Below are 64,191 nucleotides of genomic sequence, written 5' to 3'. Positions count from 1 at the left end.
TTATCACTGATATTTACCACCTTATTTGCTCTGACTCTGTATTTTCAACTTTACAAGTCGAGGAGAACTGCAAGCAACATTGGTTGTGATATCTGTGAGGCTAGGGGTGAGGAATGGCAAGTATGCATTTAAGGAAGAGGAGGAGGAGGAGGAGGAGGAGGAGCAACCCTTCAATCCTCTAAAGTCTGCAACATCACCGGCCTATTCCTTCGAAAGTAGAGCCCCTGCATTGGAATGCATGGCAGCACATATTTGCTGTGAATGGAGTCAATCGGAGGAATCATGAAAGTGAGGCAACAGCCACTGAAGAGACATGAAGCCACTGTTATGTAGTGCCGGCTATAAAACACAAGTAATACACTCTATGTGATGGACACAAGAGTTTGTTTTTGCCTGTTGGGAATCACAAGCAGTGGCTTCTGTGTGACAGCATGGTTTTTTTGGTTGATCTGCGTGTGATAAAAATATTCAACGTACAGACTCGTACAGAGGCAAATGTCACTCATCAGCTGGCACAAGTCCTGCATGCCTGATCAGGCTGCTGTATAATTGAGGTTGTGTGCTCTGCAGCTGTGTTTCGGCCAGTCTTACTAAGACATGCAGACACAAGCCAGAGATCCATTTTCACATCAGTGTGTGCCTTCTCTGCCAGTACCATTATTATAATTACTGATACTGCTTGCCCTCTGTTACCAACGATAAAATGCCTCTGGGAAAACTCTGTACAAATTCTGGACTGGAAAAATCTACTTTGTCGAGAGGATCTTATCATTTGCTGTTTAATGCTGTAATGGCTGTAAGGCCGGAGGAGGGGAAAAGAAAGAAAGCGCTCTGTTTGGTCGGAGAATATACTTTTGTCTTTACCAAATAATATGAAAGTCAGCCCCCCCCCCACACTTCTACCTCTCTCATGGCCAAACTTCAAAGTCCGCCCTTCAGCATGAAATATTAAGCAGGTTGCTGTGCTTACACCTGTTCCTCTGTGGAGTGGCTTGTCCTATTTACTTCCACTTTCATCACACCAGCTGATATGCAGGGTACGCACCATCAACCACAGAGGCTCTTCAACAGTCATCTACATTCATCTCTTAGTAACTTCTGTTTGTAATTGCCATACCTAATGAATTTCTATGTAGAAATATGTTCTCGCTTGCCCCCCTTTCATATGACGTCAGAGTGGGTAGGGTATCAGTGCCTTGCTCAAGGGCCTCATCCTCAGTTAGACAAGATGTCTACCTGTTTACTGTGATGATTTCGACAAGGAGGACTGATGATGCTGGTTGTTTTTCTTCAGCTAATTGTTATGCTTTAGTTATTCATCACAATAATTGCATTATGGAATAAATGGCAAAACCCCAAAAGATCCTGGGTCTCCTGGGTCTCCTGAGTCGTGACAGTTCATCGTATGTCCTTTAGTCTGTCTCAGTTTGATGGGAAAGGTTTTTCTTGTGTAGTGGAAAATTATGGTTGTGTAATTTGCAGAAGAAACAGCAACAGAGCTGTGTAGGAGGGACACCTGACTTTACTGCCTACTTCAGTAAAACACAAACTGTTGTCAGCATGCTTCTCAGTAATATATTATAGTAATATTTTACTCTTCTTTTGATTGAGCGGAATAAAACAATTCTTTATTAAATAAGTAACTAGTTTAGAGCACATACCTGTATTTACCAAGTAATTGTCTATTATATTCTCAACCTTGTCAGAAACTCCCCAGTCCTCCATGTTATTCAAACATGTCTGGTGGTCTGTGACATGGTGGGAGGAACGCTGTGTGAGGGATTGATCGGTTCTTTTTTTATTCTATGAAAGCTGATTTATTTTATTGTTGTTGATTCTGTCAACAGTTTCTTTCTGCCCGAGTCAAAAAGAAACACCTTTGTGATTTTACATTTCTGAAAGGCCATACCACTGGAGAATGCAATCAATGTTTCACTCTGTTTTCAGTAAAGCTGTTGCCTGTGATGCTTTTATATTTTATACATATTTATTTTTGGGATGGACCTTCCAGATTTGTGATTGTCAATTTTGAAATTGTGAAAAGCCATTTCAAAGTCACATATATAAAACCTTAGATTCAACATTTCATGAACTTAAAACAAATAGTTTTGTCATGGACTTCATACAAACAGAAACGTCTTTATTTCTCTGTTGGCTTTCACTGCCGTTTCAATCATCTGCATGATTTACTGCTGATCTACCACCAAACTCTATCAGTGATGCTTTTTTTCCAAGGCGCCCAATAAATAATTGAGGGAAGATGCTTTAATGCCCTTATTAGTGACTCCACTGTTTGACTCGTCTTCGCTGACGTAAATAACATTTTTAACGCAATGCTGAATGCTATATTACAGCGTTACCCTGTGACACAATGTCTGTTATCTGATCAGCACATGATATGAGTTATAACCTTGGGAGAACGAACTAGATACTATAAGCTTCAGCACATTACAAATGCCACGTAGATCTCAAGTGTGTGTGTCTGCGTGTGTTTGTGTGTGTGCTCACACTTCAATGCATTTGCGTACTTTCGAATGGTTTGGTGCACTGAATATCCCAAATCCATGTGAATGTTGGTGCAACACACGGATGATGAAATACAGCAAATAAAAGATTTAGCTTGAAGCTGTTTTTCAGGGAGTCAGTAGAATAGAGGATGCTCTGATCTCTACCCAGAAGCAAAATATTTTCTTCCCCAAGTAATTGTCAGGAGTGGTTCAGATGATTTCACTTTCTTAAAATCAGCACACACGCTCTTAAAGCGGCGATATTTGGTGAATCAACTCCTTGTATAGCAGTTTTGTTACAAGGAAGCCGCTGCGTTTAACTGTCTATAGATGGACTCCTGAATAACCCTGGGAACACAGTGAGTGATGTGTGTATGTGTGGTGACAGTGAAGGGCTGCAGACGGAGGGCGGAAGCAGATGTGTGTGAGAGAGGTTCGGAGCTGTGGCACTATCACAGGGTGCCTTTGTCTGGCTGTAGAGAGTGTTGAATTAAAGGCTGTTAACACTAGTCTGCACAGTCATATGCTAATGACTCTTACTCTGAGAGAATAAATAAATAATGGTCCAGAAAACACATCTGAATCCCTGCTTTACATGCCTCATGCAACACAGACAGTGTGGAAACAGAGAGCGTCAGAAAGAGAGAGTGTGTGTGTGTGGTTCCATTATAGAGATGTGTGCAGTAGATGTTCCTTCTACGCTGCACAGAAATAGCATAGAAGGAACATCAAAGAGGGAAGACAAAGGCTACTCTTTATAACCTTTTTTTGCTTCCGGCTTTGCACTTGATGCTGCTTTAGGTGACGATATACACAAAAGATAACGAGAGATAGGTTGGGTGGAGAGGCACAGAGCGAGATTTGGACAGGGAGGAGGGATGGGAAGGGGAGGGGGATTTAAAGGGCAAGAAACGGAGGGAGATTTAGATAGAGCCTACAGAGGGAGAGCGAGGGAAGAGAGCCAGCACAGAGCAGGAGCAGAGGAGGTGGATGGGAGAGGAGAAGAGGAGAGGCATTGACTGGAAGCGTACACATGGTAGAGGAGAAAACGGCTATTTCATGTGCTCTGTGTGCATGACTGAGGAGTGCGGCAGTCTGTCTGGATTGTTAGTCATCTGCTGCTCCACAGCTAGAGGACATACGAAGAAACACAGGCAGGCTGGGGAATATTGGGCTGTGTGCAGAGGATGAACGGGCGATGTGGGCTCTCCGACTGTGATCGCTGTCCTCAGACCTTGTAGCCACTTTCACTGGTGCTGTTGCAGGCCGTTAGCCTCGCAGTTAGGCAGCAGCAGTCAGAGTGATTGATACAGAATGAGCTCCAAGCACTCCTCCGACTGGATTCCCTACAGGTACTGTACCACATGCCTGGGAACACAGGAGAAAGGGCACAGTGTTCATCTTTTGAAGCAGTGTGTGCATGTCTGTGTATCTTAGCTGGTGTTCAGTCATGTGAGTGTCTGACAAGGAGATCAGACTGATAACGGTAACAATGAATTGCTAAAAGCAAACAATTTGTTTTTTTTTGGTGGCATAATATTCTTGTTTTTGCTAATAGGAACAAGTTTAGTGGACAAATGTTGCTTCTTTGTTTTTATGTTTTAGAACGAGCCTCTTTAAAAATATATATATATATATATATATATATATATATAAATAGAGCAAAAGTGAATCCCAAAATTTCAGCTCTGTAAACTATTGAGGTCTCAATTTGGTCATGTGTAAAACTGCCTGTTATTTGATTCCAATTTAGTCTGCTTAACTGGATTCAAAATAAGTAGTTTAATTGGAAGTTTGAATCATAATCGCATCATATTTTCACTTGGTTGTCTTTAAAAAATCACTGAGGAAGTTCCTGCCTTTGCGTGCGAGTGGTCTGTCCTGTATGATGCTGCAAAGTATTTTTTGTAAATAACAAAAGTATGAGGATTGATGAGCTTTTAGTATCTTGCCTTAAAACCTACATCTGCTTTCATCATTCCGAGTGCAGTACTAATGCTGCTGGTGCTTTCCTCTAATTGAATACCTATTGCCATGGTTTCCCTGCTGACTTTGATGCCATTGGCTCACGGTTGCTATAAGTTACTGTGGCTGGAAAGGAAGCTGGAAAACACTGTAGAGACACTGATACTTAGGTATCACATTTAATAACAAGGTTGATATAAAGGCATTTTACGAAGTCATTAAACAAGCAACAATGAATTATTCATGACTGATGCAGTACTGGGGAAAAACAAACTATTTATTTGGTCATTCTACATTTTGACCTTCTCGCCCCTTCACTTTTTGTTCAAGAAAAAATCAGCTAAAAGCTGATGTGATGAAAATTATGTAAACAACCTAAACCACTCTCAGTGTCCAAAGTTATCTCTCAAAGTATGCCATTTTAGTGTCAGTAGGGTAGAGAGATTAATGGGTCCTCAATGAGCCATTTTTCCTCATCCAGGGAAGCTGCCATGAAAAATGCATGGGCCTCTGCAGAGTTAGAGGAGACAGCTGTACTATGTGGCTCGCTCATATCATTAGAGATATAGTGCGCATGCATTCCCAGAAATTGACAAAATGAAGGGAAAATAGCTCACAAACACACACTTCCACAAAGAAACAACAGTTGTCCAGCAGCTCTTCTCTGTGGGGAGCCAGATTAGCATTTCCGAAATGCAAAGCTTTAGTTCTTTCTGACATGGGAAACCAGGGAGGCAAGCAGAAAGTGTCCGCTTGTGACAGCCAGAAATTGTGAAATTGGTATATTGTCAAAAAGGCATTTACAATTATTTCACATTAGTTTTTTCAAAAAATCGTATCTGAGGTCAGTTAATGACATTTACAGCCATGGTCTTTATCAGTTTTCTTATATTGTCATATTGTGTCAATATTAGCTTTATTATTCACTTTACTTATAAGGTCAGTTCGTTACAAGTGCTCATCAGATTAATGTTCTCACAATCAAATTTCAAGCATTGCAACATGCTAATTAAATTGAAACGCACTTTTGTGTGCATATTGGATTGCCCTCCAGGGTTGCCAGGTGCTGCTGCAGAATCATCAGCCAGTGACACACATATTAAACCTTGTGATGCATATGAAACTATTTTAAAAGTGCGAAGAGGAGTCTGGGAGGGACTGATGACAGTCAAATCCTTCCCTGTCCTGAGTATTATATTCACTTTTGGCTGGATGAGTTAATTAAAAATAAACTATTTTTCTGTCCAAATAAAAAAATTGAATAATTGAATAATTTATTCATTTTTCATTTATTTTTTTGAAAAGTGCATCAACTCTGTTATGCTGTTCATTCTGTACACATGACATTTATTGCACTTCTGTCCATCCTGGGAGCGGGATCCCTCCTCTGTTGCTCTCCCACAGGTCTCTCCCTCTTTTCTTCCCTCTAAAGGGTTTTTTGGGGGAGTTTTTCCTGTTCTGATGTGAGGGTTCCGGGACAGAGGATGTCGTATGTGTACAGATTGTAAAGCCCTCTGAGGCAAATTTGTAATTTTGGGCTAAACAAAAATAAATTGAATTGAATTGAAATGAATTTGAATAAGGAGAGATCATAATCAGTCTAGAATTTCAAAGCATCACCCTTTGAACAGAGCTGTGTATGGTACAGTTTATTGCAAACATATTGCTTCTGTTACAATTAACACATCCTTATACCTTAATGGTAATTACGTAAGTTATTAACGTATGCAGTAGTCAACGTTAGCTTTTGGTTTCACACAGGACAGCGGTCTCATGGGTTAACGTCCTGTGTTTGTCTGACCCATCCATCCAACCCAAGCTCTTTCCTACAAAGTCTTTGTCGCTCTGTATACTACATCACCTGACTTCCTTCTTTGCTCCGTCATAATTACTATGGTCACGAGAGGTTGACGCCTAACAATACACGCAAATATGGGTCGTAATAAGCTGTGTGCACAGACGACCTATACACCTGTTTTTACGGTCTGCTTACAGCCCAACAATAATTTGATTCTAAAATTCTAGCTATTCAAATTAAATTACATTTTCTGCTTGGATAATGTTGAAACATTATCCATAATTTAAAAATACATATTATTTAAAGAAAATGGGCATTCAGGCTGTAAAAATGTAAGATGAATTTGAACATTTCAGATAATAATAGATAGATAATATCAACCAAATACTTAAAGTGCTTCAACATGTAATTTAAATTATCGGTTTTAATGGAAAAAGAAGGCTTTGCACACTTAGTATTTAATGATAAATACAAGCTTTCGTTCACTCGATGTTCCCTGGACCTGGTGATAGTCTAGAAACAAAGCAACATTTTGACTTTATCAATAATATTGTACAGTTTCCTTTTTAATACTTGATATTATTGACCTTCTTGCACCTTAGAGTTGCTCTTTGAATAGATTATAAAGCTGCCTGTGAACCTCCCTATCGATGTGTTGCAGTGACCACTTCACAATAACAAGCTGTTTGACCTCCACTGGAACAGCTCTGTTTGAATCATTATCTTTCTACCTGAAGCCTATTCACACACTTGATCACTCTGATTGCAGACATGGAGTGCTTTGTTTGTCTGTACGTCTGACAGAGAGTAGGAGGTAAATACATTCTCATTGCATCTGTGTTGGCCTCTGCCGTAAAACTAGAGTTGGTAGTGCAGGTAGACTGAATATTCATTGACTGATCTCACATGCTGCAGCTGCAGGACTGACTGTCAGCTATCACTGTAATGTTCATGCTTTTGACAGAGGTATGAAGAGAATAAAATGCTTATAAATGATGTTGACAAACCACCTGTTAGCTTTATTTACCACGCACCAGTGAGGCTTTATTGGAAATGAAAATAGATTTGCCGCAGTTGACATTAATCAGGCTGAGGGATAACAAATTGCAAAGTACAAAATGGAACATATTAACTCAAATACATAGTTGGAAATGCATTCTGCTTTCAATTATGTTGTAACTATCTACCCTGCAATTACTATAGTCAGTATTGCGGAACCAACTAAATTGATTATGCAAATGATACATACCCATATGGTCTTTTATCATTTCAATGTCATATTACTACACCTTCAGGAAGTATGCAGGAAAGGTTTTTAATTGTTGAGAGTAAAATATGGCTTTTAAACGGACACATATTTCCCAGAAGGTAATGGAAAATAAAATGAGAGACTTGTGCATTTGTTAAGAACATGCATCATGCTATCTATGTCATTAGCGGCATATGTAACTCATCAGCAGTGTAAGGAAACACGTTCTGCATTTGCATGTAAAAACATAATGCCATTAAAACAACACGTTTTCAGTCATAGTTAAGAGTGCTGGAATAACAACATTTTTCTCATCTTACTTCATCTTTCATCCTTTCCTCTTCTGCTGTGTCATTCTCTCCAACTCTTCTGAGAAAACCTCTCATTGCCCTCTAATTAGGGGGGTCTCTGAGATGCCCGTCCACACAAGCACAGTGAAAAGGGAGGACTGGAAACAGAGAGCAACCAGCCAATCACTTGTGCTGGTTGAATAACCTGTTGTTTTGTTAATGAGAATGATTGATGTACTGCAGTGTATGCAGATTATTAAAGAGCAGAGCAAAACAGCAGCACAGTGGTAGCCACAGTAAAACTCTGGTAGGGTTTGACCTGTGAGGTTCACCGACTGCTGATGTTTATATAGGTGAAGTTTGTGATTTGTCAATAATGTATGACTCAAAACATGGTTTGGGTCTATCACAGAGAAAATGTGCTAAAAACACTGTACAATAGGAAAAATACAAGAAAGGGTCTAATGTGGAAATGGAGTGCTGCAGTCGGCATGGAGACAACGTTTAATAACAATGTTACAGAAAAAGACTGGCGTCTGTCAAATTCTAACTTTGTTTGTGGGGGACATGTTGTCACAAATACATTCATATTTGGATTTGATGCCTTTTTGCTTTGCCCGACGTAGTTGTTTGAATTAGATGAGTTTCACTTATTCTTGCATGCATTAACAGATGGATGAACAATGTGGGTCATATGTGAGGGCCATTTGGAATTAAAAGCTGTTCAGTCAGAGCACACTGGAAGAGGAAGGTTACAGTTAATAGCTATGTTAATATGCACATTTTATAGCCAAATCAACATTGGTATTATTTAATGGCCGACCAAAAATCTGAATCAGCTTTTGATTTTTAAACTAAATTGTGTTTGATAAAAAATAAAACACCTGGTCAATAAAAGCAAGGTAGGAAAAAACAATTATTATTCTGTTCTTAGCTCTCTTTTTCCTCTCTCTTGATATCAATATATATGGATATAATGATGGCAGACATTTCACAGACTCATGAATCAATTGGTCTATTAATCAATGCTGATTCTGATATTTGATTGATCCTTAATTAATGCATACTTTTAAAATTTTAAAATTTTAAAATTTCAATGTCAATTTGAATTTTATGACTGTTGGTCAGACAAAGCAAAGCGATACTTTGAGCTCTGGTAAATTGTGATGGCCTTTATTGTTCTGTGCAGTTACTATAGTTCCTTTATGTTAATGTTTGTTTGTTATTAGATTATCATATAAAGAAGGCAGCGCTGTTCTCATGCCGTGGGTGGAGATACTTAGATGGGGGGAGGTATATTCCAATGGCCCTGCATGTCACATAGGAAGCTGAGCTAAATCTGAATGCCTGGTTGAATCACATGTTTTTTGATCGAGGCTGCCCACAAAAGAAATTGTCTCCTTTCACAGCCACTTACAGCATTCTGTGGATGGAGAAACAATTTCCAAATTGCTGAAATCATATAAGAATTTCCTTTATCAGAATTGCTAGTACTACGCTGACCTTTAGGCATTTGCTTTGGCCAGGGGCATTATACGGTGCACCACCAAATCAAATATTGTTCGAGGTGTTCCTGTAGAGAAAGATTGTACCCAGTTGTTTTACACCGATCTGCTCAGGGAAGCAAAGAATCCTGTTCAGAGGTTGCACAATGTGAAGCACACTCCTGATATCAGTCTATTTTGTGTTGTGCTGCTGGGAAGGGATGGTTCTCTTACAATGAATCCTTGGTGACCTCCAAGGTCTCTTTCATCAATCAAATCCTCTCTCTTGAAAGTGAAGTGTGCAATTGAAGGACAGGTGCTGTTCAGTGAGCCCCAAATCTAAATAGGCTTTTGACAATCTGTACAGCATACGACTCCCCATCATTTGACCCCTCCGTCTCTCCCTTTCTTGTGACAGACGCTGCTGTCCATATGTTCACTACAGTTTCTGAAGTGTGAGCCATGGATTTGAGGAAAAACATTGACAATGTTGTTTGATGCATTTACAACTGCAGTCACAGTCACTCTGGGCTTTTTTTTTACGTCTTCTTGTCAGTTCTGCATCTCAGCTGCAACACTTTTTAAAGCTGTGCAAGCGCAAATGAACCGACAGAGCATGTAATGAACTATTTAACATTCTATAATCCGTCTGCTGCTGCGAGGAAAACCATCTGAAAATGAAATTATGGATTTTCATGGAAATACAGCAGTGTCTCAATTATAGGAGGAGTTTGTTTAGTAAAGGAGATAGCTCAGCAAAGGAAACCAAGGATGTCTCACACCGTTCTTCTGCTCTCGCTAATGATCTAGGCACTATGACATCACTCTAAGCATCATGTTCATGATGCCTCTGATTCTGTTGCTGTTGCACTCACCGAGAAGCTTTGCAGGAATCCTCCTGGCTCTTATTATTGAGGGGGTGTTTTTAAATGGCTTTATCTATCTAAGCACACATGCTGTCATTAAACTGCTTCAGTGTCTATTTGATGAGAAACTCCGTGATGCTATTACACACTTAGCTCTGCAGCATCTTTACTCTTATTCTGCAACTGACTGGTACGTTTTTATTGTTGGACTTCATGCAGGCTACTCATCCTCCAATGTGTGTTGTCCATACCATCCTATATATTTAGTATATTGTGTTTAAAAAAAAAATTATTTACTATTTAATACATATTTTGATCAGAATTTGAATATGTGGACATAAAGTAAATTAGGGAAATTGAGGGTTCAAGTGTGGCTGGCTATTGTAAATGTATTAAGTGCATACAGTGCAAGATAAGGCTTTCTTGTTACTCACACCAAGTATTAAACATTTAAAAAAAATTAAATACATTAAAATAAATCAAAAGTATTTTTTTTCTCTAGTACTACATTGTTGTAGTAAATTGTGTTAAAGATAAGAATGCACAAAACGATAAATGCACCTTTTGTACAATTAATATGAGCATGTACACTCATTTTGTTTTTCAGGGATTGATGAGCTAATGCATGTTGGGAGTGCAGTAGTAATCACTGCCATGAGGGTAATTTAGGTGTCAATGTGAGAACAAAATGTCTTGTTTCCTGAAGTCTACAACAAGCTTCATTACCATATACACTATATTAAAGGCAATGAAGATAATATATAGTCAGATACTGCAAGTGTTCAACCTTTTGCTGAAATTTCAGTTGCAATTGAATTAACTAAAGCGGTTTGGAAAATGTTTTTATTATATTATGAACATAAACAGCTGAGGAGCACTTTTCAGAAATGAACACTACCCTCCCCTCTTTTTTTTCTTCTTTTCTTTGCAGCACTTTAGATGATGAGGGCACCAACCTACGTCAACAGAAACTGGACAGACAGGTAAGTGTTTGTTGTTGTTCCAAGCGGCGTGCTAATGAGAGAGTGGGTATAAGTCCAGTAAATGTACAAAACCTAAAGCAAAGCAGTATTAACCCAACCCCAATCTATTGACCAGATATGCTAAACCATAAACGCATATTTATAAACATTTATAAATAAACATGTTTGCGTTACACTAGGTTTTTAATTCGAAAACACACATTTGCAAACACACTGTTACTTACATTAGACACATCATTCAAAACTAAAAGCCTGAGTGTGTTGTTTGCTAAACATTGCCATTGAAATACTACATATGCAATTATCAAGCACCTGCACCCAGAGTGCACCTGTGAAAACCTGTGTAAGCAATTAGATCACTTGTGCACAATTCTCTCTCCGCTTTTTGGAAAGAGAGTTAGAGGACTGTAATTGCAATATACTGTATTTTGTTTACAGTATGTCTGATACCGTTATGACTGTATGAGAATAAGCACATTGTTTTTGTTTCCCTGTGGCTTTTGAGTTCATAGTCTATATTAACAGCATACTACAAATGAAAATGGCCAAAAATATCGCTTTAGAATGAAGTGTTTGCTCTTGCAAGAGATGGAAGCTATTTTGCATTTTATGGATATGTTTTGTTTGTTGTGTCTCGAGTTTTAACAAAGAGGGCTCTTATTTCAGAAATTGTGTTTTAGCACTTGCAAAAAATGTTGTTTGTTTGTAATAATAATTTATTGAGGCATGGCCTTACTCCTTAGTTTTACTCTTCACTCAATGGGGTTCTGTTATTCCTGAAGACTCACGCACGACTTTAAGTGCAGTGGGATGTAAAACCAAAACATATTTCTCATTGTTTATCAGTGACCTCTCAGTCAGAGGGAGAGAGGCTTGCTAGTAGCTGTGCATTACAGACCTGTGCCTTACCCACACGTCAAAGCCTTAACCATCAAATCCATGCGTAAATGGGCCTTTCACTGTCTTGAGCTTTACAGGAGATACTGTTGCGCGCTAATGCTCTGCAGCCTGAATTCTCACTAATAGAAACCTTCAATATTTGATGAGCTCTGGCTTGAAGACTTGCATATAGCTGACAGTTAGTCCAGATGAATGGCTATATCCAGCCGCAGGTCAAAGTGTTTCGGGCAGCTCATCCTTAAACATCTTCAGATTGTTTTCCTGGCTTAACAGATTTATCTGAGGCCGTGTTATTGCAACGTGCTTTTCAACCCAACACTCTGCCTACAGTATGAAGAAAATCTGTGATGCCTTCTAAGTGATTATCACAAACGAGTTGAATTAAAATCCACTATAAAATGGAAAACTATTTTGTATTTTATATTATGTTTGAGGACTTTTGTTTTTCAGAGGGCGGATAGCCTCTTGAAGATGTTGACATGGTTTACTACTGATTATATGTGAGGCGATCTCAAACAATTAGCAGCTAAATTATTACATAATCACTCAAATGGCCAAATTAAATGAGAGGTTGCTCTTTATTGTAGTAATTGGTGCTTACTTCAGTGACCTCGGTGCCACTGTCATTTTATTTTAACTTAATTTCTTCCTTATAATGACGTGTAATAGGGGAGTGTAGCTTCTCTCATTTGCTTAAACTGTGCCTTGATTGTTTTTCTTTCTATCTGGACACGTTTGTGCGTGAAACCTTCACAACAGCGAGCGCTCCTTGAACAGAAGCAGAAGAAGAAGAGGCAGGAGCCTCTGATGGTCCAGTCTAATGTAGACGGGAGATCTCGCACCCGTCGGACTAAACAGAGCGAGGAACAGGCTCCACTGGTGGAATCCTACCTCAGCAGCAACAGCAGCACCATCTACCACGGTGAGCAAAGACTGGCACTCCTATGGGACTCTGTTGATGCAGGAAGCTCAACTGGAGGGTTTAAGAAACATGAAGATCTCAGACTGCTTGTTTGATCAATCTGTTTTGATTCAGAGGAAATGTTCATTCTTGGACTGAAAGAGACTTTCTTCTTATGTGGTTTATGTTTCTTTCCCCAGTCAGAACTGTATATTACAAGTAGCATAACTGTCAAACATCTAATTATAAAAATAGTTGAATAACTAAAAAGAACAGTTGCTGATATTATCGTGTAGAATTGGAGGCCATGTTGACCCACTGCCACATACCAATGTACCATCAATTACAGGCACTCACACTCTGCTGCAAATCTTAGAGCAGAAATGGTGTTAAGACTGGGTTTGATGAGGTCTTCTTATCTACACACACAGAACAGAGCAGCCAACTAATCCTCAACTCTGAAGACCAATTTCTGGGCTCAAGGCCATGAACAGTCACATTTCCTGCTGAGAATAGAAACAATGTATTGACAAAATGTTACTCTGCACTATGCTGATATTCTGATGGAAAGAAGGGGAATAAAGCCGAATCATTTCCCCCAAAACAAGGGAAACAAATCCACTTGCTTGCATTCACTGTTTAGCTCTTTAATTCTCTATTCACAAGCAAGGAGGGGATGTCTATTACTTTGAATGAATACTGCATGAATGTTGACATGGCATTGAACAGGAGCCGAGTGTATTTTAAGCAAAACATCGTTCTCACTATGAAAAATACATTTTAAAAACTACATCTGTAAATACATACTGTAAGATTTGATTCATTTTATAGAGAACGATGATTTTATTCAGCAGTTCCCACTAAAAGCCAGTGTAACCATTGCCTTTTTTAATTTATGTACTCACATTTTAATATTGTTAATTCATACTTGAGACTGAATAATGAACACTGATCAGTATTAACTGTTACATATTATAACCTTTTTTATTTCTTTTTTGTCAGTGTAACATTTTTACTTTTTTGTTTTTCTTCCTCTCTGTCCATCTGCTCTGATAACCTTGCATCTGCTGCTGCTCATCTCCATCCCTGTGTGTAGTGCAAGAAGCTGAACAGGAGGAGGTGAAGGTGATAGCGGACACACAGCCGCCCCGCTCAGCCAAAAAGGGCAAAGGTTCAGCCAGCTCCACTCCACAGACGGGCAGCGACAAGAAGAGGAAGGGGAAGCACAAAGGTCAGCCTACCAGCCTACCTACCAGCCTATTAAGGGTGGTCAGCAGTCAAAGTGAAGAATAGATAGAAAAGAGGTGGTTGGACATCTGGAAACAAACCCTTCCAGTGAAGCAGCAACACTGTGGTGCCATGCTTGTCAGAGTTAAACTGTTTGTGATGATGTATGACAGCATGAGTGCTGTCAGCCACATGAATTCGTCTTCAGTCTTCCAAGTGTGGAAATGGTGTAGTCCAACTATGTCTACAGTGCATTGTTTCCCTTAGCTTCTATGTTTTTCATCATTCACGCTGACACTATAGAGTGTAATAGGTCATCAAATTGAAAGAATCACTCCAGAAAAATAAGGAACTGACACACAAAGCAATCCGTCATACTATAACAACCCAAGGTTTATAACAGCATCATAACTAATCTTTCAATACATATTTAGCTCACACATCGCTGACATTACATTTGCTTGTCATATGATCTAGCACGATACTATAGATGCTCATCTTTGGAATAACTGTGTCCCAGAAAAAAACTGAAAACAGTGAATGAGATTCCACAGGGGTAAAATCAGGCCAGTCGTGCCAAATTCACCACTGATGGACCTGTCTCATTCACTCTACGTCTCACTCTCTGACTCACTCTCGGATTTTCTCAAGCACGAGAACTCAGTTTCAAGAGAGCTCACAAGCTACTATGCAATCAGCTGCATCAAGGCTACAGAATAGACGAGTACAGGTTGATGACTTCACTCAGATGGAGCAAGTCAAGCTGCTCCATAAATAAATCTACGTCTGATATCCACTATTAAACAAAACTATATTAAATGCACACTGGCCTCCTACATGCACACCTCTTCTTAACCATGCTTCCATAATAACATAACCATGTTTTTTGTACACTCATATTTATTGTGACAAATCTGACAGAAATATGTCAAAAAACGTTCTCCATGCAGAATTTCCAGAATGAATAGTGCAACATGCTGTCTCATAAGGTACTGGATTTCATTTTTCAAGATACGCAGCAACAAAATTAACAACCCCGAAAACTTAACTGTGCTTCATTCTTCCCATCATCTTTATTGTTCTTTTGCACTTCTACTGTATAAAAATAGGGCAAGTAGAGAAGTCGTTCGTTTTAAAACTGGTGTGCACTGAATGCCCGGAGCAGCGCGGACATAATGTTCTTGCCTCTTAAACGTTAGAAGCTAATTTAATAGTGGCAAGTGAAACAATTACTTAAACATTTTACAGAGCACAGAACACCCACACATTCAGTCATCAAGGCAGAGCTGTGTAAATGTTGCTTATGCAACTGTTAACAGAGATGGGCAAAAATACATCAAAATGTATTTTGATACAAAATACAAAATACCCTCAAATAAATGTATTACAACAAAATACAAAATACAAAATACTGGTGCCAAAAAATGTAACAAAATACATGTATTTTGTATTTAAAATATAGGAAATACTTTTTTCTAGATTTTCTGTTTTCTCACAATTTGGTATAGCAGAGCATTCAGGTTTGGGCTATAATGTACACGAAGCTCTGGTGAACCCCACAAACAGTCACAGACTGTCGGTGTAACTAAGCAAAGCTATTGAAAGACAACAACTTGATTATGTATATATTTTTATTAATGGGACTTAACAGCCCATAAACTTTGGCTTTGTATCAACAAGAAAATATTCATCACATATGACATACAAGCTCCCAATCTCCCTCTTCCTATAGCTAGCTACTCCACTGATAAGTTAACTTGCTAAACACTGGCTATGCACTAGCCTAGACAGCATGCTAGCGTCATTAGCATGTTAGCATCGATCGCTAGCTTGATATTATAACCATCACCATGTATATACAATAGGCTATGTAGCCAGACCCAGACATAAGTTATACATCAAGCTAGTTGACATCTGTCACACTCCAGATATTTAACTTGACAGACAATCCGTTGAATTTGAAGATATGAAGACTGAGCTCGTGAACTGTTTTTTGATTCGTGGAGAAAGTATTTTGAGTATTTTGAATACAAAATTACTCCACTCTAAAGTATTTTGTTACAAATTACGTTAGATTTTTAATTGGCCCTATCAAATACAAATTACAAAATACTCAAAAGTAATTGAAATACGTATTTCAAATACAAGTAATAGAAATACTGCCCATCTCTGACTGTTAACTACATGATGGTTACAACTGCCTGTGTTTCACTTTGCTAGGATTCATTTGGTCATTTACTGTATGTTAACATGAGATAATGATCGTCGAACAGTAGCGCAGTTGTATTCTGATGCAGTTTGCTCTTGTGGGATTGTGGTTCAGCAGCGATGGATGGTTCGGCCTCCCAGCAAGATGATGGTCAGATCCAGATCCTGACGGTGGGCCACGCCAGCACAGAGGAGGGGGGCGAGGCAGAGCCTGTCATGAGCTGCACTCAGTCGCAGAGCAAACAGGATCTGCGCGTCACCATGCTCAAGAAAGGTACTGTCAGAGCATCTGTAATAGCACGACCAATAGCACCACATTTACACCCACGGCATTCTGGTCCACTGCTGCGGTGTGTTGGTAGGAAGGTGAAACACACTGAATCTTGTTAGAACTGCAAATAGGAATGCCATTTTAAGACACAGTGTGTGAATGATGTAACTTATGATGCTGTGTTACTGTTTCTAAAAAAATACGAGAGTTAAACACTGATTATAAATACACTCAGTTATTATTCCTTACATGATAGACACTCAATAGTTTTACTGGTGAACTGTGAACACACAAATCATACTTTTTTGTGCCTTCACTGATTGGTACAGTGTTATGTAACTGCGATTTACATTTCTACCACACGCAGAGGATTGCTTTGTGAGATGTTTAGCAAAAAGTAGTGCCCATGCTTTGTTCATCCTACTATATTAGAGGATTTTTTGAGGACACTATACAGTGCATATAATGGACTTTACTCTTGTAATATTTTAGACACAGTTGAAGTTTGTCTTGTTTTTGAGGTTTTTGAGCTGAAGAATGATAGTGACATTTTGGCCATGTTAAAAGTGTTGTTGTTATCTTATCATGGTGCTGTTTACTCTTTCAAGTGATTCTTATTCCATTCTTTTATGAAGATTTGTTTTCTGGTAATTTATTGGCACAAAACATATTCCTTATTGTGCAGAGCTGCAATATGCAACTATATACCAGATAAGCAGAGTTGTTCCTTCCCATGTTTTCAAAGAGGTTCAAATACAGCCTCAAGTGGACCAGCTTGTAAAACATAAATAACATTATATCTCTTGAACATAGATAACTCACAGCAATATCACATACTTTTACCATGATACACTATGTATAAAAAAGTCGGACACTGAATGCTAATGCACTAAATGCAATGAAATGCTGCAAGTACTTGCCATACTGTAGATGACAACAATTTAACAGTGACTATAAACTCAGTGGGTTTTGACACCTGGTTTAACCATTTAATGGAAACTTGTGACCTCGTTGCACTCACAACCATGGGGCACAAGCTATTCTATTTAAACCTTGAACTGTCTTGTTTTATTACTCAATTTATACTGGATGAAGTGGGGATGTGTTTCTCTTGAAGGCAACAATTATTGCAGCATTTCATGTTACCAATTAACTCTAGTGGGGAAAAAAATCAGCAACACCGCTTTCTTTCTTTTTGTATTTTCTTTTTCTGTGAAGGTATATCCAGCAGTATGAATTTTGATGAAGAAGAGGATGATGAAGATGAAATTAGCTCCAGTTCCTCCCAGCTCAACAGCAACACGAGACCAGGCTCTGCCACTAGCAAGAAGTCATGCAAGGTAAAGTAGATTTCACAGCACATTCTGCCTACGAAACCGGTGCCTGAATGACATGCAGGAAAAAAAAGGATTACATTTTGGTGCTGGGCTGGACTCTGTTTAACACTCTTTCATTTAAAAAATGTTCAGGGCTTTTGCTGTTTCTGGCCTGCCATTATTTACTCACCACAGAGTAATTTCACTGTGTATGCTACAGTGCAGATAACACGGTGGGACGGTGGTGGAACGATGTTCTCATACAGACACCTTACTGTATGTGTCTTTAGCAGTTTGAAAGGAAAAAACTGTTATTTGGTTGGAGGCGGTGAGCCTTGCATGAAGGCCGAGGTGGGCCATTGTAAGCAATTTAATGTGTAATTTATGTCATACTATTAAGTATTTTGAAAATATGTGCTTATTTTACATACTTCTGATCACTTGAAGTCAGGCAGTTCTGGATCTGCTTGATCTAATATTTGAGGTTACTCACAGGAAATGTTGGTTTTGTTTTTCTCCACTTCAGGTGTGATAATGGATGACTGAGGTCAGATTACAATGTGACCCTCTTTAAAATGATAGTTTTGGTCTTTTGAAGTTGGGTTGTTTGAGGTACTTATACATAGTCGTAGACAGCAGTACCAGCACAGCATCAAAGCTATGTACTGCTGTGGACAGGGACATCAGCTAAACTTACTTTAGCCACCTAAAAGAAACAATTAGCAGTTTAAGTGAACCTGACATTTTACATCGCAGAAGGAGCAACGGAACAGAACCCTGATAGCTTTGATGAGAGCATAGATGGCTACAACGGCTTCAGTGCAACATCCAAAACAACTGTCTCATTGCAAAGTAAATAAAACATACACTTAAACTTATGTTGAATTTTTATGATTGGCCTTTGTTTTATATGGCAAAACATATCTTTTGCTGATATCCACGTCCACAGCAGTACATTGCTTTGCTGCTGTGCCGGTACATGTGTCTGCATCTCCAAACTGGGGGTGTGCCGACCACTGTCTACTGTAAGTAATACACTGACTATGGATAAGAACCTCATACAACCGCACTTCAAAAGACCCCAACTATCCCTTTAAAACACATCCTCTTTGCAGCCTCCACGCTTTGTTCAGAGTGAAACCCCAGCTGGAATTACTCATGATAACCATCATTTTCTCTTTGCTCCTCATTCCACTCTAATCTCTCCCTTCAGTCAACTTCTGTCTACACCAGGTCCTTATTTTAGACACAGTGTGCTCATTCTCAGTCCCAGTGGACGATTTGATCTTCAGACTCATTACTCTATTCTAATGAAAGTCAACTCACATCTCACCATCTCACAAGGGGATTGCCCTGTGTGGGCTGTTTTCACCTACAGGAGGTGGCCTCAGCACCCACTCCACCAGTCAACGAACCTGCCATCGATGTAGATGACCTTGAAGAGTTTTCTCTGCGTCCTGCCCCTCAGGGGGTCAGAGTGAAATGCAGAATCACCAGAGACAAGAAGGGCATGGACAGAGGCATGTATCCCACCTACTACCTTCACCTGGAGAGAGAGGACGGCAAGAAGGTGAGAAGGGTCAGGCAGCAGAAACTGTAAACATCAACAGAATTGACGTATTATGAAACATTATGAAAACTCTACAAATTCAAATATTTTGAATAATCTGATTATAATGCATTATAAAATAATTATAATGTATTACAACTATGGAAATTATGATGCACTGTGATCCTTCAGTGAGTGACCAGCAATTATTAAGTATTATGATTATAAGCCGATATAAAATGCTTTATAATGTATCATGTTGTTATAAAGCATTATGAACATGAGTTCCACGGTGCTATAAGCAGATTATAATGCGTTATAAGTATATTTATACGGCATTATAGACATGGGTGTCATATAAAGCGCTACTGAGATTGTTTTGTAGTTTCAAGCTGTGTGCACCAAATAATAATTTATTTTAATTAATTGATTTATGATTTACTCATTTGGTTTCCTGCTTGGCTTGTCACAGGTGTTCCTGTTAGCTGGCAGGAAAAGGAAAAAGAGTAAAACATCCAATTATCTCATCTCCATCGATCCAACTGATCTGTCTCGAGGCGGAGAGAGCTTCATCGGTAAACTGAGGTAAGTCCTCAGTGGCTTTGCTACATGAAACGTTTTGGCAGCAGACACCAGGAATGATATACACATAGAAAGTGTTGTATATAATTCCTTAATTAACTTCTTTTTTTTTACTGTCACTGCTTTTTCAGTTTTCTTTAAAAATGTCCAATTCCAAAGCATTTTTTAAACATCAATATGTTTAATCTAACTAGAAACATTTCCATATGTGAATTATTGAAATACACTTAGAGTCTATACCCATTCATACATTCATAAATTATTATTTAGACCTGTGACAAAAAAAACAGCATGGGTAACATTTAAAGGTAATATTCACAAAACTCATACTGTCCCTATTAAGGGATGAATGATTAACACATCATCTGCTAATTTATGAATAGTTAACAAGTAGTTCTTGAATAGCATCTTTGTATTAATAAATATCATAAGAAATGAATGTTCTGTACTGTTTTAGCCTCATTAATGAAAATGTATAGTTTAGAAAAACGTATTTGTTATATTGTTGGATGAACCCTCTGTGATTCACCGCTCATTAAAAATAACTTGTTATTTTATGCCATCCTCCTAAACATTAGCTGTAAGTTCTTTTAATGTTTACGGCCACATTAAGAGGTAGGACGTGAGTAGAGACAAAATCTTTAGAGACACCTTCAAGGCTCCTTTAGTGGCTCCATGGAAACTCCTGAGGGTTTAATCAAATAGGGCTCTGTGCAGCCTTTAATCTTTAGAGCAGGCCTGACCATTGGTCGATGCGCTGTTCAAACCCAATCACATTCCTGCTTGAATGATGGCGATCTAAATTAAAATAAATGGTGACCTTTCATCTAATGGTCCTCAAGAGTCCTTGAGGTGGGCTGGCCTAAATGAGGAATGGACCATCAGACGTATGTAGTCAGCTGTTTGATGCTGTGGCTAACCCACCTTACCTACGATGGACACATCCAACACTACAGTCAGCTTCTGGGCTGTGTTGTGTGTTTTTAAGACTATGTATTTGAATGTCAGAGGATGAAAGCTACAGTGGCGGAGTTCACATAGTCACTGCCTTAATATGACTATTACTGAGAAACATAAATAGAGCAAAATAAGATGAAGAATCATTTCATATTGGACAAAAATACTTAATATCCCATTGTGTTGATATTTGATTTGCCCAGCGGATCACATATCAGTGGTCATTCTGGTTTTGAGAGCATAGATAATTATTATGAATTCATATCTCTAGTATTAGTCTGATAACATATGAAAGAGTTGGGAGATGATGTGTTTAGAAGGTCATGATGTGAGAATAAGTTGTAGGAAGATTGCAAGCTGCAAATGCTTACTGTGCAGAACATGACCGGTAAATATTGTTACATAGCACTGTGGGAAATCATCAAGTGTAATGACTTTACACTTCAAGTGGTTCAAAACATAAGTGTTTTCCCCACTAGAGGCAGTTAGAAATCTTAAATTAGGGAATTAAGGTAACCGGATCAGAAAAACATTTAGACACACAAATGTAATCTCACAACACGGGTATGCTGTCTTGTTCCCTTTGTAAATGATCATGAATGATCTGTTTTTAGCTTCATCTAGCGTAGGGAGTCAAAGGCAGAGCACTGGCCACTGGCCACTAGCTTCCCTCTGTGGTTTGGTGACCCACTGCCAGGATCTGGATCTGACTCCTCCTCTCCTGCTGGGAAGCCAGGCCATCGATCCCTGCTGAGCCCCGATCCCACAAGAACAATTTACATTAGAGCACAACAACTCTATTACTGTTCCACAATCAGGGTGACTCGAGGCGGGGTATTTAAAATGGCTGCTGTTGTTATTATGCTTTTTAAATTGTCACTAAAAGGAACAATGTGGTAGTTGTTGCTGTCAAGATGTGCAGCTACATCTCCAGACCCCCTCAGTCTGTTATGTTTTCTTTGCAGGTCCAACCTAATGGGAACTAAGTTCACTGTATACGACAGCGGCCTGAACCCCATGAAGAGCACAACTAGCCTTGAAGCTAGCAACCTGCGTCAAGAGCTAGCAGCCATTTGCTATGTGAGTTGGTCAAAATGCTCCTTAACACACAAGCTGTACTTAGTTTTTCATACATTTCAAGAGATATGTTGAGCAATGAGTTGGCAATAAGACATATAATAATTCAGTGTGATTACATATTATACAGAGATAAAATACTAAATTAGGGCGGACATGGTTTGAAGTAATGTCATTTTGCTAATAACACTTAACATGGAATGATTTAAATGTGCAATGTACAGGATCAGAGTATTAATATAGCAGAAAACAAATATTATCTATCTAAAGATCTAAAGATAGTCGAGAAATGTCTACCTCAGCAGATAATCAAATCTATCTGCCTGTGTGTGTGTTTGTGTGTTTGTGTTGTTATCTGAGCTTCTCCGTTCTTTGTTAACACGGCTGGCCGTGCATGCTTTTACTGCATTTTAGGGCATCTGAACTTATAGTGAATGTTAGTGAATGTTAGTGCATGTTAGTGCATGTGAGCGCTGCTCGGCACTGCTCTCATATGGCAGTTACAGCTGACAACGCTGTTGATTCTCCCTCAGGTAAACATTGTTAGCTCTGTCAGCACTGTTAGAAATGTTTTTTATTTCTGTGTATTGCACTTTTAATATCAGACATCTAAAGGAACAGACAGAGGGCCTACTGTTTGTGTAACTTTATCTGCTTTAAAAATTTGAAAAAGGTTAATATGTCTGGTGGCCTTTGCACAGTCAGGGCATTGCCATAATCAGGTTGAAATCAAGTTATCATCTATGCATGTATAAATGGCCTTAAACTTCATTGCAGACAGAGATAACATATAGTCCATAATAACATAACATTTGCTTAATAATGATGTAGCTAAATGATGTAGTTTATCATCTTTTCAATCTAGGAAACCAATGTTTTAGGATTCAAAGGACCGCGCAAAATGAGTGTCATCATTCCTGGAATGAACATGGACCATGAGAGAGTGTCTATTCGCCCACGAAATGTATGTTTCACCCCTAATTCAACCTCTTCTAATACTTATATAATTGATCTGGGGTTCATGTCAGAAACGATACTATTCTATCCTTCACTACAGGACCATGAGTCACTACTGGCCAGGTGGCAGAACAAGAACACAGAGAGTGTGATTGAACTTCACAACAAGACGCCTGTGTGGAACGATGACACACAATCCTATGTGCTCAACTTCCACGGCAGAGTCACTCAGGCCTCCGTCAAGAATTTCCAAATCATTCACGACAATGACCGTGAGTTCTATTCCTCTAAACTGTTAGAGGTTTAATATTAACTACAATTACCAGAGTGCATTTGACACGTTATAGTCATGTTGTCATGATTTAGAACAGCACTCCCTCTGTAAAATGTCCTTTTTGTTTTTTTCCTTTCTTTATCAAAGGGTGGAACAATACCAAAAAGTGTAGCTAAAGAGAGAGAAAGTAATGGAGAAATAAATGTGTTTCCTGGTTCTTCTCCTCTGCAGCGGACTACATTGTGATGCAGTTTGGCCGTGTGGCAGAGGATGTCTTCACCATGGACTATAACTACCCAATGTGTGCCCTGCAAGCCTTTGCCATTGCACTCTCCAGCTTTGACAGCAAGTTAGCCTGTGAATAGATCCCAGCCTGATGTTCAGTGGAGAACTCCATCTGTCCTCTAATCAAGGGCTGTTAATGTATCCTTGGGGCTGGTTTGACTTCTCCAAATCACGCGGGACCTTGGAAGTCCTGCATATCCCAACATGCTTTATGGGACTCAAGTTTTGTGTGTATGTGTGTGTGTGGTGGAGGGGGGGTGGGCTGGGGTGGGACCCCGGGATGATCTTGGTCAGTGGAGGAAAACAAGCACAAAGAGAAATCCACTTTCAAACTTCAATTAATTTGTTTTGATAACTATAGTAATTTTGTACTGTAATGGCATAATTAAAACAAACACTGTTCCTTTATGTAGTAGTTAGAGAAATTTAACATTTCTTTATCTGTAAATTATAACTAACAATTACACATCTGTATGTTTTAAAAGTTGACTGGATTTTATGTAATCTGCTACACAAAAATGTCACAATCTATCTGAAGCATGAATACTGCTTATATAGTCACTGAATTTAAAATAACATGCACGTCACTATATATTTATTTTGTTATTTATGTATTTATTACATGTCAATTTTATTTTTCTGTTATCATTCGCAACAAATTCAGCAGTATTGGCTCCATGGAGCCGCAAGCACTTAAGTTAGCATCACAAGAAGGAATATCTCGTGTTTCCACACAAAAACGATTGGACGTGAACAGGGCAAAGATATTTAACAGTATGCTGTGTACCATATCAAATATTGTGTCACAGTGTCATTTATGTGAATGTATAGGACGATGGTGCACTTTACGTTGAAGTCTTTAGTGGATGAGATAGAGCTGTACATACTTTATTGTGCCTTTGAAGACTAATTCCAGTGTTAGGCTTCGGCCACACAATGAGCTGAGCTTGAATTGGTCTTTGCTATTCTTGCTGCCTCACATGCATTAGAGGTAATTCTCTGTAGCTATATTGAATTCAGTTGTCTAATGCAGAGTTCATTTAGACTGATTAGATAGCCGGAGATGCAAAACCTCTAGAAAATTATAATCCAAAGTGCACATCATTGGATAACATTTTAGTGAAGTCCAGATATAGTTAAATTACATTTAGGGCTTAGAACACATTGCACTAAAGAGGCAAATCATTATTTACATTGTACTGTAAATCCGGCAACAGATATAATATCCAAGGCACTCAGGCTTACGGTTGTGCTAATATCTTCTGATGTCTCCTACCTGAAAAAAAAGGAAACCGATCACAGATTGACTTACTGCAATCAAACATGCAGTAACATTGTAAATCTGTCACAGCTTCAACAATTGCATATTTCATCTTTTGCTCTTTACATCTTTGATTAATTTTATGCTCCACTGAGCTGGAGTTTGGTACATTCCTCATCCGACTGGCAGTACATTTCTGTATCACATGGTTTATTGCTGTTCACATTTTTACTCAAAATATTCTTCTTCTGGCTCCTTATTCTTTCTCAAATATATGATAGTATTTTGTATTTTATGGCCATTAAAAAATGCTAAATGAAGGCAAAGAACAATCTCTGATACCGCTATCGTTACTGTGGTTTATGAGGAAATCTTTATCAAATGTGCTATTCTTGTACTCAACTGTGTTCTAACTATTTTAAATTTCTATTTTAAAATTGTTGATACTTTTGCTGTAAAGTTTGCTTTTCATACATCCAGGAACCAAAGGTTCTTTCACTTTCTGTTATTAGTGCTCTCGTTGTAATGTACAATAAATGGTGTACAATTTACTGTGGTGGTATAGACACAGTCCTTTGATCATGGAAAAAATAAAACTTCAGTGAGTCAAAACATGTTCATGAATTTGATGCAGTCTTTGACCTTTGCTCTTCTTTCAAAACAAGGTAACAATGAACATTCCATCTCTAATCACCAATAAAGTCCAATCCCAGAAAATTGATATCACTCACCTTGTTCCTTGCTACGATATACATGTGGTTCCTCACTGGGCCAGTTCATGTAACATTTTTAGTAATGCTGAAATCTAGTGGCAAGATGTAAATCCAGTAGATTGTATACAAGGGGTGGAGTTATACGCCTACATAATGCATGAAAGAAGTAGAAAAAAATAAAATGTGCATAGAAATACTTTATTTAAAGTTGAGACGCAATGCTGTCTTTACGTCTGGTATTTTTACAACCAGGTGAACAACCTTACCTACTAGCTAATACTTTACAGCCCATTGTTTTAGTTTCTGCTTTGCATCTTTTGTATGATCAGAGAGTGAAATTTGGGGCTGCTGCTTGCTTACCGTTACATCCACTCATCAATATCTCTACGAGATTCAGCTTCAGACTCAGTCACCCTCTGTATGTCTATCCTTCATCATCTACAACTTCGTAGATGAAACATAAAACACTGCTCATGTTAAAAAATAGCTGTCAAAAATGTCTCAGAAAAATAGATGTCAAGGTTTTGTAACCCTAAATATTTAAACTAAATGGTGACATAAACAAAAGGATATGTCGTTCAAAATCATTTTAGAATGAAAATGTTCCTTGCAAATGTCAGAAAAAAATAATAGTAGCCCTTTTATATAGCTGACATTTTGACTTGTCATACCAGAAGAAGCGCAGTTGTAACTATTAAATCAATTATAGCTGTGATTGTCTCGGTAAGCTAGCAAATCAAGCCGGTGAGACAACGAGCACAATGCCAGGGCTCTGGGAATGGAACACCTCAATGGATTGCAGCCATTTTTATTGTTAGAAGTCACATCTGTGTAGGACGATTCAAAATGTGCACAGTGAGAAAGGTCTATTGTCCAAAGGGACGTGTTTGATGTTAACTGTGAGCACAGTGAGGCTGTTGAGAATGATGTCTGCTACAGTTACTGACGAAGAACAAATATTCAACCATTTGTCCATTAACTTTCACATAAAGAAACACAGCAAACTGAAAACTAAAACTCTGCCTTTTTTGCTCTATGGTGATTGTAACAATCATTCAACATCATCTTCTAATTATACAGAACAAATTGAGAACCTGTCTTCTGTTATAATGTCATTACTTTTGTCGGACGTGACAAGTGAAATATTTTCAGTAATATTGAAACACTCTTGTCACTTAATGTTGGCAGGACACTTTAATTCAAAGTTATGCTGCTAAATTCTAACACTGTATATTGACACATTTTACTGCTATTTACTGCTAACAGATTGCAAACCACAGCCTCCACCTGCCCATACTACGATTGTGTGCACCGTGAAGGGTTTTTATTACTATGATGATCTTCATGGGGGTTATTTGTGATGCCCCCTGGATGTTATTCATAAGGTGGCATTTTATTCTAAGCTGCTATGCCACATTACTGCATCAGGGAGCATCCCCAAGAGTAGAACCATATTGGACCAGCAGGTGGAGCCAGATGTTGCATGACAGAGTAGTCAAAGTAGTCATAAACTACTACATTCCTAATTTAGCAAAGCCTTAATTCTCTGTTGCTGATGTGAGCACCCATGGCTTCTGTAAAATACATTAACCCATTTTCTGATAAAGAAAAGTAACAATAAGGTAGCAAAACTAATCTGGGGTGATGATCAATGATGAACATGTTCTGTTGGTCTATAACACTACTTCATTTTGAAACTGTAAACCTTTCTTGGTGAAAAAATAAGAGCAAATGAGCAGTCACCAACTTTATGATACTATTCAGCTTTTTTAAAGGTTCTGCACATTTACGCAGGTGTTTTAAATTAACCTGCCTGATTGAAGTTGGGCTGTGCCACAAAATCAACCAATAAGAATGCTGAAGTAAAAGTTATCAGGTCAAACTAGAGAAAAACTAGAGAGAGAGAGGGAGATGACAATCAATCAAGCCCATTTTGTTGACACCAAAGAAAGGTGACATCAGGCAAATAAGTGAAAACACCTGTGTGGGTGGACCAGGGGGCTGCAGGGCCTGAAAGAACAGCTTGTACATAAAAATAACAAATATCAGAAGCTCTGACCATACTATTGATGTGAACAGAGACTATTATTTGTATAAAAGTATCACTTCAGAGCAGCATTGCACGTCTCTATTTAGCTCTTGCTCTATATTTTACTCACATGAGGGATCAGTGATAAACAATTTGAGGAACATGGAGTTCACTGTAACTTGGTAAGCACAGTAATCGGAAAAGTCCTTTACGTCTCCCTCCTGTTCCGCATCCTCAGCCCACTCGCCCCAACTTCTTTGGGCACGCCTGCATGGGTAGGACTGTCATCCTCCGCAAGTGCCGACAGGAACAGATACTCTTCTTTATCCTCCTCTGCTTCCTCTTCCGGGTTGGGACAACCCTCGCAGCTGAACTGCAGGCTCTCTGCCTCCATCACTGGATCGTCTTCATCTGCTTCCTCCTCCTCTTCCACCTCTGTCCCCTCATCATCTTCCTCCACCTCATCTTCCCTCTCCTCCTCCTCTTCCTCCTCCTCCTCTTCATAAGTACCCTCTTTCAGGTAGTGGAACACATCGTTGTGGTCACTAAAGCTAATTTGCTTCTTTCCTCCATTGAGACACTGCATCTCTTTGCTCACCTCCAAACCAAGTCTCTCCTGCTTCCTGTCTGCAACAGGCTGGGATGAAGGAAGACTGAGCAACTGCATTTTTTCAGCTTTCTCTTCCTCCTCCTCCTCCTCCTCCTCCTCCTCCTCCTCCTCCTCCTCCTCCTCCTCCTCTTCTATCTCTTCCTCCTCCTCTATCTCTTCCTCTATTTCTTCTTCCTCATCCTGATCTTCCTCCACCTCTTCCTCTACCTCTTCATCTACCTCTTTCACTATGGATAGTTTCCTTGCCATAAGCTCTTCCTCCTCTTGCTCCATCCTCTCTGCCAGGGCCTCGGCGGTGGGCTGGTGGGGGGGTTCCTCCAGTGTAAAGATGTCAAATCCTCGTCTTTTACAGGGCTCATCGTACTCTGGGTAAGTCTCCTCTGGGTAGCCTGCATTGGCGTACGAAACGATCATTTGATATACAGTATGAGATTTTGGTAACATAAAACAGCTTCTTGTAATTGAAAATATATTTGATTTTCCTGGGGACAAAAATCTGCTACTATAAGTGCAACGATTGTAGAATCAGTACAAAGATGTGAGAAGCTTTGAGATTCAGATTTAGACTTGTACCTTCCCAGTCGACACAGTAGGGGACCTCCTCAGCCTCCATCTCAGGGGAGTCCGCCTCCAACCGGCCCTCTTGGATCAGTAGTGTTATCTGTCGAAGTTGCTTGAGTAATTTCTCCTCCTTCTTTGATGTAGAAGATTTACTCTTCCTCCTTCTGCCGCTGGAGAACAGCGCAGATAATGAAGCGGAGTCATGCAAGATGGCAAAGCTATGGTACATCAATCTATGCCGGTTCAGTAAATGGTTCTTTGTCTGTAATATTCCTCTAACATTCAATTGCTGCATATAACTGCAACGCATACTTTCTCTTGATTTTCTGATTCCTACTGAGTGCGATGAGGCACAGATGAAAGATGTTTTGAATTTTGATTAATAAGCACCACTAAGACTGCATTATTGAATCAGTGAGTCTCAATTTTGATTTGCTTCCTGAAAAGAGTTATTTAGCATATCCAGAAGTTCCAACAAACTAGCAACTAGATCATTTCCTATTTTCTACATTGATTCAATTTATAATGTATGCTATTATATGACCTAAGGATTTTTAAAAAGAGTAGTAGCTGTAGCTGTTAAGTAAAATATGGCAGTGGCCTTTCCCTCTTTGAATAATTCCCCCTTTAATCTTTAGCCCTTTCATTTCCATGCTGGGTCTGTACTGATTTATCCCAGTATGAGTGATTTTTTTTCTGGTTCTTCTGTGCTATGGGCAGTGAAATGTTGGATGCTGAGAGAAAAATAAGTCTTACCTCACAGAACCTTTACTCTTTCCAGAGACAATTCTCTCCATCATCCTTTCTGTTTGCAGAAGCCTTTCCTGAAGCCTGACAAGCTCACATTCGGGTGCTACAAGTTTTACAAGAGAAAAAATACAATGCATTTTTACATAAATGTGCAAATTGTATTTAAGTCTGTCACATGCACAGACGCATGCTAATATTTATTGTATTGGCAAAAGTGCCATTCACACACCAAAGTATTTTGCTGCACTTTTGATTGTAATAATTCTTTGACTGAAGAGCTGTATGCCACTAATTAAAAAAACACAAACGTTAACATATTGTCGATAAACAGTTAAAATGACATAGAAACTCAAAAATAAATCGTTTTTCGAATTGCACCAATAATATCAATCAATCAATAAATCACTGAAGGTACTTACTAATCTCATTCTCCGTGTTTTCTTTGGTTACTGTAGTGTGGTTTTCTGATTCAGTAGTCTTCCCCTTACATGTCAGCTGTGAACACATACACATTTAGCATAATAGATCATAACAATAATCATTAATACATTGAAATAATCTATTCTCCAAAATGGAGAGTAAATGCAGAGTCACTATATTGTCACACATATCACCATTGTATTTCTCATTAGGCTGCATTAGGCTGTATTTATATGGCATAATAGTGCAGTTTATTATAGTGTGGTGTAAGGCTGCATGATTAACACTTTATATTCATATACGGTAGTGAATATTGTGTTTTGTATCTATACAACCTGCCTACCAAGCAGGTCAGTCATAGTAACTATACCTTATAGATTATATAGAGGATGTAAAGAAGTATCCCAAAGCCATATATGGGTATCGCTTGAGCCATCAGATTGTACTTTTTGCCTCGTCCAATGCCTTTCACTTTGGCCATGACCTCAGCACTGTGTGCCATGGAGTATGAAGGGTCCACACCCCACCGTTCTGGGTCCTTTGGCGATGACAGCTGGTGCATCACAGATGGGTAGAACCCAGGTCCAACTGGAGGAGACAATAATAGATCAATCTATCAATAATCAGAGCGAATGTTTCCTGCAAACGTCTCACACCAATCTCTTGGTCAACCAAAGGAACACGTTGTTTCTCAGAGATTAACCTTACAAATAGTAGGAGATAGGCCTACATACATCCTTGACTGTTAAGGAATTACATTATTTTTGTTGCCAGCACTGCAAGTTCCCCAACAATACATTTATTTTCCCATTTAGTCTAATTAAATATTTACTGCTATCAGGTCAATGTTAAGGAACAATGTGTTTTGATAACACAATCAGTGTATTGAGAACTTAGTTGGACTAAGCAATTCCTCGGACAATTCTAAATTATAATATTATCATATATATATAAATAATATCTGTATATATTCCCTTGTACGTTCTCAGCGCTGTTGCTTTCGATTGGCCATCTGTTCCACCAATTTAAACCCAGCCCGAATAAAGCACGTGGCACCGCAAAACAGGAAGGTTCAAAGCATAAACGTTACGTGCACGGATTCGTGTTTACGTGGTGACGTAAGAATAAAGTTTAACGTGGTCGTTTTTTGTTTGAAACTGCCCATCAACGAAGAATATCCATTGTCAACACACCATGCCCGATAGACGTCAATCAATCGATAATACCTCCGAAATTATAAGACAAAGCGCTCCATCCGGTAACGTCATCGAACGCCGAGGATGTCAGCATGCTGCAAATTCCAGCGACGATGGCTGTGACGTTAATTGGATCGCTAACAAAAAAACAGAATTACAGTCATAATTTCCTAAACTTTGGATCAATGAGATGTGGCTGAAGACACAGAGAGACTCATCCCTGTTTGGATGCAAAAGCTAACAAATCGCGATAACAACTTATATGTTTCTTCTTGTTTAATTGTTGTATTTTGGGTTGCCAGCTCTATCGGAAATAGTGCTCACTTTGACAACAGTCACGCACAACGGGGGCGCGCCCTAAAACTCAAAGCACAACTCGCGACAGTATCAATGAGGGAGTGACATAGAAACCTGTTGTTTTAGGTGTGTGTGACAGCACATGATGTCGGTAGTTTGGTTTGGTCGTTGATCTCAGCGTAACAGATGTGGTTATGAATTATTTATTTGTTTTGTGGTAATTGTTTAAACAGTGCTGGGGTACTTTGTATTGTTGGTCGTTGAACAGCACTATAGCTTTCGCAAATTCGCAATTTTCTAAAATTGAAATAGAATTTTCTAAAATATTCATATTATGTGTCCATCTCCACCTTCAGGTCAGATTTATCAACTGATAAATCATCCTAATCAGTGTCAGTATGTGTGAGTGTGAGTCAGTGTGAGGACATGAGGCGTAAAATGATCAAATAAAAATAATAACATAATAAATACATACAAACCTGCAATCATTTCTGTTTTACAGTACTGTGATTTATATGGGCTATTTAAATGTAGTGTAGATATGAATTACAAGATATGAATAGATAGGCCTAAACATATTTGAACATGTGCAATGTAGATGTATAAGTACTGTGCTTTTTTTTTTAATTCCACGATACATTCCATACACATATTCTTCAATACATGTTTTTCTGTTTTCTTCTTATCAATTCTGTAACATTATGACGAACATATGCACACTATGATGGGGCCTTGGGCCTCACTCTGTATAGTCTGTAAAGTAACAGCTGGCAACAACAACAACAACAACAGCAGCAGCAACAACAAAAAAACCATTGGAGATGGAGCGGGATGGAGATGGATGGATGGATGAATGATGATCTGATAAACCCTTCTTACCCTCAGGCCGACCCATCTCCTTTTTCCCTCTGGGTAAAAGCATTCTAGGCAGGAAGAGAGAAATACAGAGAACAGAGCATGATATAAGAGTAACCTTCTGGCAAGTTGTTATAGACATTTTGTCTCACAAAATGACAGCCATGCCACTTGAACAGTAAAGCTAGTATGCACAGATGTCATCTCTCATCTGGTGACGTTGCTGCACAGATTAGACCGGATTAGACCAGCTGCCTTCAAGTGCTGTTCGAAATATTGACTACAAATCCACAAAGAGGCAATCAACTGGCCTAGTGCATATTATTATTATTATTATTGTTATTATGATTATGATTATTATAACTTTTATTATATCAAATTTCATGTTTGTATGAATGTGAAAGTTAACATAAAGTTGTTGTTTTTATAAGTTATTATTGTATACAAATTTGGTGCACATGTTAACATACAGACTTGGCTGAATCAGGGGGAATTTTACTGATTTGGAGGTGCCACAAGATTAAGAATCGTTCAAATTTGTTTTGCCATGATCCAGCTTTATTGCTGCAACAAGCCGAAGCTGAAAATAATGAGCAGGAAGACATACCTGGTTTTAGGTAAGGCCGCTCACTGTTTTACGGTGTGTTATGGGTGGTTTAATGGGATTTGTTCGTTAGGCCGATCACTGCTTTGCTTGTGAGGCAATGCAGGATTCCAATGTGTGACTTCATGACAGCTCTCGGTAATTCAGATTTGATATAAGCAGCAGACTGATGGCTTTGGTTGGAAAGTGCATCGCTTTGTGATTTTTCCGAGAAAGACAAAAAAAGGATGAGGTTGTAAGTGTCTGGGTTAGGGTTGTTATTCTTAGCTGACATTTAAAAAAGTAATTTTATTCCTGCTGTGAAGTATTTTTTTTTTCTTGCACCTGAGTATCTTTGCCTGGATGTGCGTACACTTGGTCCCTTTACTAGCTCTTATTCTCATTGGAATTAATTATCATAGTGTCATGTTGTGGTGTGCCAAGAAGAAGTGTTAAAAAATGACGAGGAGGGATACGTTTTTTTTCAAAGAAAGACATTTTGTATATTTCCGCTTCCTAAAATGCCCAAAATAAGCCATCATGACACTGTACTGAACCAACGTGATTTTGCTCCTGGCTGAGTTTGTCCAACACTATTGAGTAACAGCACCTGTGAAGCTTAGTTTAGTTTGAGATTACACTCCTGATGTGCAAGTCTTTTTATGCATCCCTTTGCTGTAAGACAAACCAGCTTTTTGCTGTTTCATTTCTTAAACAGACAACAACCAACAATAGTAAGTATTCATTAAAAGTAAAGTAACATCTTTTTTTTACTGTATTATTCCCAAACAATGGCCTTTAATACACAATTTATATTTATAAATTGGGTTTTTACGATTAGCTCTTGAATGCAACACATGACCTTTTAACCCATCATTTCTGTCAACCCTCTGGTGTGTGATTCATACCAGAGAGCAGCAGATGGCAGTGCAGGCTCGGATACAGAGGAATGGCATGTGGAAAACAGATCACCTACTCGAGTCCCAACAGTCAATCCAAGTGTAATTTATGGCGTTTAATGGATGTTTTAAAATTGTAGAATGTAATGACTGAGGAGGATGTTTTTTGTGGTATTTCTCTCTCCTGAAAACCATGTGCAGTTTTAGTACATTTTATTTCACTAGAGATGGTACTGCTCACATGTTGCTACAATATTAGTACACACATTTGGTCATCCTTAATAAGGCACTTCACCATCTCAACACCTGTGTTGGGCTCAATATTAGGAACATTGAAATAATTATGTTTTATCATAAGTTAATTGTTTAGTTAAAATGTGCTTGTTTTACTTTATCTTGTGGGCAGTACCTTGAAAATCTTGAAAATGGAAAATTGTCTTGTCTGAATTAAAAACAAAAATCAGACTTTAAGATTTTAATTTAAATACATGTCTGTTAAATCACTATCTATCGCTGAATGAGTGAACACAATGGTGATTAAGCCTATGAATCACTAATGCAAGCCCATGCCTTTGCAGTTTTATGAATTTGTGGCGACATTCCCAACACTGTTCGCGTCTCTGTGAAATGAGATTCCCACTTGCAATTACCACTTATTGCCATAGGTGCCGCCAAAGAGAAGGAAACAGAGGTCTTTGAGATTGTAACTTCAAAAAGAGGAAATTAATGAACCATGAGGCATAGATGCAGTAATCAAAAGTATTAATAAATATAGAGGAAATGTCGGTGAAAGGTGCATAAGTAGGCTGTACATTCAATATTGTAATTACATATTGTGATATAATAGCCCTATTTTCTGCTGTGTGAGTTGTGTGGGATTGTTTCCATTGTTACTGCTTCCATCAGTCTTTTATGTTTGTAAGTTTGGAGAAGAGATAAAAGTAAACCTCACTTGAATAACTATAAATAATTGCAAAAGGTATATTTTTTTCATTTGTGACATTATTCCTGTTTATTAATGCCATTTTAAAGGTGCAGCAGGGATAATATGAGCTAATATTAGGAAAGAGGCCATGGCAGTAATGATAACTCCCATAATAATCTTTGACAGAATATTTTTTTAAGAGGCTTAAGTTTTTTTTTAAACCACGATCACTGTGTTAAAGTCTAAGACATTCCCAAGTTAGTGCAAGGGTCAGCTATATCATTGAGTGCATACATTACTTCGGTGTAATGTCTTGTAAAAGGAATATAATTCACCTGTATATAGTTAACTAAGCATGCAATAACAAAATTCACCTCAGCATCTATGTGTTTAGGCTTTGCTTGAAACATCCCTGAGGTTAACCTACATATCCATATGTTTCATACCTCAATTTCAACATCCACAGATCACTGACTTTTCAGTATGGATCATAGTCAATTGTACGGATTGTTTGTGGTTTATGATACCATCTGTTTGTTTTCTTCATGGCATCACTTATCTCCCCATTCATAGCAGCAAGATTGTCTGTCTTTGGTCCTACAAAGTTCTGACAAAATTGTGATATTTTAAAGTGTTTTATTTTGTTCAGTCAGTCTTGACAGTCTTATCGTTTGGGTGGAACACTGATTAATTTCAACAATAACATTTTAAATAATTTGTGCCATGTCTACCCTTTATTTGTACAGCAATTAATGCCCAATATATATATATATATATATAAAGATACAATGTCGATGTCAACATCCCTCGAACTAGGTCTGAGATGCAAATATATTGTCTGAATGTCCATAGAGACCAATCCCCCATTTTTTTTTGTCACACTTCCAGAGAATGTTTATTGCACATTGCCTCTATAAATGAAAATGATCCTTTAAATGCAGTCAGGTTCTAGGGCTCACCTTACTGAAACAATGTAATCACATTTACTTAAAATAATGAATTACTTATTCTGATGCAAATTCTTTGATCAGATTTACTGTTGACCTCAGTACTATATTTTGCAAGGGGAATCATGCATTTCTTATTAAAGATTGGGTGGACTGTGCTCCGTGAAAAGGTTTAGGGTTAAGAATAACACTTTAATGTTCTCCTGTAGGATGGTTTGTGGAGTTCCCCAGGGCTCATATGTAGGTCCGGTTCTGGTCTCTAGTTATATGTCATATTTAGGCCATCTATTGCATAGATATCCCATCAGTGTTCTTGGTTATGCAGATGATATGCAGCTCCACTTATTATGCAAATCTCCAAACCCACAGGTATTTGACTGTCTTCATAAACATTCAGAAGTGGATGGCTCAATTTTTTCTACAGGTATAGATGTAAATAATACTGAATATTTGTCATTGTTTTAATGAAAAATTCATGCATCCACTGCAGAAAATCTGTCTTTTTTTATACAGAAGCCCTGCCTATACAGGCAGGTTTAAAACGTGATGCAGTCCTGTCCAAGAATATTTATCATATTCTGCCTAGTTTGCTGTAATGCTCTGTATTTGAAAATTGGCAAAAAATCCATTGCCTCTTGCTTGTTCAGATGCATCAGCTAAACATTTTTCAAGTACAAAGCGAACAGTCAAATACTTGCATCCCTTCACAAGCTAGCTTAAAGATTGATTTTAAGCTCTTAGTGCATTAAAGGTTCCAAATAGCCGGCACACCTCTTGAAGAAGTGCTTTAGAAAGGTTTTGTTTCCTCATGTTAGACGTATTTGTGGCGGCATTTGCTGATGTCAAATAAGGATATGCTTTACAATGTGGATAAGTCATCTGGTAATTAAATGGTTATTTAGAGGTGCTTTGTAAGCTGAGGCCTACCATCTGTGGCTTAGAACCCCGGTGGAATCTTCAACTTTGAACTTCTAGAATAGGCTGGTCTGGATAACCTGTCTGAATATGACTCCTCTTTTGTGCAGTCAAATCAAACAATTATGACCATCAGTTATATTGCTTTTCCAGTGGTTAGCACTGTTGAGAGAGGATCTGGCTTGTCCTGCAAGGTGAGAGGACGGATACCTGGGGCACCTCTGTATATTTTATCTTCAAGATGTTGTAGGTTGTGAGAGTCCCTGTTGGTTGGCCCTCTACTACCAAAAAATAAGTTTCACTTAAAAAGAAGTTGCACTAGAATTCGTGGTTGAATCGCCAGATCCTGTTTTGATGACACTACTTTCCTACCAGTCATTGGCCACACAACACAAAACACAGACAATAGCTCATAGCGAAGTAAAAGGAAGAAAACACAGACAAGTGGACCGACAGTGAAGTCCAGAAGTTAACTCGTTAATGAGAACACACCCACTGAGCCAAAGAACGAGTGAGAGCTGCAGCTCGTCCTTATAACGTAGCTAATTGCTTACACTAACAATGGTAATTATGAGGCATCCTAGGTTAATTTAGTACAAATGTGTATAAGTAAGTTATAACGCTATCATGATGTGTTCAAATGTAATCTTGTAAGAATGATCTATTTGTGAGAAACTTGAATAAATACAGTTGTTCAAAGGAGGGGGTTTTCACAGCAATAAAAAATAGATATTGATAAGGGAATCATGACGTATTTAACCTTCTAACACAATCGCTAAGAAAATTATAATAAATAAGCAAAACTACCATTTGATTTCTGAGTTTGAATGCGAATAACCACTATAGAAGACAATAACAAAGCAAAATGATAACATTTAGAATATTTGGCGGTTTCTACTGACTTTGGGAGGGTTGAAATATTTTTTAAATAGAAGTCAGTCTGGAATAAAATCAGAATCGGCAGGCCAGATTTTTATAAAACCAGTAATCGGAATCGGCCAAGAATATAGCAATTGGTGCATAGTTTAGAAACTACATTTTGTCAATGGTTAAACACCTTTTGCTCTCTAACCTGTTGAATGATCATTAAAAGACATATTTTCATGGCATTACCTTGGGTTTTCCTAGTATTGGGACATTTTAGTCTGTACTTTGTTTTCAGATACTTAGGATTCTGCCTTGTGACTTGATAAAAACACTGGTTCTGCAATACAGTTGAAAATTCTGTCAAAGCTGGCATGGATGAACATTATTGGCCATGCCATACACCCTATAAGCTTTTAATCCTAGGAAACAAATATGCATTTGTGTACCCTCTCTGGATGAATGGATTATAGATTATCACTGCCAACCAGCATATGATGCCAACACAGATTATGGCTGCTGTATGTTGAATAAAGCAGATACCACTGTTTGGGAAATGTTGGCACCATGAACAGCTTCAAAGTAATATGGACGTGCTGCAGTATCTGACACATAGAGGGTATTATAAATTTTAGTTTCGAATTGCCATTTTCACCCTTGCTCCCTGTTTCTGTTTTCTATTCCTATTATTCCAGTCAACTCAACTGTGAACTGGCTCAAAATGTATTCCCATATTTCCCCATAATTGCAGCATTGTTGAAATAAGACTTTCATCGTTCTCATGGAAACTCCTGAGTACACATCAAGCTGTGCAATTACTCAAAAAATAAACCCGCTAATGTCAGTGTGGTGAAAATATCACAGTGCACTCCCATTACCAAAGTCCAGCTGGGAAGTATTACATTTTGTGTGCATATTCACAACCACAAGCTTTTAAGAAATGACATACAGACTGTTGGCACATTTTTGGTGGTGCCTTTGATGCTTTAGTGATTCCATACTGAAGGTATGCCCAATTCACTCTTCAGTGTACCATATTGTTAATAGCCGCACTTGTCTTTTATCTGTTTACTTTGCCTCTCTCTTATCAAGCCTTTAATTACTTAATTATTCTTCATTGGGCTCAATTAAAACACAATGGACTCTGCTGCTGCAAAAGTCAACTCTTTCTGCTCCCGCACAGCAGTATTCAAAGCAAAGGAGAGATAGGCTGTTGCAGTTGGCCTTCTATTATGTACTTGGAATAAATGAGATTCTGTTTTTCTTTGGATGAAAGTCTGGCCTTTCTGATTATTATGCTAACAGCAAAATATAACATTGACTTTTATAAAATGTTCATGCTCCTCGACTCGAGTGAGGAATAGATTCACATACATGGCAATCAACGCACCTTCCCCAAACAAAATGACTTTTTAGAAATAGAAATCGTTTTCTTTCTCTATTCATGCAAGTGATTTGTCGCGCAATGTCACCTTACTCAATAGTAGCGGACCAGGTTTACATCAGTTTTTTTTCCACTCCCTTCCCCCGTGCCTCTATCTAAATCAGTCAATTCATTTCCAAATTGCATGTCGAGTGTTAGGAGCAAGGTCTTATGGCAGTATATTAAATCAATGCACTCCTACGGTGTATATTTTGAGATTTAATTTTTTCCTCTTTTTGCTGGTATTGATGGGGATGCACCTGGCTTTGAGTTTCATGAAGGACACACTGTCACAAATGAGAATCCTGTATATTTATACAGTAGAAGAAAGACAGCTGGGAAAAGTGAATGAGGTGGATTAATGGAGTCAAAACATGCTTTACAATATAGGCCAGACCTTGACTGTCTTTTAGTTGTATGATTGCCAGTCTGCACACTTTAATTTATCAGTATCAGAAGGACATACACTATCACCAAGGGATGCAATTTAAATTTGTGTTGCTTTTATGGGCTATCATGAACAAAACATGCACACTTCTTGCTGCATGGAGAATGTGAGCTCTTTCCAATAAATGCACATAACATGTTTTTCTGTATGTGTTTAGGCAGAACGAGATAATCTCTTTCTTTTCTGACTTAAGACCTTTACATACCAGGGGCATGACGGATGAACAACACAAAAATACAAAATTCTCAGTTGCAAATATTATTTATAGTGGATCTGGTATGTGCTGTTTTTGTCAAGGTTGAAAGGAGTAATAAAGTTTGTCATCTTAGTTTGGACTTCGGAGCCTCCGTGTTGTTGTTTTATATTTAGGTGCAACTCAACCCGTTCTGTACAAGGTGATGGGTTGATGCCTTTGTTCACAGTGTGAAAGCTCAGCAAAATCGACTTTGAAAAAAATGACCCTTTTTTTTCCATGTAATATTCACCCGTTAGCCCCGCCCCTACTGCTGAACCGAGCGCTGTTCGCTTGTTTTTTCAAAGTTTGATAATATTGAACGTGTTGCATGTCCAAATTGCACCAAATTTAATAAAGCATTCCCATGAGTTCCCAGAAACACACCCGCCAAGTATGAAGTAGATCGGATGGATGGTTCTTGAGATATGCGAAGGACATTCCCACTTACAGATATTTCTTGCTTTAGAGTTAGATCATTTATTCAATTAGTTATTTTTGTGCACTTCAACATCTCCTCTCTGTCTAATTGGTTGACATTTTTTAAAGGAACTTTAGTATCTGGATTTTTCTGCTGAAAATGATCAAGTTAATGGTGCTGCATGTGTGCGCTTCATTTTTAGTATTAAATAACAGCATGTCTCCCCCTGTGTGTTTGAGGCACCTTGGATGCCCTTAACCAGCACTAATAGGAGATAATGATTGGTGCTCAACAAAAAGCGAGATTCATTTTGAATTATTAACAAGTTAACTTTGTAGTGGAGGCACTTTATCCCCGAGGACAAACAGCCCAAATGTTTGCAAAATATAATTAAGCCGAGGCATCTTTAAATGTCATTGCTGCCTGTGCCATGTTTCAAATTGTTCTGCATCAACAGAATTTAACGAGATGGCTAAGGAATCCATTTCCTGCAAGCATGTGATAAGCCTCACATACAGTGGAGCACTTTCATTGATTGCCAAAATAAAGCATTTTGTATGCAAATGGGGAAATGGAGTGGCTAAGCTGATTCAGCCTCATGGACACCAAATAATAGTCTTTACAATTAATACTTTTACATGCTATCCATTGAAAATTTCCTCTTCCATTTAATGGCTCTAAAACATTTACACATGCCCAGAAAAGAGGGGGGAAATGCACTGTGTTCCAATGGATTAATATGAAAGCCAACAAACAAATAAAGCCATGCAACCCTCCCTCCCTACCCCCAGAGTATTGGTCCCTTTCCTGCCGTCTCATGCTCCTGCACATTTTGGATTAACAGATAATCTTTGAACATGAAGGAAGGTCTGCTAACCCCGAGGGGGTGGGATGTAGTGAGTGAAAGAGAGCACAGGATTGGAGGTGGTGCTGCATTGTTTGAACGTAATGTGCTTGTCTTGTTCTTGTTAACATGCAGTTCTTTTTGTAGCGGCGATACAGCCTTAAATACCCCTCTTTCACACTTGCAGGTTGTTTTTGCAGGAGACCCACAGGTCGGAATAGATAGGGCACTGGGGTAACATGGGCGTCACCTACAATGGAAACCTTTCAACTGTATGTTCAAGAGTATCTGTGGGGACCAACAAATCACTTGTAGTCAGTGTCCACGGAGCCTGCTGTTGAAAGTACATCTAGATGGTTCGACCAATTTCTGTCCTGTCCTTTACATTGTGCTGGTGTCTTATCCTGTGTTATGGTTCAAGTATTTTTGAATGGCTACTGTGTCCTCTCCTGCCATCTGTCTTTTGAGTTGTGTCTTATTCAGGTTTGTGTAACCTGTAAAGCACTTTCCGTTATTCAATAGGCATGCTACATATTCAGTACCGATCCGTCTTCAAGTTCTGTTCTATAATAATATGACACTCGCATTTAGAAAACAATGTGAACTAAATACTCAAAGTCAGATCCTTGATAATTGTCCAAGCTTGTAAACAAGCTATCTAAAGATAGCATTTATTGTTGTGACATGACAACGACTTACTAATAAATAATCTTAATTTCCTGTCAATCACCATATACAATATCATGTATTAGAATGTATTACTTCATATTTCATATTTGATACAAAATGGAGCAGTGCACACTGATGAGGGTTCGCAGTACAACACCCCACAGGAAGTGGAGGCAGTATTGAAAGCCTCTCTTGAGTTGGTTTGTATCAGTTTAGACACAACAAACAACAATAGCACACACATGCTGATGTGATAGCTTTAGTTAATCTATCACACATCTGTTTCAATAAGCACATCTTTCAACACCCTCTGTGTATTAATGCTCAAATGAAGGATATACGAGCATGTTCATTTGTGTTTTGGTTAGCTGGCCAGTGTGGTATCAAAGTAGACTTTAAAACAAACGCAGTGAGGATCTGTGAAAACGAAATCAATTCAAACAGCTTTGTTTGGATAGGATGTATTTTTACAGCATCATGTCTACGTTTTCTGAGGCGTGTTGTTTGGTCATATGCTTTGAATGCTAACGCCATGTGGTGACTGGTGCAGTTGATCAAATTTCAGTTTGGGTTGTAATGGTATTTATGTGTTTTGAATTGATCTTAACCTGATCAATGACAAGAAAACTAACTGAAATGAGAAGAGTACAGTGTAATCTGGCAATTTAGTTTGACGTTTTTCACCCAGCAATTAGCATCAGTGAATATAGAAATACCTACTACCTTTCTTAAAACTAAATGGCCAAAGGGGGCTAGTTTAATGACCAATTTTGGACCAACTTTCTCTCTGCTTTATGGTTTTGTGATCAAAGTTCCTGTAAGGCGAACTGAAGACTTCATGAGCTAACCCTCTTCGTCCCTTTCGCATTTTTGCCCTTCACCCCCTGAAGTGTGTCATTCTCAAAATATGAACCCAGTATCATTTAAGAGTCAAGGACAGCAGCAAAAACTGTTGACAGCAGTGTTTGAAGTAAATGAGAAAGCTGAGCCCTTACAGAGCTCCTGAAAGGCGGTGAGAGAGCAAGATGGGCAAGAAGGACGATGGTGATGGGCCTGACCTTCTGATCAGGTGAGCACGTGGGGGCCTGAGGACAGAATCCCCTCTCTGCTGCCCAGGCTGAAATTTTGTGCTTGAGAAGTGTTTAACTTTCTCAAATCCCAATTGCACTCAGTGGGGAGTGTCCTCTTTCCCTTTGCCCATGGTTTAGTGACTGCCCTTACGCCTGGGCCTGAGGAGGGGGGTGGGCGTTTTGAGGTTGGGGGGATCAATAGGATGGCAGCCTGCCTGTTTGACAGAGGTGAAGTTAAGCTAGGAGAGAGAGAATGGGGTGAGATAGTGCGGGCTATAGATATCTGAGTAGGAATTATCCATGACACCTGGGCTCTCAAGCTGCAACCTTTAAGCACATGATTTAGGATCACCTCTATTTGTGGAATAGCCGTAGCACATTCAGCACATTCAATCCAAGCCATTGTGCTCTGTTGGCTCTCACAGCTGAGAGACATTGTCAGTTATTTGTTTAGAAATGCTTTCATTGTTAAATCCTTCTGCCTACATTGTTTCAGCCGGGCAAATTCAATTCTCTTTGGTACCTTCTTTAGTTTCACTTAGTTGTCAAGATGATGTGGAAAAATCTCCTTTTAAGTCATTCAGTCCAAACCTATATTTTTCTGCACCACTGAGTTGATATAAAAATGTTATTTTATTTTTCAAGCGCTAATATATCATTCCTAATAATCTCCCTTTGCTGTAAGAATAGTGTCAATAAACTGACATGTTAACAACAAATACAGCAGCCTTTATCTCAGAAAAAATCCACAGTCTTTGCATCAAACAAAGACAAAAAACAAACTGTGCTTTCATGTTTTGCCTTATTTTTTTTAATGGGGGATAACCCCGGATGAGACCAAAAATGTTGGCTTTTCAAAGGGTGACATTTAGCTATTGTAGATATAATGATGGATACAAGAGATGGAGCACGTTAATGGAAAATGACGATGTCACGGTTCATCTTCCGAATTGAGCGACATTAATCCACAGTATTATGGAAAATGCTGATAAAAAAATAAACGTACTGCATATTTGTTACAAGTGGCATCAATTTCCCTTTTGACTGTCAGTGAATGAAGATTTCTTAGCAGATTGCATTATTTACTCTGCTCAGAAAATCAGAGAACTGTAAAATCCTTGCCAGCATATTTCTTGGTGTGCTTGATTTCTGGGATGGATCCCAACAAAGGCAATGCAAATGTCATTGGTTTAAAATGCCCCATAGTTACAACTTAGCTTTCATCATATCTACATTAATTCAACTTGGCTTTACCATAGACTTTGACACAGTCATTTCCCGGCTAATTGTGTATGCATGAGTGGTTCTGTCTTGGTCTGCTTTCTGATGATAGGCTTATGCTGTATGTTGGTGAAAATAGCTTGAAGTAATCTGAATCTTTGAGAAGCTTATGAACACCGGCAAGCACCTGGTAAGTTTGCAGATCTTCTGTGCCACCAAACAAGTTGTCTTAGTGAAGTAACAAGCATCAGATTGACTGGCTATAAGATGCACTGATAAAATTAACTATGAAGGCTGATTTAAAGGATCAACTGAAACATAAGAGCAATCACCAAGACAGTATATTGGGACATATGGTGTACTTGTACTGTGATAAAGTATAGGAACTTTTAACAGTAATAGTAACTATAGTCTGGATTTTTTAGGTTGATACCAATATCAGTAATATGTGAGTTTCAAAATCTGGACATTGTACAGTTATATTTATCAATACAGTACATTTTATTTGCCAAGCAGAAACATGTCTTAGAATAACAACCTTGCAGAGAAGAGATGCAGGAAGACTTTTTCTTGGACAGCTTTCCATCCCCTGTACTTGTTGAATAAAACATCTGTCTCATGCACAAGGTAACGGCAATGAGAGGGCTTGTGTTTGCAGAGATGAAACTCCCTATCCTCCACTGTGCCCGAGAGAGTTTAGCCTTGATGCGTTTTACACCAGCCCCAAAACCTGCGTTGACAAGTTATCTGTGACCTGCGGTGAGAGCGGAAATGGCTGCGGTGAAAATCAATCTTCGCCTCTCCTCTCGCCTTGAATAACAGCAGAGCAAACAAACAGGCCTAAACAATACGATATATACCACATATCAATTACACTAAATGCCTCAGTATCTATACTTCACTGTCCCAGGCACACACCGGTTACAAGGCACACACGCTGCTGTAAGACGATAATGGTGCTGCATTGTTCCTCACCATCTGGAGGGCTGATAAGGCCTGCCTGTGCATAGTTGATAATGAGAACAGGCAGAGGAAAAGTGAGTGTTAAACATTTCCTTGGCCCATGAAAAAGGTTCCATTAAGTCCACTGACCCCAATTGAATATTAATGAGCTAATTAACGGATTTATTGTTATGCGCAATTTCTGGAGGGGCAATTTTTTTCAAGTGCTATTATTTTTTCTAATTATTTTCTGTACTTTTTTATAATTGAATCCTTGTAGCTGCCAGCATCCTGTTTGTGACTTGGCAACAAGAAAAAAAGCAATGGCATCTTTTTTCCCCTTCTTTTAGCTTGCTGTAACTACAACACAAAACAAGAAAATGGTCTTTTCGATGCCTTATTTGTCATCAAGACTACTTCCCACTACTCCACAAATGCAACAAAAGTCTGAAAATCATACTCTTCAAATGCACCATCTTGCTTATCTGTTTTAAAAATATACAGGGCAAGTGATGTTCAGGTGTTGGATTACAAAAGTGCAATTACTTGGTTTACTGCAGGCTGCATTGCATGGAGGACTTGACAAAGGTTTAAATGGGCAGTGACAGCTGGGCTTGATAGATAGCATAATCAGCTGATGTAGAGGATGCACTGAAGCAGTCCTCAGTGGACAGCTGGAGAGTACAGCCAGCTACTGAAAGAGATGGTAACCTTGGGAGGACTACTGATACTTTGTTTAATGGATACATAAGTTATGGACTGCAGCTTCAGGATCCACCTAAAGTAGATTGTGCTCTTAATTGTGCGATTGTAATTAAAATTGTATTCCCCTGCTTGAAAACTCTGTAATCATTCTATCCAAGATCAGTTTTATTTTGTGTACACAAATCATCTTAATGCCTTGATTATAAAATAATCCAAAATAGTATAGTAGTGATTGCTTACTGCAGTAAATGCTCCCTTCTCTGGATGTGTACAGGAAATGGTCTCGTTGGGAGAGACCCCAGGCCAGACCCAGGATGTGCTGTGGGGACTACATCTCCTGGTTATCCTAAAAATGCCCGCGGATCCCCCAGTTAGAGCAATAGAAAGCTGTGAGGAAAATGACATGTGAGATACCCTGGTTCATGCTTCCCTGGTCTATATACTGGTGGATAAGCAGAAGATAGTAAACAAAAGTGTTACATTTCCTTCTGAATTTTTACAGCTGTGTACGAGGTTATGATCAATTTGGACATTCGATTGTACAAATTTCAATCAGCCTACTATGGCCAGGAAAACCGAGCTAGAGCTGAAAACAGTATTTCTGTAGAAAGCGATGAATCGAAGCAGCAGGGGCCATTCTGATAACCTTTTTGATAACACTAATGTAATTATTATTACATTTTGCTGTCTGCATGTTTGCCTAATTCTGTTTATAGCTGAAATTCGATTCCAGCTTAATAAAACCATCAATTTCTTTTGGTTACTTCACCCATATAACTCAGAGTAATGAACTCATTTTGCTGTTGTATGGAAATTTTGTCTCATTACAATAATTTTGCCTGATTCACTCGGCAGCCAATATTAAGAGTAAGGCCCTACAGTCATAGACTGGGTTATTATGCTATACATCACAAAGTGCATTAGGCTCATAAAACCTGTCAACAATAAGGTTGGAAAGTTTGTGCGCGTGGCCCAGCAGGTTAATATACTTCCTCCAAAGACTGACTTAAAGTGTCCAAGCTATATTGTTGCTATACAGAAACCAATTGTCTGCTAGTTGGGAATTCCATATTCACTATACCCCCCCCCCCCCCCCAAGATGCATTTCCCATCAAATCAGGTATTTACTATTGGCATCATTTCTGTACAGAATATAGAGTTCATCTATTTGCGAAGTTGAAATCAACAGTCAGATTCACTGGACAATTAGCTAAGCCTCATGAGGGAATACAGCGCCTCTGTAACAGGAGATTTCTTTTCATAAACCTGCAGAAAGTGAGTGAAATTAAATCAATTCCAGACACAGCATTGCTTTGTCTTCATGTGTCCAAGATTTTGTTCACTCAACCTCACAGAAAAAGACTTAAGTTGGCTTTTCTGTAATCCTTTTCCAAACCTAATGTATGTTTTGGAAAATTTGCAATGACATTCATCAATATTGTGGAGACTCATTGTGCTACTCATAACTGCTGGAACCTACGCAGACACAACTTTCCAATAGCAATTCATTAACATTTTAAATACATAATGTTAGTGGTGAAAGGACCTCCTTATTGCAGTTTTTAGACACGTGTGGGGAATATGCATTCCATTTGCCGATAGCTGACATCCCTTGATAGAAGCCATGATTGCCCGCATGACTGGCAAGTGAGTTATACTCACACTTATAAAGAACCAAAGTGGGGACAAAGATCAAACAACAGCGCATGGAAATTGTTTCGCAAACTGCATGTCAGCGTGAATGTGTGACGCTGAAAGAGTCTTCTTTGCACAGTGCTTTAAAGCGTCAAATGCAGTTCTGAAATAGCTTGATGCTTCTAGAAGAGGGTAATCTTTTGTAACAATCAATTACAATACATTTCCCCCTCTGCCTAGGCACTAATAGCTCCTGTCTGTGCACATGATGAGGCGTGTCTAGTAAATATACACTGTTTTCCTTTTGAATGTCTTATAATATGCATGGCGAACACAGAAACACACTATGAAAGAGGGGTTGAGCATCAAACCTCGAGAAGCAATTCAGATGAGTTCCTCAGTCAAAGAAATGAGAATGGAGCAGTTTGTGGCTTTCCTCCCATTAGCCAGATTGAATTACTGTGTTTTACTTTTAAGGGCCATCTGTTCTGGTTTAAGTCATATTTCTAAATCTGTCATGTTGTGTGCTTGTATATGTGTGGAGAACACTTCTTTGATGGGTGCAAATACTGAAAATAAAATGATGTGTAAAGACTATTATGACATCTGTGACTAGCATGGAAATGCTGTTGCAGTTTACAGACAAAGGTCCATCTTACAATGCCTGTCATCAATATTGACAACTACATGCAGCCAACAAACAAATTATCTTTCTGGAGGACATTTAATTTCAGGACACATCACATCTAATGAAGTACGCAATGTAGACAAGGTTTGTCCCCTTTTTCTTTCTGATACAGATACATAGATACTGTATGAAGACAGATAAAGAAATTGCAGTGTGGTAGTACGGATAAAGAGATGGATGAGTGATGTGGTTCACTCAAAGGCTGTAGTGTAAGAAGCCTCGTATTGAATTGCGATATGAAAAGATTATTCAAATGTCAGACAATATCAGAAAGAACTTAGAGATTTGACATTGCCTTATAGTCAATTACTTATTTTCTTAATTCCTTATGTTTAACCAGGACTTTAAATGTTGTCAACTTTGCATGGTAGCACACAATTGATAGTTCTCTAAATCCCTCCCCCAAATATTGGTTGTCCAATTTTAGCTTATCAACCGTAACTAGGCAGAGCCTTTCATGCTTTGGACTTTGTTTGGACATGTTGAAGCAGTGAGCATAGATTCTAGCAAGGTAGATACTCTGTATGTACACATGTTGGAGTGCAGTGTTCTTTTTGTTGGGTTGTAACTGTGCGTTTTGACTGCTCCAATGTGAGCTGCGACCGCATGTCTGGCTAACTAGCATACTACATGCAGTACTCACCTCACCAAGTGAACTTTCAAGAGTACAAACAATGTGTCCTGGCATTTAATACACTAATTTGTGGGATTATGTAAAAAAAAAAAGCACAATCTTCCTCCACTGTATGGAAGCTGGTCCTGGATGCCATTCAAGTGTAGGATTGCATTAGTGTCCTGCTCTCTATTAGATTCCTGTGTGGCAAAAATAATGTAAATAGAAAAAAAAAAAAAAAAATATGGTGAAGTTTTAGGGTTACGTTTACCAAACAATTTGATTAGTCCTCACCCTAACAGCCATTTCTGAATTAGGGAAATATGAGTCAAATCTTTTATTTTTCCCTTTCATATTTATACTAGAATTACCTAGCAGTACACTGCAATACAAAACCGATGTTGTTTCTTTATTTCTCGTTCTCATGGATCATTGACCGGTAAGGATGCTGACTTTTTGTATGGGACATAAAGCTTTAGCCTCAGACTTTATCACAATATATGATTGTCATTTCAATCACGTAAACTCAAAACGTTAAAACGTCAGCAGGAGACTGCGTTTTCAACCAAATCAAGGAGCTAATGTTAGTGTTAGTTAAATTCTGTTACTTGTTCCTTAAAGTACTTTCAGATTTTAAAAAAAGTCTGAAATGTGGTTCTTTACATCAGATGTACGGGTTTACATTTGAATTGGATTGGTACTCTCAGCCATGCATTTTTGTTGTGTCATATTCTTTCCTCTATCTGAGTTGAAATGCTGACACAATCCTATACAATTTAGGCCTGGAAGAGCCTCTAAAATGGAAGTGCATGGCGTCAGGGGAGAAAACATTTCCCTGCCAGCAGAAAGACTCTCCAGAACAACCTTTTCGAGGCCCAGCAGGCCGTGCACTGTCACTGAGTCCCACGATTAAATTGAATGGTCCACAGATTACTCAATTATTTCTATATACCAGCCTTCCATCGCAGACTAAAGGCCTATTATTGGAGGGACTGAGACCATAGGAACTTATTACATGTGTGACCTTTTAAAGCCTTTCACCATGATGGATCTCAGGTGAGAATTTCCTGGAATCAATTTTTATCTGAAAGCTTGATGCTTGCTCACCGGCCCAGTCCTGTGTGAAACATTCACTTTATAAAAAAACGAAACGAAAAAGACGGAAAGAAAGAGAGAGCGGCAGCCCCTTGACTACTGGAAATGGGCAACATTTTAAAGCACCCCAAATGCCTTTGTGTCCTTTCCTCCTAAATTAAAGAGACTTTGAAATAGAGGGCTGGAGGAAGTGCGGGAGTATTGTGCTTAATCAAGGTAGAAATACAAAGACAGAGCCAGTTCCCCAAAGGTTCACATCAAAAGGTGCATCCCACTTTGTGAGCTATTTAATCAGTTAAAACACAGATGGCAGGCTGCAGCAATTAATTAATCATATATGAGGCATCCTGTACCTGCTAGCAGAAAGTATGTCAGTGCTACAGAGATCTCATTTGGATATCATTGTAACTATGTGCCACCAGAATAATTGCTGAATATGAATAGGACTAGCTTTGGAAGTTATGCTGGACATAATGTACTGACTTTTGAACTACTGCTCTCCCTTTGTATTTTGCCACTGCCTCATCGTGGCATGGTAAACGATCGATTATCATCCTTTGACTTATTTAAGTGTAGCACATAACACAATATAGATGTTGTTGATGTGTTTGCTGTGGGGGAGATTTCCATAGCTAACCAGCTACTTTGCTACATTTATGAAAAATGGCAACACGCTTGGCTAAGATTGATTCAGCTGTGCTAGAATATAAACTCTCAAAAGAGAGTTGCTTTTTAGTCATAATTTCATCAACATATTTCTTTGATCAGTGTGAAAAATGTTATACTATCACACGCTACCATCAATGTTGACTGAAAATGACATTGGTGGTATGGGTACATCCCGCTCTACTGATTGTTCCGGCAAAATAAAACAAAGTAGGCCCGAACAAGAATGTGAATACAACACAGACAGGACAGGAGGCTACACTTCAGTAGTAATTTTATGTTTTGCTGTATAGTGACAGAAACAGAGGAAAAGGGTATATTTAGTTTTAGGCAATATGCTTGTTTTTAATGAATGAAAAGTCATAATCAAATTTGCTGCCACTCATTTCTGTTGTTTGTGCATCCGTCCAGAATCACAGCTAGTTACTTGACTAGGAATTTGTGTTTGTTGATGGGGTAAACAGTGAAAGTTTAAGCGTGATGTGAAGTAGATTTAACCTGTTAACACTCCGACGGCCCGCCCACGGGCCTTTGGAGTGTTAAGTGTACACTTGTGTTATGTACACAACTGCTATGTAAAGGTAGGTACTGATGCGACATATCTTTGGAAAGCTAAGATTCTTGTGAGTCGATTGATGCAAACTATTTCAAGATACAATCACAACAGCAGGTACAATCAACGCCTATGTCAGACCACCAACAAACAAACAAACAATTACAAAATTGAGGCAACTCACGTATGAAGCCTCATCGTAATCCACCCATCAATAATATTCCAACAAAAACGGTCTTGTTGCATTGGCAAAGGTCCAGACAATCCAATCCAGTAAAATACAAAACACATTATTACGTCAATATATACCCACGGACTGCTGTTGCATCATTTCAAATTAGCCGACAGATATGCCTAATTATTTATGTTTTTTCCAACGTAACTCCAGTTCGCATGTAAACATTGCCGGCATCTGGGTCTTAAAATGGCGGCTGCACTCTGACCTTTCGGTTGACACCTCACTTGACCCAATAGGAGCTTCCTATCACTGCGTAACAGCGAGAGTCTGCTCCCTGCGTCCGTGCGTAAAATGCAAAGTATGGCTTTTCAGAGTTTTGGACTTTAATAATGGCAAATTAACACATACATTTAACATAATAGGCAATCATATGAAGTAGATTCATATCAGGAGTGGGTTAGGCCTTTTTATCCTAGGTATGTGACCATGGTTACCAGGGGTCTCCAAATGGCCTTTTTTGGAAAACGCCTAGACATGCCCTTAGAAAAACATGTGTAAAATATTCATTTTCTGTGGTATTGTTATCAAATTTGAACTTGGACTAGGTAAGGCTTCATGCTGCGGTTCCATTGTATTTTCAAGCTAATAAGTCCCAGCTAGTCATCTGTAGGCATCTGTTTGCAAATAAATATTCAGGCGGAAATAAAAACCTTCTCCTTCAGTGTGTTCAAACTTGTATTACTCAATGCCAGTAACACTTACAGTGATTCTAACTATTGGAGAAAACACTTCAGAGTGTTACCTTTCAAAAGAGACCAAAACCAATCATGTACTCCAAATGGTTCAAGAACAGCTTTGGGTATGCCTTGGATAGGCGTTTTAGGCTAATTTTACTGGAGTGGTAAGAGGTCAAAAGTAGGGTGTCATCTGCGTAATATTACAAACCAGTGTGGATCATCAGTGAAAGCCAATGACAGATAATGACTAAGAAAAGATACACGTAATGACTATATATTAGTAGGCCCAAAATATAGCATGTACAACAATATATAATGATCTTCCGTATCAAATGTGAGAGTCAAACTAATAAAATGTTTGTAGTAAAAGTCTTTAGGGAAAAGGACCTGGAATATATCCTAACACAATTTTAGATTTTAATAGAATGTGTCACTTGATAAAGTTATATTAGCACATTTTGAATTAAATGTGTAATGGCTTCATATGACAGACCTTGTAAATACAAATACCTTAGAGGTTATTGTAAAGATATTAGAAACCAGATATATTATCCAAGCCCCCACAGAAATATCAAGAGGATTCCATATGTGGCTTGATTCTATAGACGAGTTCACAGACTAAAAATTATTGCCCTGTAGAAATTGAAAGTAGCCTACCACAGTTTAGTAGGCGTAATCTATTTACTTTTTGTAAATGTTGTACGAATATTGAAGTGTATGGGCTGAATGAAGTCCAAAACAACAAAATATAGGCTATAGAAGTTGCAGAAAAAATCATAAAGGTGATCCTCAAAACGGCAAAGAGTTTTACTTGGTGGGTGACAGGTTTGTGAACCTTTCATAGATGATTTTTTTTATTTATACGAGGTGAAACTGAGTGTACACAAAAGGCATAGAATGAATAAGAATTAGACGCCAAGAGGTCACCAGTAAGTTGTCTGTTTTATTAAACGTGAGCTCATATTTTAGGATTGAAATGGTGGTGTCTGGATTTTCTTAAAGCATTTAAAAAAGTAAAAAAACATTGTTTATGTTTATTTGATGAAGCAGAGGTTGTTTTAATAACAGAGCGCTTTGCTTTCAATGATATGAAATAGTTAAATGCATACACAAAGCTTAAATATGATGATGTGGAACACAAAAGGCTTCTTGGTGTTGACAACAAAGATTGAAAGAATCGCTGGTGAAGGCAGGTCTATACTATGATGTTAACTTTATAGTATATGGTCTACAAAAGCACATTGTCTCGGTGTGCTGCATGCTGATGATGGAACTGTGAAAAGGACGAATGGGGCTATGATTCTTCAAGCACGAGCACATTGTTTGTAGAGTTGTGGATAAATTAATCTTTTATTCAAGTTGTACAGTGAATGAGCAGTTACTTGCTAACAGAATACAAAACTGATAAATGTAATGCTTACATACAAAACAAACTACTCCACGTTTTCCTTTTCCTCTCTCACTCTCTGTCACTGATTCACACACTAATACATATAGATATTTACCCTAGTGTAGCTACAGTAGCAGACTTTTTGATCCCTCCGATAGTTTTCGGGGACATTTTAAACATGAAATATTTCTACCCAATCCCATAGTGTGCCTCCTTAGGAGCATAAGGAGACTGTATCAAAAAAGAGAGATAATCAAAAATAGTATGCAGTATATATTCTCTCCGGATCATCTACACTCAACAAGGTGATGCGCTCTGTCTCTCTCTCTCTATTCCTTACGAGAGGAGAAAATTGCACATGTAATAAAATCCAATTTTGTATTTCATTCTGAGAACTACAATAAACACAAAACAAGCAGTCAATAAGCTTTTCAAAAAGCTGATTACCAAAGCAATTTATTGGCAAGACCAGGGCTGTGTTAAAGCAGAGCAGGGCTGGAAAGTGGAGGGGCCCACATTCCAAATCTTCTCTCCCTCAAGCTCTTTGCTTTCCATGTTATTAGCTGGGCTGCTTGGTGAGGAGCCAATCTGATCAACTTATTTGACTATATAATGCTCTAGCTCCCGCTGAAAGCAGTTAAAAAAGGACTGTGATTGAGGTCATCATTGCATCTATCACAGTGGTAAACGCTGCTATGTTTACTACCATGGCCTTTTTTTTTCTCCAGAATTTAGGTTTGGTACGCGAGAGGGACAAGCCTCAATAGACATCAGTGTAATGTAATTTAAATGTTTACATAGAGCTGATATATTTGAATTCCATCAAACACACCCATCCACATGGTCCTTGGTCAAACTGTGGTTTGTTGTCAGGGTTTAGACGTTACTGAAGAGGATCACTACAGTATATAGATATAAAATATACCAATGATACAATGTTCCTGTTATCAGAAACTCATCAGGTATCCTTTTAGTAAACAACACATTGCCAAAGTGAAACTATCTGCTCAGATTACTCTTTTACTCTCCTTGTTTTAGTTATGTTGTTTTTGTTCACAAACACTGATAAAACACAGTAATAATTTGAACATATTTGTTTTTTTTTGTCTGCAGCATTGCATTGTACGTATCTTAAATTAGCTCCAACTTAAGGTAGGAATTGAGGAATGAGCAAAAAGTAAAAAGTCTGCATAATATTTTTGAATATAAATTGAGGCACTGGTGGCACAGGAGAAAATGCTATGTGGGGATTATTCACAGTTATATAATGTTAGGAAGAAAACCAGGCGCTTCTCATTTTGGTCACTTATCCCTCATTGTAAAGGTCTGTATATTTCATTGCTGGTGCAGCAGCTTAGGGGATACATTTCAAAGCAGCAAATAAAAATTGGCTAAACTTCCAAAATTAGCACTTCAAAGTCAAACATGATTTGCAGCGAGGGAAGGGGTGGAAGGGGTGGAAGCAGTGTGACTGTGAAAGTGCGTTTGTAAAAGCTAACTGTGTGTGTGTGTATGTGTGTGGTGGAGCTGATGTACAGAGTTCAGCATTAGGCCTTAGAACCAATTTCTAGGCAAATTGGTTTCATTTAAGAATGAGATCACAGAGTAAGCAAACCTCTTTTAGGGCAAGTTCATGCATCTGTAGCCATTTATTTCAGTTTTATATGCATTGCCTGGAACAGGCTGTTTGTAGGTACAATATGCACAATCTTAGCCGTGGGCACCATGCTTGGTTAACGTGTTTACATTTACCTGTTATTACCATTAAGTCTAATAGTTTCTTCCATTTCATTGCATTCTGTCAGAAAGAGCGTCAGCAGTAATTCAGTGTTTTATTTTCTATATTCCTTCCAGCACTGTTGTGGAATCAGTGCTAATCAAAGCCACATGCAACTAATTGCCCTCTCCAGTTTCTTGCTCATAGCACAAGCAGACCCATTAGGCATCAATGGAACATATGTCGGAGTTTTTGAGTGTGTGTCGAAATCTGTTTATTTTCAAGGACAATAATAGTCACTTGACCACAGTGAGCATCTCTGCTCACACTTTCATTTATTTAAGATAACTGTGTTCTGCACATTTTAAAATACATGCTGTAGCTTTGTCTCTGTCATGGCCACAGCTGTTTGTTTGAAGGACAATAATGGTTCATGAGTAGAGAATATAGATTATCCATTCAAATTGTGGTATAAAAAAACATTGGGCACAACAAAAAAAATCAAACGTTATTGGCATCATCATTACTTATTTTGTGGATGACCAGCTGCTTTTTTATATTTTGAAACAGTAAAAGGCCTAATCCCATGTATACCAACTTCATAATGGCAATATGGCCAATACTGTCCTGAAGCAACTACATTTCCTGTAGTTGTTTTCTATTCAGTGGCAAAGGACAAATAATCCTCAAGGACAAATATATTCACATATATCAGACATAATGCTATATCTAGCATATGTCTGACTTTGTGTTATTGTGGTTGTATAAATGTAATTTATGGTGCTGTTACATTGCTGCCCGACAGCCCATCATTAATACAGATGCGTGCGGGAGAGTAAACAGCTTTTGACCGTAGTGAAAATGTTGTCTTTGAAATGTTAAATGCCAACAAGTATCAATTGAAGCACAATATTTTTCCGATAAAAACATTTTTGTAAATTACATCAATCATTACATCTATCTTTTTATTTGTTTTACTTTTGCGTTTTGGACTAAGGGCTGAGATAATTACAGGGAAGCTGTGTGTGTGTGTGTGTGTGTGTGTGTGTGTGTGTGTGTGTGTGTGTGTGTGTGTGTGTGTGTGTGTGTGTGTATGAGACAGAGAGAGGAAGAGAAGGTGAAAGCTGGTGGACTATTGCATGCAGTTGATTGATCTGATTTCAACATAAATAGAACGTGATACTTAACTTGTAAAGAAGGAACATTTCTAATCTTCAAACTCTGTCCCGTCAACAAAGTAACATATTGTGGGTTGGAAATGATTGTCCAGAGCTGTTATGCAGATAATGATTTGAATTTCCCACATGGCAATAATGAGGTTGATTCCTCGCCAAGAGTTGGACACCAGTCCAATTTAGAAAATACACCGGCAGGAGGTAACTATATTACCTGTAGTAATCAAAATGCACGGCCTACTATCAGTCCCTTCTCCCAAAAAACTCATCCATAAAATTAAATTCAGTATAATTAGAACTGTTGCAGTGTTGATGGATCCAGTGAGAAACACAGAATCGGTATTTTCACTTAGAAATTTGGCATCCTTTCCACTTATCTGCCTTCCTTGAGGTTTTTATTCTATGTGCACCCTTTATGACCATGCTCTGCTGACAGCTGTCCCTATGTCAATATGAATGTCTGTCAAGAGAGATTATACATCACATGAATCGAGGCAGATAATGAGCAAGAGGGAAGGGCACTTTTTAACACCCCCTCGTGTGCAACATATGACACAAGCCAAGCTAATTAAGCAGATGCCATAATGCAGTAATCAGGAACACAGAGGAGGTTGGAGAATTCACAAACTTGAGTCATAACAGCACAACATTTGGTGCTTAAGAACTTCTCCACTAACACAAGCAGATGGGAATGACAAGCTGCAGTGCATGTGTATATGTGTATGTGTGTGTGTGTGTGTCATGTTTGGTAATTCTGTGTGTGCACGTCTCTTTGTTTCTACCTTATTCTTCATATGCATGTGTTTTATTATATGGTTAGTGTTAAAAATGTGTTTTTTTGGCATGTAGGTATATAAGCCGACATGCGTCTGTGCACTACAAAACATGCACACATCTGAATCTATATATGTGTGTATGGATTTACAGCTGCAGACAGTGTTACCTGGTGAGGTGTTTTCATCATTATTTTTACAGAAAATGGGCAATCAGCCACATTGCACGGAGCCTGATTGTTTCCCTCTGTAAATCAATCCAGGAATTGCAATTAAAATGCTCTCTTATGTAGTATAATTGATGTCTACCTAATCCTTTATTTGCACACCTGCCGGTGAGTCTGAATTTTTAATGAATTTCTAATTAATGTTTTTTGCACATTTGATTTATGTGTTAGCAAATAATATTGCTGTTCTGTGTCCTGCTAGTAGAAAAGGGTCTACAGAATGTCACAAATGGGTTGAAATCTAAAGTTTGCCCACTTTCACCATAATGGAAGAATACTATGTTGAGTAATGATAAATAATAGTGGAGGTTTGATTATTTTTTAATTGTTGAAGGCCTTTTCTTACCCCTGAGCTGAGCCACATTCAGTATGCTATACATTCCAAGTTATGTCTGTATTATTTATTTAACGTATGAGGTCTGGTAACATTTTACGTCCAATATACCAGAGTTAAATTGAAAGCTAGAGACCTCCGTCCAGACTGATGGATGGCATATTACCTGTTACTGAACTTGAACTTAAATAGAATGGATGTTATGATCTAGCAGCTGTTCATTTTTCCAAGCCGTTTGCTTTCTGCTTTGGTTCTTTTGTCTCCCTATAAAATAATGATGTTTGTTATCACTAATTAGCTGCCATTGTTTCACCATGTAAGAAACCTGGCAGTATAACGATTTTAGTGTTGCAGAATTAATTCAATTCGACCCAAAGTGGCTCTAACAAATGCTGAATTTAATAAGCTGAAGGTGAAACAATCATTAATTGTGTAGCTGATCAACAGAAAATTTATATTTTCAAACAGTTGACAAACATTCAGTAGTTCCCACTATTCCATATTACGATGTTGTGCTTTTCTTTGTTTTACCTCATTGTGAAATTAACATCTTTAGGTTTTGGATTCTTGGTCAGACAAGACAAGCAATTTGAAGAAGTCAGCTTGGGCTCTGACAAATTGTGAGGCACACTTTTTCACATTTTGTTCACTAAACAATTAATCGATGAATCAAAAACGTAATCAGGAGATTGATCAATAGTGAAATAAATAACTGTTAGTTTCATCCCTATTAATAACTAATTGTATACTTGGCTTGGCTTCTTGTTACCCAAAGCGAAAATAAACTACAGTATAATTTATGAGCAGAATAACTAAAATCGAAACGGGTCTTATAAAGAATGCAACACACTTGTGTCACCCTGCAGTCATAAACCTTTGCATGTTTTTAGTATTTTTAAGGTTATCAGATCTGAAACAGTGTGATATTTCTGGAGGAAATTACAGGTACGCATTGAGCTGCCTAATTAATATATATGTGACTGTTTATCACCCACATTGTTTTATTTGCAGAAGTATCATTTTAAAAAATAATTTAGAGGTGATGGGGTTAATTCATACAACTACATGCATAAAGCAAAGCCATTGAAATGAATTATCACTTCAATGATCAGCTAAATATCTGACAGCTCCAGAAGACTTGGTATATCGTTAGCTTTTGGTGTGTGTATCATAAATAACCACATCAATTAAACAGTGTCACACAGCTTCTGGGAACAGTACTGTTTTAATACAGCCGAGTTTGAATGAGCTCAAACTCAATGAGCATTTATTTTCTCTCTAATTTATTTGCTGTTGCATTTCATTTCCGGGCCAATTCACCCTGATAATCAGATGACAATTAATGAAGCATGAATCACGGAGAGCCGCTCAGCTTAACTCACTCGCTTTCATGACACCTGCACGCTCACAACAACACAGTTTGGAGAAGCATTCTTTTATTCCAAATAAAATCTTATGTAGTTCATTTTAAACAGTATTTCTAATTCTATCAGAACTCTGTAAAATGTAATAAAACTTGTTTTGTTGCATCATGTTTTGAAGAAATACTTCAAATAAATGTTTCTCTCTCAAAGCTTTTTTTTTTTTTAGCATTGCCGTTTTTGGAGACATGATTACATATCAACACAGGGGCCGACTTCCTCCGACAACTTTGGTTTTTGGTACAAGAGAAAAAACTCACTATGAACATTTAAGAATCTTTAATTCACACTAGTAATAAAATTGCATTACATTTCATAAAATAAATGTTCCAGTTTATATATACAGAGAAAACAGACTGTACATACCCTCCAATGAACCATTTCTAAAAGGAAAATGAAACCAACCGGAAACAAATTTCACAAAACATACAAGCAATACAGTGCTCAGCTAAGCAGGCACAACTGTACATCAAAATTTGTAACTGCTCAGTGTCGGGGTGTGGGAGGGGCGAAAAGTTGAACATTTACAATAGAGTCCTTAGGGACTGATAAAGGGGTCTTAAAAAGTATTGCAGGCAAGCAGACATATGCTTGTCTTTTTCCAAGTGCAGCAGAACATCCATCTCGTGTGTAAAGTGTGGAGCCGATTGTTGCTGCCATGAGGTTCCAACTATTGAACCTGTGTCTCAAAGCTTCCATTCAGCTGGCCCTCCTCATAGTCCATTTGACACAAAATCATGTTGTTTTTTAGGAAAAACTTGTCCCCCACGCAAAACCTGTTGGCAGAGAAAAACAAACAAAGGCACAACTGTTGTTAAAAATACAAAGATGATTACTGTTGGCATTATGACAAAGTGGTGTTTGTGTGCGTGTTGACTGGCTGACTGACTCTGCTCTGGCACAGAAGATGCTGCATTCAAGATCAGCAGGTAATGATGATTCTGTTTGTTCGCACACATTTGGTTTGGGATGTTTTACCTGACGCACTGTGCCTCGTCAGATTCTAAGCTCGTTTTGATGGTCATCATAAATCATAAAAGTGGATTAAAACCCTATCATTTCAAAGAAAGCAGACACGAGCACTGGCACCCGATAAAGGACAGGTCAACTCTCCCCGGCCAGGCAAAATGGCGTTGGCACCACGGGAGTTTCCAAGCTTTCCTCTGCCATAGGGTTAGCTTTTTCACACACCAGTTTGGTTCCAGTACTCGAGAATGTTTTTCCTCTGAAGTCTCAGAGTCAATTGAGGAGGAAAAATAACACAGAGTAGCCTGCCCTACTGATGTTCTCCTCTGTGCCGCTGTTTGTTTGTGTGACACAGTGGAGACGGCTCCATAATGTGACTGAAGGGGAGTGAAGATAAGAATATAGCCAAGCATAGCTTAGCTTCCGTAATGAGCCAGGCTGGTAAAACAGTCACGGCCATGGCAATACGATGCCAGATGAGACCTGGCTTCATATCTGCCAGCTGAGAAGAGAGACTGCAGTCATAATTCCCATATAGCAGGTGTTCACTATGGTAACTGAATCTGGCCTGCAGAAGGTTAATGGGCTTGTGCTGTGTGGAGGAACAGGGTCACAGAACCCCTGACAAGCATGCAAAGGACTCTCTGCTTCCAGAGTGGTGCCATTACTGACAGTATATTAATGGGAAAAAGCAATATTTGGGTATGTCATATTCTATGTGTATCACACCATGGGCTTTGTGCTCACTCCAATTTCATAATAGATCATATCGCCAAGGAATAACCAATTCACACATGTATAGGGCCATGCTCCCTAATACAGCAACACACCTCTGGACGACTTTATTTTTGTAGCTCAGATACATCCTCGCAAAAGCACAACAGCTACTTTTGCGTCCCTCTGGCTTAAAAGATTTACAGATTTAGCCACAAACAAGTACAAACTGCTGGCAGTGTGTCACAATCGGAAATAATTAGCAGGGCATTACAAATGCAATACAGCAACTTTTATTTTTACAACACAGGAAGCAATCCACAAGTTTTTTCCCTAGACTTGTCAGGTGGTCTGTAAATATATACTAGGACAATTTTTTTTATTTTTTTTTTTAAGGTGATGTTGTGCAGTTATGATCCCCATTCTTACCTCTGGTTACAAAGCTGACAGGCAAAACAGTCCAAATGGTAAACATTATCTCTGGCTCTCATCACCATTTCAAAAGCTGGGATCAGTTTACTGCAGGCTGCACAGTTCCCCGTTGTACCAAAGAGCCTGAAAGACAGAGAGCACAGATGGCGATTAACCCACCTTCCCTTTACCTTGATGCAATAAAGGAGTAAACAAAAATGTACCGACAGCAAGAACAATAGAAGAAAAATGCTGCAAAGGAAGGGAGAAGAGGGCAAAATCGTAATACGTCGAATGTAATGCACAAATCTTTCTTGGCACCCACTTGGTATTTTTGTTAATGAGAGTTACAAACATAGATCTTAATTCTTGGCTAATGATCTAATTAAAACAATCACATGGTTTTAATCTCCTTCTTCAAAGAACACCCCCCCCCCCCCCCCCCCTGCGCATTACAAAAAGCATGAAAACAAGTCTGAAGCAAACCATTTAAATCGTTGAAAGTTGTGTTCTTTCATAACTAAAATACCTAATGAGGCCTTTCTCCAACCAAAGCCAGCTGGATTCTTGCACAAGAGGCTACGTTCTATAATGTAGTCATAAGTTCAAAAGATTTCTCTTACAAGGATTTAGTCTCAATCTCTTTCACCATCTCCCTCTTTCATTCAGAGCGGAGCTTGAGACAGTGATGGGAGATGTAACCTTGAAGAGTTAACTAAATGTTTCACTGTGAACAGACTCAATGCTCAAACCTCGCTGCGGCTTGTTTAGGCTTATAGGAGCCACATGATAAAGGTCACAAACAGAGCAAGGGAGGCACTGGTGTAGATCTCTTTTCTCCTCAAAGCAAAGGAACCTCAAACGCTTTTCCCAGTTCTGATTTACATTTTCATTTTCCAAGCGCATGCCCCCATGTTTAATTTGGAGATTCTGAAGCACAGATAGATTTATATATTCTGCAGGAGGAGAGGAACCGTTTCGCAGCTTTGCAAGAGGGGATAAGGCAACAGCAGATTGCCATTCCAACAGTATGTTAAACACTTTTTTCCCCAAACTTGTAGGGCTCAGACAGAGGAGTCACAGTGTTGATATTCTGCCTTGTTTATGCTAGTCCCATTCAGTTGCTTTCACCTTGTTAAAGAAAACGTCTATCCAGCAGCCCTGCTTCTAATTAGGGGCCACTGCCCCAGAGGAGCAGGAGAGACAGAAACAGAGGGAGAAAGGCTGTTATGTTCCATGAGAGGGATTCACACGGTGTTAAACAGAGACATTGTTACAACTGGTTACTGTTTCAGTAAAACACTGCATGTTCTCATCCAGTAGACATCTGCCATCTATGGGGCACTCTGCAACACAGAGACACATTTAAAAAATGTCCACTCCCCCTTTTTCTAAATATTTAGAAGATTCAAACACATTCAGTATTGATCCAAAAATTGGCCAAATATCAGTGCTACAGTGCTCCTGGTTTCCATTACAGTATGTAGGTTTTCTTGGCAGTCTTGATTTCTTGGTTTTGTAACACAATACAATTAAGGCTAATTCTTTCCCCTGTTGTTCACTAAAGAAGTTGTCCCCGTTAGATATAACCCACTATCTCACTATGACAGTCAGGAGGGTCTGCTCCAGGTTTACACCACACCTGAGCTACTGGACTGAAGGGTCACACGGTGATGTCTTTTTCTCTCCCTCAGGGAACCGAGGCTATACAAGAGCCCAGAAAGCCTCGGCCACTTACAGAGTGTGACATGCACACCCCTGTAAAAGCTCGTAGGATGATTCTAACCCTTCTCTTATACACCCCGCTGGGCTGCGGACATGGTGCTGACTTGATACATACAGGTTGTGAAAACACCTGGTGGGGAAGCCCATCTTGCTGGCGACACTAAGTTCTACCTTCAGTCAAAGTAGTGTGTGACTCCTGAGGCTAGTTTTTACCTTTCAGCAACATGTATATTTATATTCTCTACAAACCAGTGATCCAAATCCTGTGTGTATAACCTCTCTTCCCATTTATCATGAAACAAAACGATTGTTTGCTGTTCACATATGCAACCCCAGCTACTGTAGGTTTAACTTTACTAGTCTAGCAAAAATACAGGTTATTTTGATTGACTTGCAAAACTGAAAATGTTTAAAAAGCTGTCAGAATACAAACATTACTACTTAAATAAAACTAGAAATACTATTTTTCCTTCAAGAAAAAGACTGCAAATATACTAAAGGCTTTCAGCAGGAATAAACATGCATTGCATACCCTCCCTTGTTTTTGTCGTCAAAAAACGTCATGGCATTTTAAAGAGGCAATCTACCAAATTTAGAGGCTTTGTGAAGTCTGAGAAAATAACCCTGATGATGTCACTATAGGTTATCTGTTTTCAGTTTGGGAATGGAGACTACAAATGTATAACAAAGAGCCCCCCCCCCCCCCCCCCCCTTTGCTGGTAAATACCCATATTAAAAAAAAATCCACACCCACTTTGAACGGTGATGAAATCATCACGCTAAGTAGTTTACCCCATAACGAAGCATAAACACAGCACAGATGGGATTTTCCTGAGCCACAAGGAAGTTTGTGGTGGAAAACGAACGTGTATCAAATATAGGCTTGTATATGACTAAAACCTGATCATTTGAAACACAGATGAAGAAGAAATAAGGCTGTTATTAATGAACAAAATATCTTATTACTCTAACACAAGTGACGAATATTGCGGTTTGTGTCAATCAAACTTGAATGTGAACTTCAATGAACCATCATTGAACTGTAAAATAACTTCCAACTGCAACAAAAAATGTCTTTGTTTTGTTAGGCTGTTATCTTTAGAACATAGTCTGTAGTACTTTTGATTAGTGAGACAAAAGTATTCTGCTAATAGCATAGAAAGGCCTCGCACCTTGTAGGTGGATGCGCAGTAAAAATGAAGCAACAGGACTGTGGCATATTCTCTTAACTGACATTGGTTCCTCTGAGTCACCCTGATAGTCTTCAAATCATGAAGAGATAAACCTCTTCCATGCTAACACAACTTCCTTATCTGTTTGGTGATTTACAATCACAGGCAGAAATTTGGCACAGCTTACATCTTCACCATAACGTTAAGAGCTGGAGAGTAAGAAAGTTTCCCACTCACAGAGTGTTTCAGCCAGCAATTGATGTTTCTGGGTTATAGCGTAGTATCAACATATGGCTTAATTGGACTCCTTGTGGTAAGAGGAGATTACAGCCTGAGAGAACTGTTCAAACACATTACACTCTTCTCTTTGTGCTCCTATGAAGCTAAAAGCAACCGGAGTTGAACCACTACTGCAGCAGTCTCATGAGTAACAGCTGAAATGGTGCTGAGTATAGCAGGCAATGAATGTTTCACACCGAAACATGATTGAGATGAAAATGTAAAGGTCGAGGGATTTGCTGTCAGATGCAAGAATGCAAAGTAATATAGATACAC

The 64,191-nt window shown here is 38.6% G+C and overlaps 3 protein-coding genes across 3 annotated transcripts in view; 1 reads left to right on the top strand and 2 right to left on the bottom strand.

Moving 5' to 3' along the window:
• Positions 1-3,821: 3,821 nt before the first annotated feature.
• tub (TUB bipartite transcription factor) lies at positions 3,822-23,726 on the top strand (the record flags this gene model as incomplete). The annotated part of the gene is made up of 12 exons (XM_079179396.1): positions 3,822-3,859; positions 11,091-11,142; positions 12,802-12,964; positions 14,040-14,174; positions 16,494-16,652; positions 17,868-17,989; positions 19,344-19,535; positions 19,987-20,099; positions 22,019-22,133; positions 22,996-23,094; positions 23,188-23,359; positions 23,593-23,726. The coding sequence occupies 12 exons, from the start codon at positions 3,822-3,824 to the stop codon at positions 23,724-23,726; spliced, it is 1,494 nt and encodes a 497-aa protein (XP_079035522.1).
• Positions 23,727-27,857: 4,131 nt separating this feature from the next.
• On the bottom strand, positions 27,858-32,480 carry ric3a (RIC3 acetylcholine receptor chaperone a; the record flags this gene model as incomplete). The annotated part of the gene is made up of 6 exons (XM_079165732.1): positions 27,858-28,648; positions 28,833-28,990; positions 29,577-29,673; positions 29,990-30,065; positions 30,361-30,578; positions 32,363-32,480. The coding sequence occupies 6 exons, from the start codon at positions 32,478-32,480 to the stop codon at positions 27,858-27,860; spliced, it is 1,458 nt and encodes a 485-aa protein (XP_079021858.1).
• A 26,727-nt stretch (positions 32,481-59,207) lies between these two features.
• Positions 59,208-64,191, bottom strand: part of lmo1 (LIM domain only 1) — a 9,696-nt gene continuing 4,712 nt past the window's right edge. The window contains exons 2-3 of the mRNA XM_079156965.1: positions 60,758-60,883; positions 59,208-59,424 (exon numbers count right to left, since the gene is read on the bottom strand). Of these exons, the coding sequence (XP_079013091.1) occupies positions 59,319-59,424; positions 60,758-60,883 (232 nt within the window). The 3' untranslated portion in view covers positions 59,208-59,318. The remainder of the gene's footprint in view (positions 59,425-60,757; positions 60,884-64,191) is intronic.

Source organism: Pholis gunnellus, assembly GCF_910591455.1.
Source record: "Pholis gunnellus genome assembly, chromosome: 1".
Lineage (NCBI taxonomy): Eukaryota > Metazoa > Chordata > Actinopteri > Perciformes > Pholidae > Pholis > Pholis gunnellus.
The sequence above is the reverse complement of the archived record's forward strand: the minus strand, read 5'-3'. Positions and strand labels throughout refer to the sequence as shown.